General features: G+C 45.5%; 3 protein-coding genes, 1 long non-coding RNA gene and 2 pseudogenes across 7 annotated transcripts; 4 read left to right on the forward strand and 2 right to left on the reverse strand.

Annotated features, from left to right (window-relative positions):
- Positions 1-3980: 3980 nt before the first annotated feature.
- Positions 3981-10717, reverse strand: LOC122701320. The gene is made up of 3 exons (XR_006343047.1): positions 10585-10717; positions 8235-8322; positions 3981-5991 (listed from the first exon to the last, which is right to left on the reverse strand). It is a non-coding gene; the product is annotated as an uncharacterized LOC122701320 (long non-coding RNA).
- On the forward strand, positions 8849-17724 carry ZNF263 (zinc finger protein 263). 2 transcript variants are annotated; one of them, XM_043914130.1, is made up of 8 exons: positions 8849-8936; positions 9688-10592; positions 10949-11777; positions 12621-12801; positions 13246-13319; positions 13585-13711; positions 15154-15270; positions 15755-17724. In XM_043914130.1, exons 3-8 carry the CDS (start codon positions 11391-11393, stop codon positions 16924-16926), a joined length of 2058 nt encoding a protein of 685 aa, XP_043770065.1. In that variant the 5' UTR covers positions 8849-8936; positions 9688-10592; positions 10949-11390; the 3' UTR covers positions 16927-17724. The 2 variants fall into 2 exon arrangements, with proteins under 2 accessions (XP_043770065.1, XP_043770066.1); XM_043914131.1 differs by lacking the exons at positions 13246-13319; positions 13585-13711 and having other exon boundaries at positions 8850-8936.
- Positions 17725-23249: 5525 nt separating this feature from the next.
- TIGD7 (tigger transposable element derived 7) lies at positions 23250-30220 on the reverse strand. The gene is given in 2 exon segments (XM_043914136.1): positions 23250-27712; positions 29793-30220. A coding segment is annotated over 1 exon segment (1647 nt). The 5' UTR covers positions 26295-27712; positions 29793-30220; the 3' UTR covers positions 23250-24647.
- A 25-nt stretch (positions 30221-30245) lies between these two features.
- Positions 30246-44237, forward strand: ZNF75A (zinc finger protein 75a). Of its 3 annotated transcripts, none has more exons than XM_043914132.1 (9): positions 30246-30499; positions 31910-32437; positions 33615-33810; positions 34522-34613; positions 34890-35016; positions 36086-36177; positions 36460-36586; positions 38276-38386; positions 38565-44237. In XM_043914132.1, exons 2-9 carry the CDS (start codon positions 32027-32029, stop codon positions 39245-39247), a joined length of 1839 nt encoding a protein of 612 aa, XP_043770067.1. In that variant the 5' UTR covers positions 30246-30499; positions 31910-32026; the 3' UTR covers positions 39248-44237. The 3 variants fall into 3 exon arrangements, with proteins under 3 accessions (XP_043770067.1, XP_043770069.1, XP_043770070.1); XM_043914134.1 differs by having other exon boundaries at positions 38568-44237; XM_043914135.1 differs by lacking the exons at positions 36086-36177; positions 36460-36586 and having other exon boundaries at positions 38568-44237.
- A 2240-nt stretch (positions 44238-46477) lies between these two features.
- On the forward strand, positions 46478-48304 carry LOC122701321 (annotated as a pseudogene).
- A 4016-nt stretch (positions 48305-52320) lies between these two features.
- Positions 52321-60601, forward strand: LOC122701324 (annotated as a pseudogene).
- Positions 60602-70136: the final 9535 nt, after the last annotated feature.

Below are 70136 nucleotides of genomic sequence, written 5' to 3' on the forward strand. Positions count from 1 at the left end.
CTTGAATGATGGCATATCCTGCCGCGAAGGGTGGGGATTTTTGAGAGCTGCCATCAGTGAACCAGTGTGGGGTGTCAAGGTCTAAGATGGGCTGATCTGTTAAGCATTGGAAGGGGTTTGGGGTAAGATCCACTGTTAGACTGCAGCTGTGTAGGGGAGGGCCTGTTATAGAAGGTGTGGGTAATAAACTGGCCGGGTAAAAGGGAGCGCAGGGGGAGAGTGAGAGTTGGGGGTCAAGGAAAAAGACGTGTAGAATTTGTTCCCTGGAAGAGGGAGGGGAGAGAAAAGCCGGTGTGATAGTTGGTCTTGGAGGGTGTGTGGAGAGCAGACTGTTGAGGGGGCGTGCCTAGAGAGTTTGTTCGCTTCAGGCACCAGGGCTGCGATGGCAGCCATGGCTGGTACACAGGGAGGCCACCCCTTGGTCACCGTGTCAGGCTGTTTTGATAAATAGGCTATGGGAGCCCAGGTGTCTCCAGCCCTCTGGCATAGAAGCCCCAGGGCCTGTCCTTGGTTGGAATGTGCGCAGAGGAAAATGGTCTGGTGTAACCTGGCAGGTGGAGAGTTGGCACTCGGAGGAGGCTCTGGGTGAGCTGGAGAATAGGATAGGTCAGCGAGGAGGGGTTCATCTAAGGACCCTTTGGTTGCCTCATAAAGCGGCTTTGCAATGAGGGAGAAATTGGGGATCCAGATACGGAAAAAGTTTAGGAGGCCGAGGAGAGACAGGAGTTCCCGTTTTGTTTTTGGAGGCGGATAGACAGTTAAGGCCTGGCTTCTGCCTGGAGGAATGGCTCTTTGTTGGTGGGCTGAGAGCGCCAGGTAGGTGACTTCTGTCTGGGCTGTTTGGGCCTTGGATCGGGATACCCGATAACCCCAGGACCCCAGGGCCTCAAGGAGTTTGGCAGTGTGTTGGAGACAAAGTTTTTGGGTTGGGCTATAAAGGAGGAGGTCATCTACATATTGGAGGAGGTAACTAGGGGCCAGGTCGAGGGTCTGTAGGTCCTTTTGTAAAGCCAAAAAAGTGGGTGCTGTCTCTGAACTCTTGGGGAAGAACTGTCCATGTTAGTTGTTGGGAGACATGAGTCTCGGGGTCCTGCCAGTTGAAGGTGAAGAGGGCTTGGGAGAGGGGGTGGAGGGGGATGGTGAAGAAGGTGTCTTTAAGGTCTAATACTGTGAAGAAGGTTGTAGTCGGGGGAATGGCGGACAGAAAGATGTAAGAATTGGGGACTACTGGGAATGTTGGTGTGATGGCCTCATTGATTTTTTCGTAGATGCTGGACCAATCTCCAAGAGTTTGGTCCCTTCTTTACTGCCAGAATGGGGGTGTTGTGTGGTGAATGGGTAGGAATTAAGATGGAGGCTTGAAGAAGATGGTCAATGATAGGCGTAAGTCCCTTGTGGGCCAACAGGGTGAGAGTACTGTTGTTGGATCATTAGAGCTGAGGGGTCCTTTAGGGTAATGTGGACCGGGGGATGATGTTTGGCTATAGATGGGTGGTCAGTATCCCACACTCGGGGATCTATAGCGGGTAGATACAAGGGAAGGTCAGGAGTAGGGAATGGGGATGGTCCAGATGCCATCTGCATGTAGAACGTAGAGACTGCCTCTAGAGGGGATATAGTAACAGAGACCCCTAATTTGGTTAACAAATCTCTCCCTAGGAGTGCCACTGGGCACTGAGGCATTATGAGGAATGAGTATATGAGGGTCGATTTTCCAAATTGACAGAGTAATGGAGGGGTGACTTAGGTGCTTAAGGGGACTCCAGGGACCCCCTTGATTGTGAGCTCTGAGTTTTGGGTTGGGCCAGAGTAGGAGGTTAAGAGAGAGGAGGCAGCTTCAGTGTCTACTATGAAGGAGATCTTTTCCCCAGCCACTATCCCGTCTACCCTAAGTTCCGAGCCCGTGTTTGGGACATGGGCCGGGGGGCTGGAACCTCGGTCCCGTCATTGGAACAACTCTCGTAGAGTTGGGCTGGGGTTTGGGAGAGAAGTGGGGACCTCCACAGGGGCACCAGAGAATCCCTGGAGACAATCCATCTTCCAGTGTCCCCACTGGCCACAGGTCGGGCACACCTTTGTGGGGGGGCTGTGGGTTTGGGCATACCTTTGCCCAGTGTCCCGACTTGTTGCATCAGAAGCAGGGTCCAGGGGGGATCTTAAGCCCTGGTCTGGGATGACTTGGGCTGGGTTGATCTCTTCCCTTAATTGCTGCCACCAAAAAGGCAGATTTAGCTTTTCTCTCATGGTCTTTTTCTCTCCTCAGTTCAGTTCAGTTCAGTCGCTCAGTCGTGTCCAACTCTTTGCAACCCCATGAATTGCAGCACACCAGGCCTCCCTGTACAGTGCCTCCCAGCACACCAACTCCTGGAGTTTACTCAGACTCATGCCCATCGAGTCGGTGATGCCATCCAGCCATCTCATCCTCTGTCATCCCCTTCTCCTCCTCTGTCGTCCCCTTCTCCTCCTGCCCCCAATCCCTCCCAGCATCAGGGTCTTTTCCAATGAGTCAGCTCTTCACATGAGGTGGCCAAAGTATTGGAGTTTCAGCTTCAGCATCAGTCCTTCCAATGAACACCCAGGACTGATCTCCTTCAGGATGGACTGGTTGGATCTCCTTGCAGTCCAAGGGACTCTCAAGAGTCTTCTCCAACACCACAGTTCAAAAGCATCAATTTTTCGGCGCTCAGCTTTCCTTACAGTCCAACTCTCACATCCATACATGACCACTGAAAAAACCATAGCCTTGACCAGACGGTCCTTTGTTGGCAAAGTAATGTCTCTGCTTTTTACTATGCTGTCTTGGTTGGTCATAACTTTCTTTCCAAGGAGTAAGTGTCTTTTAATTTCATGGCTGCAGTCACCATCTGCAGTGATTTTGGAGCCCCCAAAAATAAAATCTGACACTGTTTCCACTGTCTCCCCATCTATTTCCCATGAAGTGATGGAACCAGATGCCGTGATCTTAGTTTTCTGAATGTTGAGCTTTAAGTCAACTTTTTCACTCTCCTCTTTCACTTTCATCAAGAGGCTCTTTAGTTCAGCTTCACTTTCTGCCATTAGGATGGTGTCATCTGCATATCTGAGGTTATTGATATTTCTCCCAGCAATCTTCATTCCAGCTTGTGCTTCTTCCAGCCCAGCGTTTTCTCTCCTACCCTCCTCCTATTATTGAACACCTTGAAGGCTACTTCTAGAAGGTCTCTTTGGGAGGTCTCGGGGCCCTTCTCTAGTTGTAGAAGCTTGCATCTAATGTCAGGGGCGGACTGGCTGATGAATTGAACATGAAGGTAGAGTAACCCAGCAGGGGTGGTGATATCTAGGTTGGTATATATGACCGCCTCGGTGAGGCGTGTCAAGAATAAGGCTGGATTTTCCTCCACCCCTTGGGTGACTTCCCTGACTATCATAATTGACATGGATATGAGCATTTTTCTGCATGCCCTCTAGGAGGCAGGTGATCATGTGATTGAGTCTCCTAATGCCTGGGTCACCGGGCTGGTATGTCCAGTGGGGTTCTAATTGAGGCACCACCTCATCAGCAACTGGGTTAGCCTGGTCTTGGTTATTTAAGTGATCAGTGTGGGCTTTTGCCACTTGCCAGATATGATCTTTTTCATCTGAAGTGAGAGTGACACTTAAGACATAATATACATCACTCTGTGTGAGGTTATAGGCCTGGGTGAGCCTCAGAAATTATTTTTCTGTATCTGTTAGGGTTTTCAGAAAATGATCCGAACTTTTCTTCTATCTGGCTCATGTCTGACAATGAAAATGGCACATGGACTTCAGTGGGGCCCTCTGGTCCCACCACCTCTCAGGGGAAACGTGTTTGGTATGTGATCACCTGGCAGCGGGGGAGGGAAGAGGGGAGGGGGAATTGGAGGAATGGGGTAGCGGGGTTGAGGAAGACTCAGGAGAGGTTTCGAAGTCAGTAGGTGAGTTTGGTGAGAGGGAAGCGGGGGTTTGATGGTGTGGCTGGTAGGGAGGGGGCTTGTCCGCAGGGTCGAACTCCTGGGGGTGCGGAAGGTCGCGATTGGCGTTTAGTTGAAGAGGAGGGGTCCTTTTGTTTGGGAAGCAAGGTGCATAGAAGGAACTCGTGGGTGGAGCAGGCCTTGCATAGGGAGGGCCTGCTCTGAAGGGCCCAAAAGGCTTGGGCATAGGGGACATCCGACCACTTGCCATTCCGTTTAAGGAAGTTGGTGACATCTTGAAGAATGTACAAGTCAAATGTGCCGAATTCAGGCCAGTGGTTTTGATTGTCCAGTTGGTACTGAGGCCAGATCTGTATGCAGAGCTGTTCTAAGCAGCTAGCTTTGAGTTCAGTGAGTAAGAGTGGTTTGAGATTTTTGAGGACCCAGGCCAGAGGGGACTCTTTTGGGATAGATTGGCCAGACCCCATGATTGGGAGGCAAGCAGAGGCTCCTATTTTGAGTTTGGGTCATCACCCGTAGTCACAATAGGAGTTATGAGAGGAGAGCTCTGTATCGAGGCGCAGGGTCCCCCACTGTCATTTACAGAGTGGCCTTAGGCTGGGGGTCCCCAAGACCCGGAGAGGATAGTATTCTAAGTACCTCTAGAACACTATCTGGATCTTACCTTAATCTAGGGGCCGGAGTGAGTGGAACATTGGATGCAGAGCGGTCGAATGGCAAGAGTTCCCTGTTCTGGAGGTCGTCAGAGAGAGGTGGGGGATAGAGCTGGAGGCCTGGGGGTACATAAGTTACCAATAAAAGGACAAGGCTTGCACCGCTCACAATTCCAGGCTCTGGGATGGGGGAAAACAACAGACAGAGAGAGAGAGGCGAGTGCCTCGCCCTCTCCTGGGTTTTGGCACCAAAAATGTGTAGTTTGAGACAAGGCAATGAAGAAAGGAAGACTACCTCTCCCGAGACAGGTTACCTTTATTCAGGCAAGGAGGGGCGACAGTTGGTCTAACTACCAGGCTGAGCAGGCGCGGGATCAGGGAGGCTTCAGGTGTGGGCTCAATCATGTCCGACTCTTTGCAACCCCAAGGACTATATAGCCCACCAGGCTCCTCTGTCCATGTAATTTTCCAGGCAAGAATACTGGAGTGGGTTACCATTTCCTTCTCCAGGGGATCTTCCTGCATTGGCAGGTGGATTCTTTACCACTGGCGACACCTGGGAAGCCAAATGAAACAGGGAGCCCCAAGAAATATGACTTGGGGAAGGGGCAGGGTCAGCGGCAGTGCTTGTTGCCACAATTCAGTGCCTGCACCTTGAAGGTCTTTACAGCTTTGTTGAGGAATCTGTGCTTTATTATCAGGGCAGTGGGGAACCACTGGAGGATCTGTGTATGGGGGTGAATGTTTGTGTAACGACTATATTTTTATTGTTGCAATTCTGTTTTTGTTTTCTCCCCTCAGAATTGTTTCTCAGATGTGGAACTTCTTGATAAAAGAGGTGAAATAGGGACTTCCCTGGTGGTCCAGTGGTTACAGGGCACATGGGTTTGATCCCTGGTTGGGGAACTAAGATCCCACATGCTGTGAGGGAGAAATATTTCCTAAAAAAAAAAGGAAATATTTTAAATATTCTTAAAACACACTGTCAAATCACTTTTCATAAACTATAGTGCATTCATGGGGTCTCTTTCCTATGTGGAGATGTCGGTATCTATCAATGTCTGAATGAAGGAAGCTTCTCTAACAGCCAGGGCACTTGTGAGGCTCCTTTCCTGAATGAATCCTCTGGTGCTCAGTAGGTCTTACGATGTTGAGAGGTTCTTCCAGGTTGGAGCTCTTAGGGTTTTCTCTCTCTGTAGAGTGGTTATGATGATCTATAAGCTTTGGGGATTTCCATGCAAACTTTCTAAATGTTTTTAGTCTTTTTCTTTGTGTGAAATAGAACCATGGGACACATCCCCTTTTAAAGTAACAATGAATGAATGCAGAGTTCGCAGGTTGTTTTTTCTTTTTCTACTTTGAAGAAGCTTCTTCATTTTCTCTCCTTTCTCTCCTGATGTCAAAATCTGAGAGAAAAAATAGAAATTGAACATATCACCCTGATCCAAGGAGAAAGAGTTGTGTTAAACCAGTCATGGGATGATAAAAACTCCTCTAAGTAGATCCCAAAACTTTTTCTTCCAATTAAGACTGAAATTTTGTTTCTTTCTTTTTTTTTTCTTTCTTTCCTTGAACACCCAACTGTCTTGAAGTCAAATCACTGTTGCATTTCTTTGGAATCCTGTAATTTCTTCACCTGTAACTCTTCTCTCTGCTCCCTGGGGAAGCTCAGGCCAGTTTTGGTACTGGATGTCCTGGCCATGATAAAGACAGGAAGCAGGTTAGTTTAGGTCCCCATTGGTATTTCTGAATTCAGACTGAATTCTGTGGATGACCTCTATATCGATTTCTGTTTTCAGTTTGGATTATTTCACCCGGAACCTCTGTCAGGCAGTTTTTCAAAATTAGGACAAAACTAAAACAAGTGGAAGGCTCCTTTTGGACTTTAGGCTGTTGTCTTCCAGTCTATGGAAGAGCAGTTAGTTCTGTGTTAAAATCAATAAACTAAATTAGCTTTATATTATCTTCTGAATATTTTGATAATAGAATTATCTAAGTTAGGACTAAAATGTAAATTTTCCTAAAATTCTGAGTCTTTTTTTTTTTTTAATTCTGAGTCTTTTAAGGCTGAGAAGCATTGTCTTATTGAATCCCAAGGAAAGAGAGAGAGGTGAAAGTGGGAGTTTTGGAACTGTGTCTTGGACTAATTTCAGTTAAATGATTTTCAAATAAAAATTGGTATCTGAACTGGATTGGTTGGTGACCAGCAAAAAATAAATTTTACATGTTTCTGCTCAATAAGTCTAGAAGTGGATTATCTTGAAATTAACCAAAACAACTATCTTAACAGTGTTTCTGGCAATCTAAGGACAACTAGTAAAATTTTCTCCAGCTCGGTTTCCTGCCATGTCTACCATTCCTTTTGTCACTGGAGCAATTACGGTTTGCTCCCTCTTCCTGTGTCCCTTCCTCTCCCTCCTCACATCTTACAGTCTTTACTGTTCTGGAATAAAATGTAGGTTGATAAATAGTGATTTAAGATCTAAATGGAGGGAAATATTAAATATTAACATTACCAAACAATATTAGCAAGTTAGTTTGGTTAATGTTAACTCGAAAGAAAATTTAAATTTCAGAACATTTTATCAAAATGCTTTATTTTATATTTTCATGGAAAAAGGAAATATGATTAAGATTAATAAAAACAGTGTGTTTCAAATGAAATGCCATTTAAAGTCACTATTTTTCTGTTTGGATTTCAAAGCTAAGCATGGGATCAAAGAGTAATGTGTTACAGGTCAAGACAAGCCTGAAGTCATAGATCAGAGGAAAGCTGTAGTTAAATGGGAAGAAATCAAAACTGGGGAGAGTGGCAAATAGCAAAGACTTAGGTGGTAGAAACCTGCAGGCCAGGATATCCTAAGGTGAGAGTCAGGAAAAGCATTTCAGAATGACAGGAGCTGCTTATGTGCTCCTGCGCCAAAGAGCACAGACATGAACATCTTAACATTTCTGTTGTTCAGTCGCTCAGTTGTGTCCAACTCTGTGACCCCATGGACTGCAGCACACTAGGCTTCCCTTTCCTTCACCATCTCCTGGAGTTTGCTCAAACTCATGTCCATTGAGTCCGTGATGCCATCCAACCATCTCGTCCTTTGTCATCCCCTCTCCTCCTGTATCAGTCTTTCCCAGTATCAGGGTCTCTTAATATTGTAGATTTCATCAGCTGTCAGTTTGAAAACCAGGCACAGACAACTACCACCCCCACCTTGAGTACAAAGGAATCTATGGGACCCAGGCAAGGACTGAAAGCAGCTCCAGAGACAGAATTCAGTACCCCTGAGAACTAAGACCAGGAGTGATAGGGCATTTTTTAATCTGAAATTCAAAGTTGTTTTTTCCTCTACAAAATAGGGAGCCACTGATAGCTAAGGACAATAAAATATAGTTAACTCATCCAACACGGGTTTGAACTGCATGAATCCACTTACACACGGGAATTTTTCCCTAAATACGTGTTACAATACTATACAGTCCATGTGTCACAGTTGGCTGAATCCATGGATGCAGATATAGAAGGCCAACTGTAAAGTTATACATGAATTTTCCACTGTGCAGAGAGTTAGAGCCCCAAACCCTCACTGCATTGTTCAAATATCAATTGTTTAAGAAAGTAAAATCAACAGTGGTTACTCAAGGGCATACTTACTTCTCTTAATTTTCACCAAGCCTTAAAGTAGTGTTTTCTAATCTTTTTCATCATTTAGAGAACTTGATGAAAGTCATGGATCCACTTCCTAGAAAATACACACACACATGTAGTTTTGTGTAAAATATCAAAAGATTTATAAAATCTCCAAATCCATCCACGTGACCCTCTAGAACTGTTGATGGGAGCCACTACCTAGTGGGTCTTAGCAACATGAGCTGCATTTTAAGTGCTCAGCAGCCACCATCACAGGAAGTTCTATTGTAGTTAGAACTGCTGCTCTAGAATTTCATGGACCCTATGTTGAGAACTCCTGCCCCAAATGAACCCTTGTAATTCTGTTGGCCTGTAACCCCACTCCCCATCAAATTGCTCTTTGACTATAAAATACCATCCATAAAAGCTATTTTTCTGTTGGACTATAGATAGACCTCAAAGAAATGGAGGAATACTATTAGTAATTGTGAATAACTGAAAATCTCTCTAGCTTTAAGTACCTGTTAATAACCTAAAATCAAAGGGAACTTAGATAGCAAATGGTTCATCATTTTTTTTGTTTTGATTTGGGTTTTTTTTTTTTTTTTTTTGGCTGCACCATGAGGATTGCAGGATCTTATTTCCCTGATCAGGGATTGAACCTGTAGGAGTCTTAACAGTGGGTCACCAGAGAAGCCCCTCATCCTTCATTCTTACCATCTCAAGGTATGTGTAGTTTGCAAACATTACTATGCCCCACATCCTGTAATAATACTCCTAGTGGCTTTTCTATAACATAGGGTAAGGCTTCAGGAATTTGCTGTGCATTGCATATGTGTGTTCAGTTGTGTGCAAGTCTTTGCAACTCCATGCACTGTAACCCTCTAGGTTCCTCTGTCCACGGAATTTTCCAGGCAAAAAATACTGTAGGGTTGCCATTTCCTACTCCAGGGGATCATCCTGGCCAAGGGATTGAACCTGCGTCTCTTTTCTCTTCTGCATTGGCAGGTGGATTCTTTACCACTGTGCCACCTGGGAAGCTATGCATTAGTCACAGCTAATATTGAGTTCATAGTAAATGCCAGGTATGATTCTAAGCATCCCACATATTTTAGCCCATTTAATCCTCACCCAGTGTTATAAAGTGGGTATAGTATAGTATTATTCCTTCAAAACAGATGAAGGAACTGAGATTTGAGGCTTAATGAGATTGAATAAGAAATGGCAGCCCACTCCAGTATTCTTGCTTTGGAGAATCCCATGGACAGAGGAGCCTGGAGGACTACAGTCCATGAGGCTGCAGTCAGACACCACTTAGGGAGTGAGCACACACCCCCACGAGATTGAATAACTTGTCTGAGATGACAGAGTAAATGCCAGAGAAGTAGTTTTTAGGTTAGAATCTATTGTCTCCTGACATGTGAATGTCTAAAATATGGGAGGAAGAAGTCTTAGAGTCTGACTCTGATTCTGAAAGGGACCTATACCAGCCAGGAGGCCTCTGGGTCTGCATCTGCCACAGTGGTTTGTGGATCTCTTCTCTGGAGTGGAACAACAACAAAACAAATTCTCTGGACTTTTTCCATCCTGTCGTTTAAAGCTGACCCTCTCCGTCCCCACATCCCCTTTCTGGTCACGGCAGCCTGAACTTTAACGACAGACTAAAGTGTGATTCTGGGCAACTGACACTGTACATGGGGATGATAATAATAGTGTCTAGTTCCTACAATTTTGTGTGCCATGAGAATACAGATGCATGTAGCACGGGCTCAATAAACGATTACTGTTTTTCACGATTCAACCCCACGACCCTTTAATTGGCTGAGACCACAAGCCTAACCCTCGGTGGAGGCAATGGACTAGCTGAGCCGGTTTGGGCCGTGGACACCTGCCTCATTGCTGGGCAGCCCTCCCCATCAGCAGCACAAAGCCTGGACTGCACCGGCCAAGAAATCAACCTTCCTTTCACCTCTCACTGTGAAAATTCACGGTGGACCTACAAGGGAGGTGAACAACGACCTGGCCCCGAAGGGCTGGACAATGAAAAAGGCACGCCCCCGACAAGTTTAAAATGAGAAGCCAGTGCGGGCTGGTCCCGACCGGCCCTGAGGAACGTCCAGCCGCCAGCGGTGGGACCCTGGGCTGAGAGGAGAGGGCCATGGGACACAAGAACACTCCCCACGACTGCGCCCGCGCCGGGCTCCATAGCGCCAGCACCTCCAGGGCGCAGGCGCGGGCCCCGCCGCCCGGTCGACCTCGTCTCCCTGCGAGCTCTGCGGCGGCGCTGACCCGGCCGGGGCCACTCTTCCTCGCCTCTCCCAAGCGCCGAGCGGGCGGTCGAGTGAACCGTGGCTCAAATGGCCCCCGAGGCTACCTGGGCAGGTGAGCCCTCTCCTGCAGCTCCCATAAGTTAGGGGGTGAGGGCCGCCTTGAAATCCGTTTTGACCAGGGCAGTGATTCTCAAAACTTGTCTGTGGGGGAAGAATTTCTCCACAGATTTTCGGGCCCACCCCGACACTCAAAAGCAAGGGGTCTAGCGTGACTCGAAAGTCTGCACTTAGGCTTTCCGAGGAATTCTGACCGCGGTAGCCCGGCGGTGTACCCGTTGCACCCGATATAGGCTTAATTTCCACTAACCGACCTAGCGATCTCGCCCCTAAGGTTTCTGGGATCTCGGGCTCGCGCGACGGTCCCGCCTCCCTACCCCAATTGGCCCCTCCTTCGTCCCGCCCCCACAGGCAAATATTTTCTTCTGACTGGTCAGCGGTAAGTGTGTGGCGAAACCTGATCCAATCAATGGGCGCTAGAGTTCTCAGAACGTAATCCGGAAGTTGGTCCTGAGCAGTTCCGATTGGTTGGTGATGCCTAACGCGCGTTGAGACTTCCGGCGTGGGTGCGGAGCGCGGAGTCCTGTGAGGTGAAAGGAGAGGAGCTCAGGTCCTGTTCTAGGGCGGTCTTGGCGGGGGCGGGCCAAGGGGCGGTGCGGCGGCGCCCGCGAGCAACTGAGGCTGAGGCGCAGGAGCCGTTTGCGCCCGGGCTGGAGCCAGCTTTCTCGGTCAGGGTTTGGAGCTCTGGGCCACCTGGCTGTTGCGGACTTCAGCCATCCTTGCGCTGGGCCCGGGGCGTCTTCTTTGGCGTGCGCAACTGGTTTCGCGGCCAAGGCGGTCTGGGGGCCTGAAGATGGCGTCGGGTCCGGGCTTCCAGGACCGGGAAGGGCTCCTCATAGTGAAACTGGAGGAGGACAGCGCCTGGAGCCAGGAGCTGCCCCAGCCAGACCCAGGTCCCAGCCCGGAGGCCTCTCACCTGCGCTTCAGACGGTTCCGCTTTCAAGAGGCCGCTGGGCCCCGGGAGGCCCTCAGCCGGCTCCAGGAGCTTTGCCACGGGTGGCTCCAGCCGGAGATGCGCACCAAGGAGCAGATCTTGGAGCTGTTGGTGCTGGAGCAGTTCCTGACTATCCTGCCCCAGGAGATCCAGAGCAGGGTGCAGGAGTTGCACCCGGAGAGCGGCGAGGAAGCGGTGACTCTCGTTGAAGATATGCAGAAAGAACTTGGGAGACTGAGACAGAAGGTAAGATAAAAGAGCTGTTTTATATGCGGTTTGTTTGACCCCAGTTGCCCATACGAGTTTACTTGGTTGCCCTGAGTAGATCTTAGATGGGCAAGAAGCCTTTTTGTAGATTAGTGAGGAACTTTCATTCTCCAGATTTGCCCCAAGTTGACAGACAGTGAAGAGTGCCCTGTTTCCACCTGCGTTAGAGTGAGCCCAGGAGTTAGCTTGCCAGGTTCAGATCCTCCCTCTGCTTCACACTAGCTTTGGGACTTTGGGCAAGTTACTTAATTTCTTCTGGCCTCAGATCTGCCGCTGGTAAAATGAAAATGTTAAAATACCTCTCTAAGGTGGTTTTTGAGGTTTAGAGAGAGAGCAGCATGTAGTTTGATCACTCTTTTGGCTTAGAGTTAGTGCTTAATAGCTGTTAGCTATTGTTACATTACAGTCTGCAGTCTAATCTTTACAAAGCTGGGTGGCAGTTAATAGTGGAATTTAAAAAGTTTGCAGCTGAAGCTCTGAGGCCATATGCCCCAGAGCCACCCAGATTTACCTTATCCAGTAGTGGAGTGGATGCATCTAGAAGAGGTGGGTGAAAGCCAGAGGGAGTGAGGTGGGTCAGGAGCTGAGTGGGGAAGGTGTGCCCTGGGAGTGAAATCCCCCCGAACCCCACCCCTCACACACATTTTCTCAGTTGTACACAGGATCAGAAGAGTTTGGTTTTAGTGTAACTCATTCTTCTCTCGCTGGGTCTAAAGGGTTTGCCAGTGGTTCTCTGTTGAAGGCTTGCCCTCAGAATTCTGTATTAATGTCCCTTCCTTTTGGGCCCTGTTGTGATGATGAGTGATGTGGGTTGGTTCCCAGGTCACAAACCGTGGGCAGGGAACAGAAGTGCTTTTGGAGGAGCCTTTGCCTCTGGAAACAGCACAAGAGTCACCGAGCTTCAAGCTGGAGCCCATGGAGACTGAGCGAAGCCCTGGCCGCAGGCTGCAGGAGCTGCTAGGCCCCGGCCCCAAAAGGGACCCTCAGACTGTAAAGGAGAGGGGTGAGGAACAGTTATCTGGGCAAGTGGGAGGGAGGAGGGGCTTTGGGGTTGCCCCTGACACTGGCAGGATGCAGCCTCACTGCCAAGGAGGGAGCATTTCTGACCTGAGGGTCCCCAGATGTGTAGTAAAAGATTTAGAAGTGGTTTGGATTCCTCTTGGGGTGGGTGAAGGGAGGGGGATCTCTTAGGAAGTCTTTTTGTATGCCGAAGAGAGACTTTTAGAGCTCAGTGAATGAGGGCTTGAATGCTTGGGCCAGCAGGAAAGACTATTGGTACTCTGTTGTTTTGGATGTCGCGTTATTATCCCTCCGTTGCTTTCTGTTCAGTGTTGGGTCCTGCTAGCAGAGTCTGGGTGTCAGGGAACAGTGGACACTGTGTTGTGATAATCCTTGGGTTGCCAAGATTTAAGGATGCCATTCTCATTATCATTTCTGTCACCTTCAGCATTATCTGCTCCCTGGCTTTCTCTCTTTCCTCCCGAAGGAAACATGGAAGACAAGGAGCTGACTGGGCCCCAGGTGATGTGGAAGTTCTCGTTGTCTCCCCCCAGTTGTTCTTGTGGGGTGGGGTCCTTTTGCCACTTAGAGAGGATCCTTACTACCTCACCACATGCACCTCCCCACCTTCTTTGTTTGTCTCCGCCACACTTCACTTGTAGGCCTAACACCCTTCTTCCCCATGAAATGAGTCCTTGGCACCCCTGGGTTTTGCCCTTTAACCTGTGACTCTGCTTGAATTGTTCTTGGTGCCTTAGGGCCTAAAGGTGATCTTGTGCTATTTCAGTTGCCTGAGAGCTTAGAGGACGTGGCTATGTACATCTCCCAGGAGGAGTGGGGGCGTCAGCATCCTAGTAAGAGGGCCCTCTCCCGGGACACGGTGCAGGAGAGTTATGAGAATGTGGACTCACTGGGTAAGGACTTCTTTTCCAAGGATGAAGACTGAGCCATTTCTGACCAGGGTCCTGTTCCTTAGCCACTCGCCTCCTGGGTGTTAAGTTCTGAGTTTGGCCAGGAGACCTGCCTTTGCCTAAAGTCCCTTGGACTAAGATCAGTTAAATATTTGCCAGGTGCCACAGTTGGCACACTTAAGGGCCCCAGCTGCCAGAGATGAGGGCAGGGAGTCTGAGCCATGATGAACTTACCAGGGCAGAACAAGTCAAATCCAGTGATGCTCACCACCACCCCCATCCCCACTTCCCACGCATCACCCACAGAATACTGTGGGGTTCCAAGTTCCTGATGCCTTGCAATTTTTTTTTTTTTTTGCCTTGCAATTTTAAAATGCTTATTCTTCTGACCTTATGTTTTCTGTGCTCCATTAGTATTTCTGGGCTCTTCCCCAAAGACACAGGTTTCAGGGCACTGGCATCAACATTCCAGCTTAGTGACTGTCCCAGTCCTTGAAAATTGAGGAAGGGGGGAAGCTTTGTAGAAATTTGGAAATGATACATATTCAAAACGGGTGTAAGTAATTTAAACATAAATTAAGATGCGTCTTCATATTGAACTATTATGCAGAGATTAAAAATGAGGTCTGTAAAACAGGGCCAAAAACTGATCGTTGGATTAAGTGGAGAGTGTGTGGGTATTGTATAATTCCTTCATCTTTTCTGCATGTATGGAAATTCTCATAATAAAAACTTGAAGGAATCTTAAAAAAAAAACCCAACAAAAAACAGGACTCTATGTTACCACTGTAGCTATCTTGATGCATACCTGGTAGAAAAGAAGTTTGGTTGCCTGCATGGGGGCCTTCTCCAGGGTCTCTGCCATTGTGCTGTGGCTTGGCACCCTAAGTTGAGCACAGTTCATTCAGTGAGTGCTAAATAAGAAGAGTTCAGATCATGATTTCTTGGGACTAACCTTTTTAAAGTCCATGTTTGATGGAGTTGGAGTGAGCATAACACAGGATGGCTCTTTTGGGTTTTAATCTCAGAGTCCCAGGTCCTTTTCTGATTGTCCATCATATTACATTTTTTACTTCTGGAATTGTCCCAACTTAGTTTCATAAGGGTCAAGACTCTTTCAGAGTATTACACTTTGATTCCTCAAGGAACTGACCACTCTGACCATGTGCATTAGAGTGTTTTAATTACAAAAGTTTTACATTGTCATTGCAAAAAGTTTCAAGTACCACACAAGTGTAGGAAGAAAAAAGCCAGTCTCCCTCATCTAATTTCTTTCTCTGGAGGTAACAGTGGGAATAGTTTAGTGTATGTTCCAAGTAATTGCTATCAGACTTACTGCACCTTCGTATCCATCCTCTGAAGACAGGGAGCAAGACTATCTTTGTTTCTCTTGTCTAGTTGAAGAAAGTAGTGACATAGAAATCCGTTTCTTTCATTGTGGTCAGAGTCTCAGGTTCCCAGTCAGGAGGCCCTGAGCATCCAGGTGGAACATGGAGGAAGGCCCTGGCATCCAAGTGTCCAGACTTGCAAGGAAGGTCTGAGCTCCAGGACCCCAGCTCCAGGTAAGGAAAGCAGCTGAGCAGCCTGCCCAGCTAGTCTCCCGCTGTTGGGAATAAGGCATTCGAGGGTCTTGGTGTAAAGCTAGCCTGTCCCCACTGCCCACTTCCATCCCAGTGATGGCAGGTGAGGTTCCCAGGGTGCAGAGTGTAAGAAGGCATTCATTCCTGGGTTCACTTGCCCACTTTTGTCCCAATCTTGCTCCATCATACACTTTTCCTGAAGGACAGAAGCCAGGGGCTCAGTTGGAGAGGGAGGTCAGGGCCCCCACAAGGGAATTCAAGACTGGTTTGAGCTCTCATTCCTGAGTGATGTCCCCACACCTCATATGGCTGCCTGTCTGGAGTGAGTTACCAATATGGGGAAGATGGGAAACTGAGGGAGAGCGAGGCCTTCTGGACTTCTGACATACCGGCAGTATCACGCATGGGATTTCCTTTTCTCCTGCATAGACATAACATGGGGGTTTGATTTCTTTTGCTCTTCCAGGGGAAGAGAAATTTGAGAACCAGGAAGAGTGTGCTCAGTCTGTTTCACCTGAGAGCATCCATCGCCAGGTGCTGCTGGCTGGTCAGGCCAGAGGGGAGGTGCCCTGGAGTCCTGAGCAGGGAAGGCCTCGGGATAGGGCAGAAAAGCTTTGGGAGCCTCCCACAGAGGATCGACTGGAGCAACCCTTAGTGGGGGCCACAAGTTGCAAAAAGCTGGGACGACCAAAGGAACTGCAGCCAAAGAAGCTCCACTTATGTCCCTTGTGTGGCAAAAATTTCTCTAACAACTCGAACCTGATTAGACACCAGAGAATACATGCAGCAGAAAGACTGTGCATGGGTGTGGAGTGCGCTGAAATCTTTGGTGGGAATCCACACTTTTTATCACTACACAGAGCACACCTGGGAGAGGAAGCCCATAAGTGCCTCGAGTGTGGAAAAAGCTTCAGTCAGAATACCCACCTGACTCGCCACCAGCGAACCCACACAGGTGAGAAGCCCTATCAGTGTAATGTGTGTGGAAAGAGCTTCTCTTGCAACTCCAACCTCCACAGGCACCAGAGAACACACACAGGTGAAAAGCCCTACAAGTGCCCTGAGTGTGGGGAGATCTTCGCTCACAGTTCCAACCTCCTCAGGCACCAGAGAATTCACACAGGAGAGAGACCTTATAAGTGTGCCGAGTGTGGGAAAAGTTTCTCTCGCAGTTCACACCTTGTTATTCACGAAAGAACTCATGAAAAAGAGAGGCTGTACCCCTTCTCTGAGTGTGGGGAAGCAGTGAGGGACAGCACGCTCTTTCTTAAAAATCCCGGGACCCACCCCAAAGCCGAGAAGAAACTCTTCCAGTGTTTGACTTGTGGGAAAAGCTTCCGGCAGGGCATGCACCTCACCAGACACCAGAGAACACACACAGGAGAGAAACCATATAAATGTAACCTCTGTGGGGAAAACTTTTCTCATAGATCCAACTTAATCAGGCACCAGAGAATTCACACGGGAGAGAAACCCTATACCTGTCACGAATGTGGGGACAGTTTCTCTCACAGCTCCAATCGGATTCGTCATCTGAGAACCCACACAGGAGAGAAACCTTATAAATGTTCTGAATGTGGAGAAAGCTTTTCTCGAAGTTCACGCCTTATGAGTCATCAGAGAACTCACACTGGATAGAAACGATGGGATTTCTTTTGGGCCCAGATAAGGTGGCCTGTTCAGAGGGGCCTGTTGTTGGGAGCTCATATTCCTTACACATCGAGTAATTACCCTGCCCCCCCAGGGCAGCGTCCTCCTGAGGGAAGTACAGAGGCAACAAATGATTAGCATAAAACTCAAAAGGAATTCTGTTGGAATTAGTGAGAATAGCAAGTCTTTGAGGTGACCCACTCAGGGTGGAATTCTCTATGAAGTACTTCCTGTCCCAGGGCACTCCTATCCCCCTCAGCATATTTAGCCAGCTTGTGATGTGGGTGCCTTATTCTGTCCTGTGTCCATACCAACAACTTTGGGAATCCACGAACTTGCTTCCTCACTTGGGATATTCATCAGGAATATTTGAGCTCCTGAGGCCCTTGAGAGCAAAGAAGAGTGATCAGGTCTCCTGGGAAAGCAGGAGGCACCAAAATACTGGTGGTGAGTTGCAGCTTTTCTGAAAGCCTGGCTGGGAAGCTCATAGGCAGTCGGGGGCACCCACCGTCCATGGCCTGACCGTATTGGTTATTAGCAGGTCCTAATGTAAGTGTCACCTCAAACAAAAAGGAACAAGAGACTTAAGGGAAACAGTAAGGCAGAATTTGCAGGTCTGCCCGGAAATAGGCAGAGGAGTTTACCCTTTTGCAGAGATCGTCTTCAGAAGGTTCACGAAAGATGGGTTCCTTGGGAGACTTTGAAAACATGGATCCTGGGGAAGTTGGGAATCATGCCCACCCCTGTTGAAAATATGTTTGGATGTTAATAAATATCTTCAGGAAATATGAATGTGTGTGACTCATCATTGAGGGCCTTTGTCTTATCTGCCATGTTGATCTGTCTGTCCACTTTGGGAGGAGGCCCTGCTTTCTCTTTCTGGTTTTGTTGCTAAGGAAGGTTCTGAAAAAGGTGACAACAGACAGGAGGAGGGAGGGAGGGTGTGGCCCTGGCTGGCTGCAGGCTGAGGTTGCTGTGTGGAAACAAGGGTCAAGCCCAGTGGCTGCTTCGGGTGATGTCATAAAGGTGTGCATTAAGTTGTGTGTGTGTGTGTTTATTTTCCTCCTCTAGCATATAGCAGTGACCATGCCTTTTGATTGTTTAGAATGTTTGCTTTCTTGCAAAGTAAAGATCTGGCTCTTCAAAAACAAGTTATTTTTGGTCTAGGAAATGGTTGCTGGGAAAAAATGCTGCTGGTATGACTGAGTTATTGCCCATGAGTGGAGAGAGACTTGGGGTAGAGGGCAAAATTACTAGGGGAAAGCATTACATTTTACAATGGGGAATCAGGAATAGGAATTCAGAAGTGTGTTTCTGTGGAAAAGAGGATTCCAGAAAAATTCTAGGAGTGGGAAATGCTGATGCCAGGAAAACATTGCAGGTTTTGACCCTAGAGGAAGATACCAAATTAGCTGTTCTTCAGGAGGAAAAGATGAAATATTCCATTGGCAACAGACTGTTAAATATAGCATATTAAGTGAGGGAGGTACCCCTGCATGCTCCTCACCCTTTCCTGTATCTGTCTCATTCCTTGCCCCTTCTCTTGAGAGCAGCGGTAGTGTGGGGCTTGGGCACCAGGCGAGGGAGGTGAGGATTTGAAAGAGATTCATATGGGATGGAAAGTGGTGGGAGCGGGTCAGGCTGCTGTGGCTCTTGATGCCATGAAATGGGTGGGTGGTATAAAGTTGATGTTACTAAGCACTCTGGTTAAGATGGTAACTTACGTGGGTTGAAACCTCTTAAAAACGGAAAGCACCCCTTTAGAACCCCACTTACCCCTGAAGCCCCATAATATCACCCATACAGATCTCATGATGTGCTCTAACTGGCATTGCTCCTACTTGGAGTACTACAGCCAGAGCAAGAGGCCCCTCATGTGTTCACTCCTGGCACAAGAAGCCTTTCCAAGAGGAGACTTCACCCAGTCCTCAGTCCAGCTCCCCTTCTAACAAACTTAATATGCAGAGCCCTTCTTGCCTTGTTTTCATAAGATGATGTCACAAAGTATTGCATGTAAAACACTTAGCACAGAGCCTGGAACATAAAATACTCATCTATTTGTGCCACTTGTGGACATATAAAACTGGGAAATTGCTTTTCTTCTAAGTACCTGATACTGAGATCAATGTAAGACCAAGCCGGAGAATTCCCTGGCAGTCCAGTGGTTAGGACTCGGTGCTTTTACTGCCGTGGCCCGGGTTCAGTCCTTGATTGGGGAACTAAGATCCCGCAAGCCACTTGGGTGCAGCAGGAGCGAGAAAAAAAAAAAAAAAAGACCATGCTGGCAGGAATATTTGGGTGGTAGTTTACTGTTACAGGCAGGATTGATGACTTTGTCCTTGAAGTCATATGTGTGTTTTGTTTTTTCTTCTAGTCATATTTGAAAAAGCAGGTCAGAGATCCTTACAGTAGGGTCCCATGAAGGCATTGCAAGGGAAGGTTAAGTATATATACTTTTACGTTACTGCTACTCTTACCCCACTAGTCTTCTTGGGAAAGAAACCAGAAGAGATTCCAGCTGGCTTTTTTGTCAAAAAGAAACTAACACTGGGGGCAATAAAGACCCCTGCCCCCGCAGTCCAGATGGGTACGGCGGAGACCTGGTAGATGTAGACTGACCCTGAGCAACAGTCCCATACCCTTGTAGCAAAGGTAGTGCCTGAAACCAGCAGAAAGTCTCCTGGTACCATGAATAAGCAATGTGAAAAAGCCTGGCAGAGGCCATCTAGAAGCATCAAGCCCAACAAAGGGGATAAAGGCCCATAACACCAGAGACCGGACAGAGTGATAAAACAGCACTAAGTTGTTTAGTTTTTATTTCCAGGAAGAGCCATCAGCAATCACTGAGTTTTTACCCCATTCATGAAAGAACTGAACATGTTTCAGTGCAGTTAGGAGACGGAATGGTCCAGGTAAATTCAACGACACCCTCCACGCCATCTCTGACAAACAAGTGAATGTCCTTAATTCATCACTGAAACACTTTGAGCATCCCAGAAACTTCTGCGTTAAGAAACCAAAACTGATGGCTCATCAGGATGCAAACCTGCTTCAGGGAGACAGATTTCCCCAGGTGGCAAGGATGAGAAGAGAAAATGCTAAGTTTCTGAAATGTAGGCAATGGTAACCCACTCCAGTATTTATGCCTGGAAAATTCCAGGGACAGAAGGGGCTGGGGCTGGCAGGTTACAGTCCATGGAGTCTCAGAGTCGACGCGACTATGCACGCTGCACACCCCGTACGCACGCATGCCAGGGTGTGTTAAGGACCTAAAGAGGAAGCTGTCTTTGTCTCTCCACCCCAACTGCCCCTCTAGGCAGGAAAACGTTCTAAATCCTGGGTGTGGTTCCCCATCAGAGGGTGAAGCTTCTCTTGCTGTTTCCCATTCTCTTGGGAGGGGATCCAGGTGAAGTCTGGGAACCCTGCCACAGCCACTGGAACAAGAGCGAGGAACCTGTGTTTCTCCGAGGAGCTCTCGTCTTCAGAAATGATTTCCAGCAGCCAAAACGTCAGTCCTTTCTCAGGTTTAGGCAAAAAAACAAACGAGGCTGTGGGCCCCACAGCTTAGCTTCTAGCGCCATCTGGGAGCGGGCGCAGCGCGCCTAGGACCACCTGTGAGCCCCACCAGCTGGTCCGTTCGAGGATGGCTCCCGAGGCGGCCCGGGAGGAGCAAGGGCTAGGGTGTGGGGCGGGGGGGCGTGCGGTGCTCCACTGCTGCGTCCCGGCAAACCTTTCCCCCTCCGCGAGAGCCTGGGGCCGCCTCGCGCAGGCAGCCCGTACCTGCCGCGCTCCGCTCGCGAGCCCTCCAGGGCCTTGCCGGGCCGCGCCCCTCCTCAGGACCGCCCTCCGCGCAGGCCCGGCCCCGGCTGCCCTGGACCTCGCCCAGTCTTCGGCTCCAACTCCAGGCGCGGGGCCGGGACGGCCGAGCAGCACAGTTTTCCTCTCCTTCCACCGCCAGCAGTTACTGGCGGCGCGACCAACCTCTCCGAAGCTTCCTAGTCCGCAGGTGCGCGCGCTAACCCGCGGTCCTACCCTCCCTCGTGGTCCAGCAGGAGGCGAGCTGGTACCGATGGGCAGGTGGCAAGGGGCGTCTCAGGCAGGGAAGGGTGGGCTTAGGGGCCACGGTCCACTGGGAGCACCTCTTCAATTTTTAGTTCGCTGTGTCTGGCCACAGGATGGGGAACTGATGGGAGAAGAGACTAAGGAGGCAGGTGCAGTGTGCTGCAACCTGGACTAGGAAAGGAGCAGTAAGGAGGGAGAAGTGTTCAGGATGCAGAACCTATGCGACCTCAAGTGGGTCCAGGCGGAAGTCTAAACTCTTCGGATGAGCTCCAGGGGCATTGAAAATCTGTCACTGGTTTGTCTTTGCTCCTGTCTCCACTAGTCGCCCCTACAGCAACCATCCAGGGACCTCGACGCTTCCCAGGGATATACATTCTGACACCAGAGAGCCTGTGCTCACTTCCCCTTTGCCCAGACTCCCTTTTCCCCTGCTTCCCCCACACTTTAAAGGTCAGCTCATAAGTCACACTTGCCTGCTCCCTATTATCCAAGCACTCACAAAGCCCTCTGTGGACTCATTTTGGCTCTCACACACCCAGCTGTCGCTTGTTCCTATTCCTAAATACCCAGCACAACAACATGAAATTTGCAAAATCAATGAAAACTGTTTTTTCGACGGGGGGGATGCTATTCACAGGATTTGTGGGGTCTCAAATGCTGACCAGGGATTGAACCTGAGCCATGGCAGTGAAAGTCTGGAATCCTAACCTCTAGGCCACCACGGAACTCCCTCAATGAATACTTTTGAAAAGAGTATGACTGCAGGTCATATATTCTGAGACTTTATGAACACTGGGGTAAAAATGGATGTTAATGCAATGAACTTGAGAGTTATCCAGTATGCTCATCTGACATTCCCCCTCAACTTCTTCCACCATCCATTCTACCCTAAGGATTGAAAGGTGTCTCAACAAATGCTAATTTTATAAATAACAAAAATGTTAATAAGATATAAAACTCTATTTACAATAATGTAACTTACCTATATATATATATATTTTTTTTACATTCACTCACGAACAATCATTTAATTGGCAGGAAAAGTGGGTCAGGCGTTGTGGTAGGCACAGCAAAAACAGCAGCAAAAAATAGTTTAAAAAAAAAAGAGTTTGATGTTACAAACATGATGATGTCAGTTTGACAAGCGCCATGAGAAACAGGGAAGGGCAGGGAAGGTCTGAGAGCAACATTTGTGCAGACTCTCCTGAAGTGAGGGAGTGAGGAAGGCCCGAAGACAGGCAGAGGGGATGGCCAGGGCCAAGGCCTGGCCCAGCCTGGAATCTGAGGCCTTTCTGGGACCACAGGAACCCAGAGCAGCTCAGCGGGGTGGGGCTGGGGCTGGAGTGGGTGGCTTGACAGGAGAGGATTGTCACCATGAGACTGTGGCTCAGGGAGGGGCCTGACAGGCAGAGTCCGCTGCCCTGGGCTGCCAACCTGTGCCAAGTCACTTGCAACACCAGGTGGTATTACCATATCACTTGCCAGTTTGGCACAGACCTTGGACCCAGGATTCCTCCTAATCTTGCAATATCATCACACACTTTAAACAGCAGATGGGTTGGTTGACACTTCCTAGGGTCAAGGCAGGGAGCCAGTTGGTGGAAAAGAGGCAGGGAGAGGCTGGGGAAACTCAGCCAAAAAAAAAAGAGGAAATTTCAGCAGAAAACACCCAGAAGTGCCCAGGCCAGCATCTGAGTGGGAGCCACTTCCTGGTGGAGCAACTGTACCTGCTGGACACACAAAAGAAGTTCCAGAAAAGCTGGCTCAGCACTCAGCAGATCAAATCCTACCTTGCTTCAGTTTAGATAAGCTCTTTCCTAGCAAGAAAGGCTTACCTCCCCAGCCACACATGTTGCCATCTATGGCAAGCAGCTACCCTCTGCCTGCCAGCCAGAGTGAGATTTGTGAGGTCTATGGCCAGCTGAGGAGCCACTTGGAGGCTCGGAGAGGGGGCCCAGTGTTGACTGCTCGGGTCTGGGTGGCGAGAGGAAACCTTCACTCCCAGGTTGCCCAGGGCCAAGGCAGTGACCTTCTGCAATGGGTGCTCTGGCTTGCGGCTATCTCTTGACCTCCAGTTTCACTGCCAGTTCATAAGGGTCAAGGGATGGGGTATGAGAAGGTTCCTTGTCCCTCCCATCTCAGGACCCAAGCAGGAAGAGGCACGCTGAGTCACCAAGCCATAACTGCAACCAACCAGGCCCCACACAGGCCAGCGGGAGGATGGAGCTGCAGTAGCTCCAGGTGTGGCAGCCTCCTGGGTTCTCCTCTCTGGTGCCACAGGAGAGGCAGGAGCATCATGGACCACCAGTAGCATCGCCAAGCCCCAGTCTAGTACTTCCACTCTTCAGTGCCTGAGTCAGGCCTAGTTGGTAGATATTTTGAATATCATCTGAGCCTGGGGAGTCCATGGACCCAGTCTTTGAGAAATTTACCTGGCTCCCTTTCTCAGCTGCCACTAAGGTGCTCAGTCCCTCGGAGGAAGCTCGGATCGCGCTGCAGTGAGGTCCCTCACTTCACCCCGTGTGCAGCAGCTTGCCCAGCAGTGCCTGCTTCATGTTTGCTTGTATCACGGCCTCCATCTGGAAGCTCGCCTGCATCTAACTCACCCTGCACAACGGGGTGACGGTCACGGAGGAGCCAGGCCCTCATTAAGTGGCTGGCGTAAACATTGACCCTTTCTGGCCAGCACGGTTTGCCAAGGCTCTGGCCAGTGTCGACACTGTGAACCTCATGTGCAGGGCAGGGGCTGGTGGGCTTGCCCAGTGCCTGGGGCTCAGCTGCAGGAGTTCCTGCTGCCCCCACCAGCTGAGAAGACAGCTGAGAAAGAGGGGCCTGAGGAGTCTGATCATGACATGGGCTTTGGGCTTTTGACTGAGCCTCTTTTGTAACACGTTCGCTAAAGAGCTGAACTCTTAAAAAATAAAAAAAGAATAAAGTACAAATTGACCAGTACCTCCTCCTCCTGTCTATTATGTCAGTGAAGTCGCTCAGTCATATCCGACTCTGTGACCCCCATGAACTGTAGCCTACCAGGCTCCTCCATCCATGGGATTTACCAGGCAAGAATACTGGAGTGGGTTGCCATTTCCTTCTCCAGTAACTTACCTATTTTAAAGATACATGCAATATACCAAAGTGTTGAAGAGTCCATCATTAGTCAATAAAATTTGAGTGCTTTTATCTTTTTTATGTTATCTTTTATAATTGGCATGTTACTTCCACAATAAGAGAAAAACAAATACTAAGTAGGTGGTAACCCATTTATAAGAGCAGAGTGTGTCATACCATTAAATTGAAGTCTGTCCTTATCTTCTTAAATAACTAGTCAGCATAAATATAGCTGCTTTTCTTTTTTTAGTTGCTTTGTTATATGCTGTGAATATATTTAGATTTTAATGCTTTCCATTCCACCCATAATCTGGGACAGTAATTCCTTATTAAAGCCTTTGCCTTAAATAGAAAAAAAAAATTGGAAGAACATATTAAAACATAAAAAAAAAAACCCCAAATTTATTCCATTAAAAATTTAAAAACAATATAAATGGGCATTGCTATGCAGTGAGGTCAGTTTATAAAAACAATGACAATCCACAACAGGTCTAGTTCATGTATCATCACAAAACTGCAGAAATCTTTAAACACAACATCTAATTATTACAACCAGAAGTTGAAGGCATACTGAAGGAATACTTAATATTATGAGACCTCGGTTTCAAAAAGCTACCAATTCTAGAATGGATTCTATTCTGGAACTGTTTCTTGATTATTTCTTGTTGCATCTCTTTCAGTGTAAAATGGAACCTTTGAAACTCAGGTGTGACATCGACAAAGTCCAGTAGGTAGTCCAAACTCTTTCCTACAGCAGATAACTTAAATTCACCAGCCTCCTCTTTAGCTCCTTTTTGAACAACTTTCTTTGTAATTCCACCTTTTATTTTTGGGGGGCTACCCTTTTCTTCTTCACCCCCATTGAACCATACCCTATTGTCATCCAGCTTGGTTTCCAACTCCCTACATTTCTCAAGAATTTCTCTATAATCCCCATCTTCTAAGCCTTGAAGATCATATTCATGTTCCTTTTTGTAAAGAAGATTTCCCCATGCATTTGCTATTGTTATTTGCTTTACTTCATCCCAACTCTTTGCCCAGTTAAAAACTGCTCTTTTTAGGTTGTAGATTTTAATCTTGGAAGCTACTTTTTCTCCTTTTTCTTGTTCATCATCACTTTCTTCAAAAATTACAAGACTTTCCTCAAGTTGCTTCCACCTGTAAAGTCATTTGCAGCTCAAGATCACACCTTGATTCATTGGTTGAATCAAGGTTGAAGTGTTATGGGGAAAGAACATGCATTTTATTCGACCATCCTCACTGGTTAGTAATTCAGTAGAAGGGTGAACTGGAGAACTGTTCAGAAGTAACAAGGCCCTGACATCCTCCTCATGGAATCTTAGAACATTAAGTTGGAAGTGTTTGACCTCAGGAACAAAGTTTTGAAAAAACCATTCTGAAAACAATTCTCTGGTGAACCAAACATCTTTACTAAGTTTGTATATCACAGGTAATGTACACGTGTCCTCTTTTACACTTTTGGGCAGCTTTGATTTTCCAATAATGATTGACTTCAACTTATGAGTACCATCTGCGTTTGCACATAAAAGAGCAGACAATCGTTCTTTGTTTATTTTCCTCCCTGGCAGACAAATAGCTTTTCTGCTTGCCTGAGTATTTTCTGTCATTGACTTCCAAAAGAGGTCAGTCTCATCTCCACTGTACAGCTGAGCAAGACACAACTTCTCTTCTTTGATAAGCATGGACAGTTTTTGTCGAAATGACTCAACATTTTCTGAAGCTGAACTTAGGACTTGTTCCGCACATACTTTTCGGTTCCCAATTGCATGCCTATTTCGAAATCTAAAAAGCCAACCAGTGCTAGCTTTGAAGTCTGTTCGCCCAAAACACTGTGCGAATTTCTCGGCAGCAGCCTGAAGCTCCACACCTCTCACAGGGACACCAGCGGAGCATTTCTGTTGGTACCACATGTAGACAGCGTCGTCCACGTCACCATATTTGGCTTCTGTTTTCCTCTTTCTCTTCTCAGCCCCTACTAATGGCATGTCCTGCTTCAGTACAAAGTCCAAAATCAATTTCTTATTCTTTTTAATGTCATAAAGTGTTGACTTACTGATTCCAAATTCAGCCGTTACACTTTTAAGAGATCTTCCAGCTTCAATACTACTTAGAACCTTCATTTTCTCCTCCAAATTCAGTGTTGTATATTTTCCTCTCTTATTCATACTGAATTTGGTTTCAAACAATCAACAGGGGTAAAAAGAAGCCCTACTTAATTAGAAGAAAAATTAAAAATGAAAAAAAAAAAAAAAAAAACCCATCCCCTCCAAAAACTAGCACAAACTCCCAGAAGGCACAGGCATTTATACTGAAGGGTACACATATCCCTAAAAGGGATAAAGGCTCATGTAGTGCTGGTCTAGAGGTAAAGGTCTGAACTCAGAGAGTTATCACCGCCAAAGTCCTGTCTAGCTGTTGCTACCGCAAGACATGGATGATCGATCACTCTTCAGAACCCTGCTTCTGAATGCTGCTTCTTCTCTTCCTCTCTCCTTACAGTAGCACCAGTCAGAGTACCTGCATACTCTCCCTAACTGAATATAGGAAAACACACAAAAGGAAGAGAAAAGGAGAGATGTGCTCACAAGAACAGACTCAGGTAAGATAAATCTCAATAAAAAGTAGTGCTTCAGAAGGGAGTATGAAAGCCTCAAAGGCAAAGACAGAATGATATTGTGTAACAGATGCAGTGTGGCTTCTCCTCTCCTGAAACAAGCTGATTTTCCTCACTGCCAGAAAGGAAAGCAGTAATCATATTGCTTTGCCTGTAGTGTTCACTGGGCAGCAGTTCGTCCACCTGGATAAAGACTTTAAGCCACCCTGACAGTGAGATGTCTGGAGAGTTGGAATTCAGGAACAGCAGTATAGTATCTTTAGGCGAATAAGAAAGTTAGTAGGTTGTTGTCCATATAAATGAAATCCAACTTCTACTGCATTCAATACAGCATTCCCAAAGACTAAGCTTTAACTTGAGTGTTTATGTTTACCGAGGTAATCTGTTAAGTTTATAAGTAATGTATGTTATTGGCACTTTTCCACTCTCAGATATTCTTCCTTGTGTACATTTTGTGTATTTTCAAGTGTTATTTATAACTAAAATTCTTCCATATTTGGGATATTATCAAGTTTCAGCATCATGGCAGTTCTTAGAGATGAGCCCAAAAGTTTTATAAAAATTTTACAATAGTAAAAAATGATTTAAAAGATTTGTCCTTGAGATTGTTTTCCTAAATTTACATTGAATGTTCAGTAACATATTTTCTCCATTTGAGATTTTATTTGATTTCTCTTCAGCATAGATTTTACTTAATTTGACCCAAGACTCAGTTTTTCCACTGCTTGAAGAAATTTAAACGGTTTCTCTATTGATGATTCTTATCTCTGTTTCCCATAAATCCTTCTGTTGGCAAACTCTCCTATAGCTCTGCACCCTCAAATATTCCTTTTAAATTCTGTTGTTGCCCAAAGCCATTCATTCCATGTCTTTAGAAACGTCCTACTCTAGGTTAATTTCATGGTTCTCCTTCCAGATACACAACCTCATGGGAAGTAACAAAACTGCCACTTTTATCCATTCCAGGTGCTATGAAGAAAGAAAAGTATGTCAGAGAAATGAGAAAAATGATTGGTATTTCAGTTATTTTTCTTCTCTTTTAGGGCAAAGCCAGACTGACTTTCATTCATTTCTTGACTACACAGGATTCTTAAAAGCCTCTCACCTAGAACCCAGACCATTAAGTTTTCCTCTAACATTTGTTGCAAGAAATGTCAACTGCTTTACAGAGTACTAAGAGGCTCATGAAATACAAAAATGAACAGGGTGTGAAGCCAATGACAGGCTAAGCTCAAGCAACCTTCTAAAAAAAAGGCAGCTCTAACTAAGGTGATTACCATGATAAACCAAAAAAGGAAAGAGTGTTTGTTAGCCAATAGCAGCACCATTAAACCCAGCCAGTCACCCAGCAAAAACATTCAGCCTGCTGAGTCAGTTGTATGGTGTCTTAGAATAAACGGCATGCTTTCGTTGCTTTACAGCTATACATTCATCATTTCTCAAACTGTGCCCAGGCAGAGAAAGGTGACATCAAAAGGAAAGATTTTCAGGGGACTTTAGTGGGTTCCTCAGCAAGAATAAGGAACTGTGGCCCTTATCCTTAACATTCAAACAACAACAGTCATCAGGGGCTCTCATTCACAATTCAGCGTTTTGTGCCTTGTTTCCTCTTCTTCCTTTCAGGGGTTCTCTTTTCCCACTTTCTTCTCCCTGTGTTCACTAACCAGCTCCCTACCTATGTTATGAATCAGGCCTGCCAGTGACACTCAGGGGCACTGCTGTGCCCATTTATTCAGTTTAACAAATTCCAATTTTATGCTCAGCTTGGTCCGGATGATGAGGATCTCAATGCTCTGAGCTACATGTGGCAGACTTATTGCCCACTGGTTCTGAGAGACTGGAAACAGCAACTACTTTGAAGAGACTAAGTCACAACCTGAAATTCTAAGGAAATGAACCTGCTTTGAAATATATTCAAGTGACTTAGGCAGATACTTTTTTTTTTTTTTGCCATGCTGCATGGTTTGTGGGATCTTAGTTCCCCAACCAAGGACTGAACCCGTGCCCCCAACAGTGGACGCAAGGAGCCCTAACCACTGGACCGCCAGGAAATTCCCAGCAGATACTTACTATTATCACCTCTGTTTAATCCTTTTCTCTCACTCAAAAAGGATCAAGATCTAAGCCTTGGCATGTAACACCAGTCTACCTAAAAGCAAAAATAGCATAATGACCTGGTAATGGTCTCTTATTTTTGTTCCCACCTTAAACTTAGCTCCAGATGAGCTGCCCTGTAAAGAATCTCCCTCAAAAACCCTCAAATGATACTCTTTATTACTTTATTTGATTAAATGCAATCTCTTCACTTTCATTCCAGGCGCCATAGTAGAAGTACAAGAACTCATTTTTTAACTTTTACTCTAAATATACCCCAATTACATTGAGTTAAAAAAAAGAAAGAAACTAAAGATTTTCTCACATGCTCATCTCTGAAGCTTTCAAGACTGCTCTTACCTTTCCCCCTGCCTGGAATATGGCCCCACTCTCTGCTGCAGGGCAAGTCCCTCAAGGACTTCTGTAAGTTTTCCCTACCCCCAAATTAACTTTCACTTCCTTGGAACTCTCACAGCGTTCAGCTTATGTGTTACTCTTTCCTACCTGTGTTACTGATATTTGTGAAACTGCCTCAGTCCTTTCCCCAGATTTCTTGAATCAAAGGCACCGTCCTACCTACTGTAACACTGGCTACACGTGGTAGACTTGGGAAGAATTCCCTTGACTAGACTAGGCTGATACTACGAAAACGCTGACAATTGAAAGCGGACAACCTCAAATACTCAGATTCCTATAAATATGACCCAGTAAATATTTATGGAATGCCTACATTACCCAGGAAACTCTATAAAGACATAAATAAAGTAAAGAAGGTCCTCATCCTCCGGGGAGTGCGCTGTGGTGGAAAAAACAGAAGATGGAAAAAGGGACCCTAAATTCCACTGGAACACCCGCCACTGGTGAATTACCTAATCTTGAACAAGTCATTCCTTAGCTCTCAATTCTCTGTCAAAGAGCTCTAAGAAAGGAAACTACTGCACAAGGGAAAACCTACCTCACAAGGAAAAACACAATTGTGTGAGCACGCACGCCCAGAAACGGGTACACACCCCCCAGGGGCCGTTGATCCTGACCGGGACAAAACGGGCTTGTACTGACGGAGATGCGACGAGCCCCGGGACCGCAGCTCGGACACCGCCCGCTAAGCCGCAGGAAGGTCGGGGGGCCCACGCGCGGAAGGGGACGGCGAACCTCAAGGACGGATTCGGGTCACTAAGCTCCGCCGGCAGCCCGAACGCGACAGAGGGACGACCTGGACGCTCGGGCCTCACAGAGCTGGGACGAGAGATAGCGAAACCCGGGCGTCGAGTCGCGCGCTGGGCACTCTAGGATGGACGGACTTGGAGACTCGGTGGTCGATAACCCTTCCTTGTTGCCAGGGCTGAATTCTGAGCCGAAAGAGGTAGCCCAGCGGGGCCTGGAACCGCAGCTCTAGCGCCCCAAGCGGGGCTGCGAGGGCCCCTCCCCGGAAGTGCGTCCCTTCTACTTCCGGTTGGAGTGCTGATCTTGGCGCCAGGCGGACAGTAGATGAGGTAGAGGGGCTGGGTGGGTCTAAGTTCTTCCAGACCTGCGGCACAGGACCAGCCTCTGAGTGGTGTGGAGCCGGGAGTTGTGCTCTTCAGAGCGGCGGTTAGACGCTTGGCGGCTTGCGGTTGAACCCCGGGAAGAGAGAACGGCTTCCACGAAGCCAGGCTGTCTGAGGTAACCTGGAAGCGGCTTCCCCTTCGGCGCCGGCTCCGGAGCCGCCGAGAGACGCCTGTCACTGCTCGCGGCCACTGCAAGGCAGCCGGGAGCGTTTCGGAGCCGGTCGGTCAGACTACCCCGGGCGAGGCCCGACGTGAGGCTCCTGAGACCCCTCTGCACCCTTTGCGCGGGTGGCGCCCGGGCCCGCGCGGCTGAAACCCGCTCGGACACTGCCTGCAGGCCCAGTGCTCGCGGACGCGCCCCGAGTCGTGTCCACTTTCCCGCCTCCGCCGGCGTTTCCTTTACTGGCTGATGTGCCCGCGGGAGAAACGAGAGTCCTAGCCTCAGAGATCAGCCTCTGTGATGCAAAAGTTCGTTAAGTGTCCCCCGTGCCCCCTGAGCCGAGTGGGCATAGCGAGCCGGCCTTTTATAGATACCGTGACTTCCTGGGCAGAATTTCTGTGCCATTTCTGCTGGGTCACCTCAGGGAAAGTGAGATTAACGAGGCCTCGCTCAGAGGTCTAAATGACCCTTGGAAAAGCTGAAAGTAATCATCACCAACTCACATGCTCTCCTTTTTTATCTGCTTGACATTTGGATAAACATTTGTGAACAAGGGTCACCTGTAATTTTTCCTAGATCAAATTCAAAATACACGTATAAATCTTCTGCATAGTTTTCTTTACACATCTTGCAAAGAAATGCCAAGATGAATGTTGGTCAGTTAGTTGATTTCTTGGGGGAGCCTTTTTTTTTTTTTTTTGCTGTACTTTGGGGAATATGAGATCTGAATTCTCTGATCAGGGATCAAACCCTTGCCCCCTGCACTGGAAGTGCGGATTCTTAATCACTGGACCCCCAGGAGAGTCCCTTGGGAGATGCTTTTTTCAAGAAAATAAGGCTCCAGTTTTCCTAATTACTTTCCTTCTACTCTGGTCTCATAGTTTCAGCTCTCCTGGCAGTAATCACAATGGAAAGTAGCACCTCAAATGGTCCAGGAAGTAAAGGTTTCCATCTCAAGAGGATGAAGGGTATTAGAAGTGTACCCACTTACCAAAGACAGAAGACTAGGATGATATGTTGACATTTTAAGAGGAACTCAGAATATTCTCCTAATCTTTCCTTGACATGGAGAGGATGGCGTAAGAAGTGCATGAGTTAAATATTTGGATAATCCCAAAACTCGTGGGAGCCAGTGGGTAATAGGTTTTTCACCTGCTAACCTTTCCTGATTTTTTTTTTTTGAGAAAAACTGACTTATTGGAATTTGTCTTTAATAAACTGTGCTGTATTCAGTTGGTTAATAGAAAAGGAGCAAAATACAGGCCTGGCAGTTGATTTTTAAAGTTAGTTTTTCTCATAATAAGTAGCAAGTAATAAAGTTCATGTGACAATATCTTACTGACGTGAGCTTGTTTCTGCTCTCAGTGCCTTAGGAAGAAGATCCTTTTATTGATTCTATTCCAAACCAGATCGGGCCTCAGTTGTCAGAGATAGCCGCTCGTGGGGTGTCTAATACAGGAGCAGAATTGTTCCTGGAGAAGAATGATGACAGTAGATCTGAAGGTGGCTGAGTTCTTGAACCCTCAGATCAGAGCTCTTTGGGAGACCAAGGGACTTGTGGTAGAGAACTCCAGTCAGCATAAGAAACATGCCCCACAGACGGACAGTCTCAGTCCTGAGAGGTCTCACCAGCACTTCCGGAACTTCCTCTATCATGAAGCAGCTGGACCCCGGGAGGTAGTTGACCAGCTTCAAGAATTATGCCGTCGGTGGCTGAGGCCAGAGATTCATTCAAAAGAGCAGATCTTGGAACTTGTGGTGCTAGAGCAGTTCCTGACCATTCTGCCGGGGGACACCCAGACTCTCATAAAGAAGCACCATCCACAGAGCATCGAGGAGGCTGTGGTCCTGGTAGAACACTTGCAGAGCGAAACTGGCCAAACAAGGAATGGGGTGAGGAGAAAGATTCTTGATGTGCAGTGAAATAGAGTGAAGGTGCATATATTGGGGCAGTTAATTGGGAGAAAAAATGGATTAGGTCACTATTGTATTGTTCCTTTAGCACTTGTGAAGCAGGACCTGAAAGCACAGACCTGCAGCCTTAGTCAGCCCATAGGATTCGGAGATCCTGGCAGAGACTTCCCTGGCCTTACGGACAGAGTTGAGTTTTGCTGTCTTTGGAGCCAGGCTGTGTTGAGGGTAATGAGCCTCGTCTGGCTTGGCCAAGGAGATGGACCTTAAATTCTTAGAAACAAACAAAAGGCACTAAGGAGCTGGAGAGTTCAGGGCAGATCAGAAAAGAAAGGACTCTGAGAGACCAAAGGAGAGCGAAGACGTGACAGAGAAGGAAGAAACCGAACAACTAGGGGACGACTGGCCAGAAGGGGAAAAAGTAGAAAGAACACAGGGAAAGAAAGATTTGAAATCCCAACAGAGTAGCTGAGAGAAGAAAGACCCTGAGGGATAGTGTCCTCTGTACCATAGGCGAGAGCCTCCACTGCCCTCTGTCAGTGGTTGTTCCTGGCTCTGCTCTGAGTGGGGATCCGGGACATGCCCCTGGGCAGGTGACAGCTCACCAGCTGGCCTCAGGCCCACTGTGAATACCAGGAGGGCACATGTTTTGTATCAGAATTATTTGGGGATAGGACAGAGCCATCACTCTTACCCGCTTTTTTCTCCATTTCATCCCCATTGTCTGTGAGAATCTTCCCTGACCATGTGGAAAATCTGGTTGACAGGACAACTTTTAAATTCAATTCCTTAATCTTTTGAGAGAATTAGAAGACAGGAAACCACTAAGGCGAGGATCTAAGTTGGGAGAGAAAGCCTGTCAAGGCAGCACGAGAACAGGTGCAACCCTGTTAGTGGGCCGAACTGGGCTGAATTCAGAGGGTGGGACTGCTGTCTTGGAGAGCTGGCAGTAACCACCCTTTTCTGGTTTCTCCCAATTTTCCATATTTTATGGATAGTTCTTGTGGAAAATTGGTAGCTGGTATCTCTAGGTCTTTGTGTCATTTCCTTCAGTGTCTCCCTTTTGCCCCACAGTCTGCACTCTGCTTTTCCCTCCCTCTCCCATCAAGCCCAAACCAAAAGTCAGTTCTGTGGTAACAAGTATGGGGGTTATTTCTAGGTTGCAGTCCAGGAGCTGGGAAAAGAGGCAGTGCTCTTGGGAGAAGCAGCAGAGGCCCCAGGCTTCCAGCTGAAGCCAGCAGAGTCCCAGCCAGTGGGCATGTCCCGGGAGGAAGAAGTTTGGAATATACACCAGGGTCTACAAGAGCCACTGAGCAGGAATACCCACAAAGAACCTGAGCCCGTATGTGAGAGGGGTAAGGATCTTCATGTTACTTTTCTTCTCTTGGGAGGTGGGATATAATTTAAGCCAGAATGTGTGAGCACTTTCTGGTTACCCTGCCCTGTGGATCTACTAATGGAGCTACATTAGCAATTAGGATGCCCCCTAGGTGGCGGTAGAATAGGTCATGTGGGGTTGAGGGTGGGGGTTGGCCTAAGATACAGAAATCTCCCAACTGCAGAACCCTGGTAATAACACCAGCAATTGTTTTTAGAAAAATAAAGATGGTTTGGCTCACCTCATCTTGAAAATACAGAAGAAATCTGTGTCAGAATGGGTGATTAGTGACAGAATGTTAGTGATAGAATGTGTATACTACTGTGTACCAAGGAAAAAGTAATAAATGATTTAAAAACTCTCTCCTACTGTACACTGGAGTCCCTGAGTACTTCATTTGCAAATATGTTTAAACTTTGCCAAGGTGAACAATTTATGTCATCAGAGGAAAATAATAAAAAGAGTTTTCTTTTGTTAATTTTGCTTATGGAAACTGGGGTACCTGTTTTAGAGGCTGGTAGATACTTGGTTCTCATTAACAAGGAGAAAGCCATTTCTGGGCACCACATGCTTATAAAGGCATCTCATCAATCCTGAAAAAATCGGAGTCTTCTGTCTTTTAGAATTGACCATAGGGTATTAGAAACATAAGCAAGAAATATTTACTATGGCTCCATTTCACCCACAGTGGTGCCTGCTCACCAGATCCTAGCCTTTCCTGAGCAGACAGACACCAAAGACTGGACAGTGGCACCTGAGGTTGTCTTGCCTGAGTCCCAGGTGAGCCGTGCTTTCCAGATTCTTCGGCTATCTCTCCCTGCTGCCCATGACCCACCCTGCCCAGCAGATGCTCAGAGGACTTAACCCAGATTTTCCCAGGACTTTGGGCACCTGTTTGCTGATCCCTTGCCTACTTCCTTTCTACCGTCTCACTTAAAAATAATTCATGTGCTGTTAGTTCCTTTAGTGACTGGCTTACCATGCAGTTCATGACTCAGAAGGTTGGGCCGCTTTTGAAGTGGCAAGTACCTGGCTGAAGTCCGTTCTCTTCTTTAGAGCTTGTTGACATTTGAAGAAGTGGCCATGTATTTTTCCCAGGAAGAATGGGAGTTACTGGATCCCACTCAGAAGGCCCTCTACAATGACGTAATGCAAGAAAACTATGAGACTGTCATCTCTCTAGGTAAAGTTTCTTTTTCCCCTTCTCTTTGCACAGCAGTGGACTAATCTGTCCTGATTTGGGGGGCACTGAGAATGCACCCTTGTGAGAGAGTCTCTGTTCTAGTAGCTAACTGGTTCTCAACTAAATGGTGTGGGCAGGGAAAAGGTACACCAGATCACCAGCAAGCTTTTAACACGTGTACATGCTCATTCCTTATCCTAAGTCTTGATCCTTCTCTTTTTCCCTCAGAATTGCTCTTCTCTTATCTTTCCTTCACCCAGTATTTTAGGCTAGAAAACTTGTGGTTGTCCTTTGCACCAATCTAGTCCAACCCCTGTAGTACTAATGCATCACTAGTTCGCCTGGCTCCACCTTACCGTATGGCCTGAGTCCAACCAAGTCTCAGCCTCCTGTGCTTTAGCATTGTGGTGTAAGCAGCAGCAATCTCTGATAAGGTCCACCTCCATACTTGGCACCGCCTGCCAGCATTCCTCCCTGCCTGTAGTCTTCTCCACACAGCAGCCAGAATCCTTTAAAAACCAGTTCACATCAGAACATGGCTCAATATCAAAACCTTACCGTGATTTTTCACACATTCAGAATAAATCCAGACTCCTTATAGAGGCACCCAGGAACCCCCAAGTTCTGGCCCCTCTTCACTTTCCTCCCCTCACCTGCCACTCCTGCCCTGCTCAGTCCTCTTTAGCCACACTGGTCTTCTTGCTGTTTCTTGAGCTCACCAAACTCGTTCCCACCTTTGGATTTTCTGTACCTGGCACACTGGACTCAGTACTGCATTGTACAACACCTCTAATTTTTGTCCAACTCTGAAGAATTCATGTCATGTGAAGAACAAAACAAGATTTCCTTTTCTTAACTTCACTCCTGAAAACTGAAGAGAGTCAACTGGGAAACCTGTCTTAGGGGCTAGTAGATGCTTGTTTAAAATGAGATAGCTACTTCTTGGTACCATGTAACACTTGTAAAGTTGTTCTATCTCAACTGAAAGAATCAGGATCTTCTATACTTTTGAATTGAGCCTAGGATGTTCAAAGACGGGAGGGAGAGAAATTTTCTTGTTCTTCTACAGCTGTGCCAGCTCACCAGCTCCTAGCCTTTCCTGAGCAGACAAATACCAGTGAGTGGACAGTGGCACCTGAGCTCATTCTGCCTGAGTCCCAGGTGAGCTGTGCTTTCCAGCTTCTTAGGGCTGCCTCTCCCTGCTGCTCATGACCTGCCCTGCTCAGCAGGTGCTCAGAGGTGTGTTAACCCAGATGTTCCCCCTGGGGAACTGAGTACTTCCTGGGCTGTTTGCTGATCCCTTGCCAACTTTCTACCATCTCACTTTAAAGTAATTCGTGTGCTATTCTTTTAGTGACTGGCTTACCTTGTAGTTCATGGCTTAGAAGATTGGGCTGCTTCTGTAGTGGCAAGTTCTGAGCTTAAGCCCGTTCTCTTCTTTAGAGTTTGTTGACATTTGAAGAAGTGGCCATGTATTTTTCCCAGGAAGAATGGGAGTTACTGGATCCCACTCAGAAGGCCCTCTACAATGATGTAATGCAAGAAAACTATGAGACTGTCATCTCTCTAGGTAAAGTTTCTCCCCTTCACTTTGCATAGGAGTGGACTAAACTGTCCTGTTGTTGGCATACTGAGAATGCACCCTTGTTAGAGAATCTCTGTTCTAGTAGCTGACTGGTTCTCAATAAGATGGTGTGGGCAGGGATCACCAGAACACCAGGGAGCTTTTCCCTGCTACACATTCCTTATACTGTTGGAATTCTTGATCTTTTCTTCTGTCTAAACTTGCCCTTACATCTTTCTCATCTCTGTAAAAGGCAGCCCCATTCATCCACTTGCTCAGAGCAAGCAGTGTCCAGTCATCCTTTACTTTGATCTTGCCATAATACCCCACTAAGTCTAGCACTCTTGGTTCCACCTCACAGTGTAGCCTGAGTGTCACATCTCTGCCTCTGTGCTCGTAGCATCCTGGTCTCAGGTAGCAGCATCTCTGTCGAGGTTCACCTCAGTACTTTCTTCTTGGCACCCACTGCCTGCCCTCTGACAGTCTGTTTCCTACATGGCAGCCTTTTAAAAACCTGACCAGATCATGACATTTTCTGCTTGAAACCTTACAATAACTTCTCATAACATTCAGAATAAATCCGGGTTCCTTACCAAGACCCAGGACCCTCCAAGGTCTGGCCCTTCCACACCAACCAGCTGTCGTCTCCTGCCACTTGTGTCCTTGTTCCTTGACTCTCTAGTCAGACTACTCATCCTCTTTAATGGACTTAATGTGCTTATTTCTTCCCCTTCCCTCTGCCTGGCCCACATTTCTGCCTCATGACAAAATCCTCATTTTAGGGTTCTGCTCAGATGTTACTTTCTTAAGGAGACTTTTTATACAACTTTATATCTCAAGTAGCTTCACAGAAGCAGAATCTTAAAATGTTCTCTTACCCTCCCTTAGTTTTCTTCAAAACATGTATCACTTCCTGACATTTTATTTGCTTGTCTGTTGATGTTAGATTGTTTCACTCTGCCCGAGAATACAAGCTTCATGAGATCAGGGGACTTGGTTTATTTAGCACTATGTCCCTGGCACGTAGAGGGTGCCTGGTGCACCATAGCCACTCACTACATATTTATGGAATGACTGAGTGATGAATACTTTCCATACTTGGCAGTAAGATTTTGAGAAAGTCCACTAAGTAATTCTTGTCTGTTTCCTCCACCTGGATGTGAACCAGTGAGCTATGGGAGTGGTGGAAATCTTTTCTAGTCCTGTGTCTGGTGCTTGAGCACTAAATAAAAATTTAGTTTTATTTAGTATTTTATTTAATTTTTACTAAATAAAAGTAATGATGGCATGTATCATTTATGCCTGATACCCCACCCACTGACCTTTGCATTGACTCCCCTGAACCTGGACTTATCCAGTTTAAGTCTTCCTGAATAGTTAATAGGACTAGTGTGTGTATTTGCGGCCTTTGCAGTTTGGCTCTACCTTAGTAGAATGTGGGATATTCTTGGTAGCAGAAGATGGGGATCATGCCACTGCATTCCCATGCCCTATATCTGTTTCACTGGCCCAGCTCAGGTTTATTTCTCAGTCTCTGCTTTGCATATCCATCCACAAATGAAGTATCTTATAAACCTGGTATGAGATTTGGTGTTGTAAACTATTCAAGCATCCTTAGCTGCTCCTGAAATAGTTTGAAATTAGTGAACTGTTGTTAAGTTACCAGTCTTTAACCTCAGTTTTTCTGTTTCACAGCATTATTTGTGCTTCCCAAACCTAAAGTGATCTCCTGTCTAGAGCAAGGAGAAGAGCCATGGGTTCAAAGACCCCTGGAGTTCAAGGACAGTTCTGAAGAGCTGCCTACAGGTAAGTAGACCATGTGAAGAGGGAAATGTGCCATGATAGGAATTTTTGCAAGGATTTCACATTTTACAGTTCTGCTTATTTATGTTTTTAAAAATTAGTGTTTGTCCAGTTTTTCTCTTCATTTACTGTGGCTTTCTTGCTCTGACATATAGTAAGCTGTTTCTTACGTTTATTCCAGCAGGGCTGGAGCTTAAAAATGACACTGAAAATATTCAGTCTCTATGTCTTTCTGACTTAGAAATACAAGCACCAGTAGCTATAGCATCAAGAAAGGCCAAATTGAAAGTTCCCCAGAAAACAATTGGCAAAGAAAATCATGGTGATGTGCATAGGGTGGGGAAATTGCACCGAGATTTTCCGGTGAAGAAAAAAAAGAAACTTTCAACTTGGAAACAAGAGCTTCTGAAACTTATGGATCTTCAGAAGAAAGAACGTGCAGCAGAGAGGCCTTTTAAATGCCAGGAATGTGGGAAAAGCTTCAGAGTTAGCTCTGACCTCATTAAGCACCAGAGAGTTCACACGGAAGAGAAACCATATAAATGTCAACAATGTGATAAGAGGTTTAGGTGGAGCTCAGATCTTAATAAGCACTTAACAACACACCAAGGAATAAAACCATATAAATGCTCATGGTGTGGGAAAGGCTTCAGTCAAAAGACAAATCTTCACACACACCAAAGAACTCACACTGGAGAGAAGCCCTTTACTTGTCATGAATGTGGGAAAAAATTCAATCAAAATTGCCACCTTATTAAACATCGGAGAACTCACACGGGTGAGCAGCCTTACACCTGTAGCACATGCAGGAGAAACTTCAGCAGACGCTCAAGCCTTCTTAGACACCAGAAACTCCACCAGTAAAGGGAAGTTTGTTCAGTGTCCTCAGTCTGAAGAAATTTATCAAGTGGAGCTTGACTTTAAGAAAATATAAAATTATGAAGCATGAAGAATTTTTCATCAGGAAACTTTGGGATATAAACATGTTTCATAGAAGGAATCAAGATTGACTCTTCAAAGGATTTGTTAGTAGTTGCACTACTTGCTGTTTTTACTAAAAGCTTCCAGGGAATTCCTTAGCAGGAGAGGTGTTCTAAGAACATTCTGAGTAAAGCCAAAAGCTGTTTGGAGATTGTATATAGCAAAACAGCAAATTCAGCTTTGTGTAGCAGATGCAGCTCTGAAATAGTCTTCTTTGGCCACAGAGGTAAATATTGTTGGTTTGCATTGATTTCCCAAGGCACTCAAACTTAATATGATGGAAACATTTGTATTATAGAATGGTCTTCAAAAACAAAAAGCAATAATATGCATGTTTAGTTGCAATAATATGCATGTTTAGTTGCATACCATTGTCTTCCAGGTTTGCCAGTTTCAATAATCTCATGGGCAGAAATGAATTCTAATGTAAAATTTTTGAAGAACCAAATTGGATTTTCTTTTTTTTTTCAAATTGGATTTTCTTAACTGTGCCATCATTGGGCGCTGTCCACAAATTTGGACATTGAGTTCCTTGTTTAACTTTTTAGCAAATTCAGCTCTTGAATCCTATTAGTATAATTATTACTCTGATGAAATATTTTCTTCAGCAATATCGATTCTGTCCAAATGAACTAACCACTATTTTATGCCTCTCTGCTGGTGAATTAATCACTATTTTATGCCTCTTGAAAAGGGAGAGCACCTCTAAGAAGGAGATAAAATGGAAACAGGTTGGAATCTTTAGCCATGTAAAGAAGAACTTTCTGCAATAAAAGAAACTAGACTCTTTATATCACAATATCAATAGGATAAAACAGCCATGAGAATGAGCACTTTTTTTCAAGGTCTAAATGGAAATTAATGGGAATTCAGGATCATCTTCTCAGGTTTTTATCTGTTTGCATTTTAATTTGGTTTTTGTTTGTTGTTAAGAATTAGGAGAGAGTTACGTTTGTCTGGGAACTGCAGTATTTTCTGCACCAGGATCTTGTGGCTCCCTGGGCATGTTATTCTGGGAATCCAGTGAACTGGAGACCAAGTTCCCAAAAGGGGAGCTAATGCTGGGTGGCAGGCAAGGATGGACAAATGCACCTCTACATTGGTTAACTTACACTGTAACTGTTAAGCAGGCAAGGGCATCCTACTTCTGGTTTCTCCATCCTTTCAGGTAACAGCCTTAGGTTACAAATTTGATAGACTGCTAGAAATCTCCTTAGGTTGTGAGTTTTCTTGTAACTCCCCCTTTTATCTGCTCAGTGATGCAGATATGTTCCTGGTAGAGCCTCTAGGCGTAATCAGGAAAGGAGTTAAATTATCTCTTCCAAATATCTGACTTTATAAAGTAAGGAAGTTAGGCTTAAAGAGATCCAACGGCTTGCTACAACCACATAGTTAGTGGGTCTGTTGGCTGTCACTTAGCTGCATCAGTCAGGCCTGAAGACAGGATCAGCAGGACTGATCTATATGTTGTTCCTGTCCAGCAGCCTGGATGATACTGTTTCTAGCTAGTAAAACATGTCTGTTTCTTGGTTGGTTACTGAGATATTGTTAAATCTCCATTTTCTCTGTGAAATAGAGATAACGCTTAACTCAGGGTTCTCTGGAGATTAGAGGGATTGGTGAAGGAAAAGCACCTGATGATCTGACTGATAGTGGGGTCTCAGACACTGTACACATCCTTCTCTTTCCTCTGATCCTCAGTGGTGTCTTGGGTAGACTGACCACACTGAAGGAGCAGATCCATTTGTGGCTGTTGCAGCTTCTTCCAGGGGCTGAGCACTCACTGTGGTAGTTTGCTCAGTTGATTTGTTCCTTGGCTTCAGTGCTTTATGGCGTAAGTCACCTGACCTGTTGGTGTGTCTCTCTCAGCAGGATTTCATTATCTTCCCTAAGATGAACTCTAGCAAGTATTATTTCCTAAGCGCAGCTAGCTCTGCAGCTCTGGTCTGTATGGATCTTACTGAACATCCTTGGTCTTAAACCTTAGGGACTCTTGTCTCTTCTCCCAATATATACAGGTTTGGATTTCTTGCTGGTGCTTCATTCATTCATTCATTCAAGTTATGATTATAACTTGATTATGATTATGATTATAAGAGATTCTGTTATGCGCCCAGGTACTCTTCTAAAGTAAGGATACACAGTAGTGGACAAGGATACAAAATGCATATCCTCACGGACCTTGTATTCTTGTGAACAGTAAGAAGGGAATGGTTAGATGTTTTTGCTTCTTGCAGTTAGGGTCCAGAGATAGTTTTGAGCAGTAGGTTGTGTACAGCGGTCTCACTTCTTGGCTGAAACATTTATTTGTTGGTGCAGGACTCTAATGCTGTCTTTTCCTGCCTTAGCCATGTAAGCACATAGAGAGAGGAGACAAAATTCAGAACAGTCTGGAATGCCGAGCACCCAACACTGGGGAGCAGTGCCTGTTCTGGAGAGTTCCCTAGACCTGTAATGGACTTTGTAGGAAGGATTCATAAACTTCTGTTGTGTTAAATCACTGGGATGTTGGTGCTGTGTATTTCTGCAGCATAACCTGGCCTGTCTTGTTGGAAACATTAGAACAGATCCAGCACTTGCTGGATGGCACATGTAACCCAGTAGATGTTGACAGTCTTCTTGAAACAGGAGAGATGTGAACCTTAGAATGAAGCCAACACCACAGCAGACAGAGCAGGGTGATAAATACTCAGGTTTTAGAGACACCATTGAGCTGTAGGATCAAGCATCACCTGACACCTAGAATTGCACTGGACTTTTCAGCTACATAAATCTATACATTTCTTATTATTTAAGCCAGTGTGATTGGCATTTCTGTTCATTGTAACTGAAATAATTCTAATATATAGAGCAATAACTGATTTAAGATAATATATATAAGAGAGGAACAGTGTTCTTATATATATATATATATATATATATACCTATTTAACTCTTTCATTGTGGAAATTATCAAAATATCTAAAGTAGAGAAAATAATATGACCCTTATATAGGCTTTAAAAATTTTGCCAGTTTTTACATTTACCCACTCCAGTGTTTTGTTTTTATTTTGTTTGGGGTGGGTGGGTTTTGGAATATTTGGAATATTTTGTTTTGTACTATCTGAAGCCAAGCTCAGACATTATGACATTTCATGCATAAATAGTTTCTTTGTTAGAGATAAAGAATCCTTGACAGTCTCTGCTCTAATCTGTCTATGAGAAAGAATTCCCATTCAACAGAGGCTGTCTCCACATGGCACAAGCTTAATTGAGAACATGGGAGCGGCCTTTTCCTCCCTCAGAGGGCTACCAGAACTTGACCAACAGCTTCTCAATATGACTCTGTAAGAGGACCCTCTTGGTCTCCTCCGAACCCCATGGTATTCATTTATGAGAAGCAACAGGCAGCCCTAATGCCTTGTAATAAGGGTGGTCCACAAGGAATACTAGATGCCTGTAGTGATCACTTGAGCAACTTATTAAAAGTTGAAACTTCATGAAACTGCTAACTTTTTTTTTGAAACTGCTAACTTTTAACAAGCCCCAGGGTGATTTACTCATTAAGAGTTCAGTAGTAATAGTTAATTGTTGGTTTCCTAGAAGCCTTCAAAGGACAAAATAATAATAGTAATTACTCTCTAACATTTTCATATGGGACATTTACCCTGAAGCTCAAAAACCGCCCTCATTTGCCTACTTTTCATTGGTTTTCTTTCTTTTTTTCTTGAAATAATGTGTAAATGAATGCTAAAAATACTATAGTAAAAATACTTTTTACTATAATTTGTAATCCACTTCCTTCTAAGCATTCCTGTTTGATTGTATTTTTTACAATTAGCATTTAACCATCACATTTCAGTAATTGCTAAGATGAAAAATGAAGTGAATATTTAATATTCCTATTCTAGTTTCTTCCTTATTTAGTACCATACATTCTCTTAATGAAGTTTCTCTCCTTTTCCGTGGTTGGTGTCCACTTGTTCCCTTGATCCTCTTTCTGGTGTTGTTCTAAGGTTATTCTGTGCTTCAGCAGTCAGTGTTCTAATAGCCAAGAAGTGTGGTGCAAACTACTTTGACAGGTCCCTTCATGGCCAGTTCAACTTATCTTACTTTATGACTATTGACTTAATCAACAAAGTGTTTTTTGCAACCAGTCCTGGAGCCATAAGCTAGGGTTTATCACCTTTAATTCCCAAATTGATATATTAACCCTGCTGCCAAAAATGGGTTCTGTCTTTATCTCTGCCTGTGGATGTTTGCTCCCTAAAACTGCTGGAGAGATATGTACTGTGAACGTTCATTTATTCATTCAACATTGGATATTGATATAGAGCACTTATGTGCCAGAAGCATTGTTTTAGGTGCTGAGATTTTATGCTTATGAACATTTTTGGTTTTGCATTTTTGCTTCTAAACAATGCTGGGTTGGGGATAAAGTGGGCATTCTTTAGGCTCCTTCTCCATGGTTTAAACAATTTGTATATTTGTTGTATTCATTTGTTTTACACTTTGGCTTTCCACGGTCAGTTTCCCACTCTGTCTTACCTTCAAAACTAACCACAGCTTCCCAAAAACAGAATAGGAAAAACACAACTCTACTGTCTTATATACCTTAATGTTTTTTGTTTTCTTTTTTTAATGTGGTTGGGTTGATTTAAGCTCTTTACATTTTGAGAGTGGATTTGCACAATTTGCAGAGCATCTCTAATAATTTTTAAGAAAATATTATAAGTACAGACATAATTAGAGCACTAGAGCAGAGACAAGGAGAAGGCGATGGCACCCCACTCCAGTACTCTCGCCTGGAAAATCCCATGGACGGAGGAGCCTGGTAGGCTGCAGTCCATGGGGTCGCTGAGTGTTGGACACAACTGAGCGACTTCACTTTCACTTTTCACTTTCATGCATTGGAGAAGGAAATGGCACCCACTCCAGTGTTCTTGCCTGGAGAATCCCAGGGACGGGGGAGCCTGGTGGGCTGCCATCTGTGGGGTTGCACAGAGTTGGACAAGACTGAAGCGACTTAGCAGCAGCAGCAGCAGAGCAGAGCAAAGAAATCTAGATACATTCTCAGTAAGTCATGAGGACAGAAAGCCAACTCCTATGAAAAGTTGGGCACTTTAGTATATCACCAATTATATCCTACTTGCCAAAAGAGTATTTTTAAAGCTTGTGTCAAGTTTTTATAACTACAACCCCCCAAATGATGAGAAACATCATCTCAGGAAGCATTACTTGACACTAAAGAAACTCAGTAGTAGAGAGATTATTATTGAAGAATTCGAATAGACATTTCTCACAATAAGATATACAACTGGCCAGTCAGCATATAAACAGGCATTCAACATCATTAGCCTTCAGGGAAATTCAAATCAAAATCACACTGAGTGAGTTCCCTGGCAGTTCGGTGATTAAGGCTCTGTGCCGTCACTACCAAGGGCCCAGGTTTGATCCCTAATTGGAAAAATAAAATCTCACAATTCACCAAAGAAACAAAAAAACATGGAGATACCACTTAACCTCCCCTAATGTGGCTATAATCAAGATTAATACATGTTATCAAGGATGTGAAGAAATTATAACCCTCATACACTGCTTGTGGAAATTTATTTTTATTTTTATTCGTGGAAATTTAAATTGTACAGCCATTGAAGAAAACATTTGATCAGTAGCTTCAAAAGTTAAACATAGAATTTCCATTTGTCCCAGCAATTCGACTGCTAAGCATTGTATATACCCAAGAGAAATGAAATCTTATGTCCACAAAAAACCTTATATATGAATGTACATAGCAGCATTATTCACAGTAGCCCTGAAGTAGAAAGGACCCCAAAATCTACCAACTGATAAATGAATTAAAAATGTTATAGTTGTACAATGGGATATTATTAGCTATATAAAAATAAAGGAAATTATGATACATGCTACAACATGAATGAACATTGAAAACATGCTAAGTGAAAGTAGTTAGACATAAAAGGTCACATGTATTACTTATCAAGAATAGACAAATAAAAAAAAAAGAATAGACAAATCTTTAGAGAGTGAAAGTGAATTAGTATTTTCCAGGAACTGGAAGCTGCAGGGGGTCGAGTTTGCTAAAGATACAGGGCTTTAGGGGATGATGAAAATGTTCTGAAATTAATGATAATGAAATGTAAATATACTAATAAACTGCTGAATTAAATACTTTAAATTGTGAATTTTATTATGTGTCATATCACAATTTAAAAAGTGACAAGGTATGTAAGTATGTATCATAATGCTGTTTTGATCTGCATTTCCCTAATGACAAGTATACTTCCAGTATTAATACTAGCAGGTGGGACAGGGAAGAAGATTGTGGACAACAAAAAAAGGAAGATAAAGTACAGGCTTTGAAAAGAAGTAAACTAATTTATTAAGATTTGCAGAGGCAGGGATTAGATGTCAGAGTGGAGAACCAGTAATACAGGAAAGAAAAAATATTGTATAAAGTTTGGAAAAGCACTAGAAAAACTAATGGTACCAGGGTTCCAGCTCTGGGTAAGTTGAAATAAGCATGCTTCACCTTTTTTTCTCACATAGACAACAACCCTAAAACCTGGGTAGAATGCATGGAGCAGCTATTTGAGAACTTTACAGTATTAATCGAAGGTGAATTGGAGAACAACAGTAGAATCAAAGCATCACAGAACTGATAGTTCACAATTTATGTTCTCTGATATTCCTTTACCTCAGATTAGCACAACTAGCAGCCTGGAAATGAACACTGTAGTAAGATGGAGACAAAAATAAAACATTTATTTATGACAGAAACTCAGGGAACTGGGGAAAGAATGGAACTTCTTCAACCTATAAAAGAGCATCTATTTTTATAATTAATTTTCCCACAGCTTGTGGGATTCCAGTTTCCTGACCAGGGATTGGACCCAGGCCATGGCACTGAAAGCACCAAATCCTAATCACTAGGTCACCAGGGAACTCCCAAAGAGCATTTAAAAAACCTATTGTAAGCACACCCCACCCCCGCCCCGCCCCCGGCAAATGGCGAGCGAGACCGCGGAGACGCGCTGAGGAGCGGAAGCGAGGGTGCAAAGCCGCTGCGCCCTTCCTAGTCCGGATCCCGGCCGGGCCCTGCTGCAGGGAATATGTACTTTTCCATTCCTGAAACCGAGTCACGCAGCGTGGGGCGCGGCGGCTCAGCCAACGTGGTTTATAAACATTTACAGGAATGGAGTCCTGCACTGTTGGGTGCGCTACAGCCAGCTCCTGGGACTGCAGGAGCAGCTTCGGAAGGAATATGGGACCAATGTGCTTCCTGCATTTCCCCCAAAGAAGCTTCTCTCTTAACACCTGCTGAGGTGAAACAGGAGAGAGCAGTTAGAGAAGTACACGCAAGCTGTTCTGCAAGACCCATTGCTTGGGAGCAGCGAGACCTTCAATAGTTTCCTGCGTCGGGCACAGCAGGTCCCCACAAAAGAGCTCTCATCGGAAGTGCTGCTCAGCAACGGGCAGAAAGTTCTGGCCAACGTGCTAACTTCAGATCAGATTGAGTATGTCCTGGAGAGTGTGGCTGCAAAGCTGGATATTCCAGATGACTTGATCAGCTACTTCAGTCTCTTTCTAGTTCAAAATAGGATGAAGCCTTTTCCTTTGTACGGAAGTTGCAAGAGTTTGAGTTGCCTTGTGTGTCTGTTACCAGTCTTCAGAGTCAAGAGTATAAGATTGTGCTAAGGAAGAGTTATTTGGACTCTGCCTATGACAACGATGTCATGGAGAACCGGGTTGTCCTGAACCTGCTTTATGCTCAGATGGTAGCAGACATTGAGGGTGGGTGATCCTGGTTGCCAAGGAGCAGTAGCAGCTCAAATCACTGCAGGAGAAGGTCTCCAAGAAGGAGTTCCTGCGGCTGGCCTAGACACTGCGGCAGTATGGCTACTTGTGCTTCAAAGCCTGTGCGGCTGACTTCCCAGAGAAGGACTGTCCATCTGGTGGTGGTGAGCGCAGGCAACAACAGTGAGCTCAGCCTCCAGCTCCGCCTGCCTGGCCAGCAACTCCGTGAAGTCTCCTTCCGGGTCACCCGGATGCAATGCTGGTGGGTCATCTCCTCTGTGCCACTGCCCAACCGAGGCACAAGCAGCCTCGGCCGGGGTGAGGTGTGCCTGGAATTGGCTTTTGAATACCTCATGAGCAAGGACCAGCTACAGTGGGTCACCATCACCAGCCCCCAGGCTATCATGATGAGTATCTGCTTGCAGTCCATGGTAGATGAACTGATGGTGAAGCAATCCAGCGGCAGTATCAGGAAGATGCTGCACCAGCGGGTGGGGAGCACCCTGAGATGCTCAGACAGCCAGTAATCTGTGAAGTCACCACCGCTGCTTGAGTCACCAGATGCCAGCTGGGAGTCCATGGTCAAACTCTTAAACAAGCTGAGTGCTGTGAGCCTGCGGGTAATTGGCACTCCCGGTACAGATGCCAGTGCCAGTGACGTCCATGGCAGTTTCGCCTTCGAGGACATTGGAGACGAGTACCTGTGATCTCCAGCGCTCGGATGTCTGCCCTTTGCCCTGGTGGAATGTTCAGAAACTAGCCCTGTGCCTGTATCCCACCCTGTCTCCCAAATTCGGGCATTTTCCTTTCTCTTGTCCCCATTTTCTCCTCTTGGCCAGGAGCCTCCTAACCCACCTCTTTTCCCCCCATCCTCCCCCATCCTGGGGCTGGCTACACAAAGGGTCGCCCAGAGCTGGCTCTCAATGCCAAATTAGCATTTAGTATTTTGCACAAAGTTCACGGGACCATGGCTACCTGCCTGGGGAGGAACCACGTTCCCTCCAGGCTGCTTCTGGCTTCTAGGGGCCATGAGCCAAGCGGATGGGCAGAGGTCTATGTATGGTCTTGGGCTTCCCTGGAGGCTCAGATGGTAAAGCATCTGCCTGCAATGCGGGAGACCCGGGTTTGATCCCTGGGTTGGGAAGATCCCCTGGAGAAGGAAATGCCAATCCACTCCGGTACTCTTGCCTGGAAAATTCCATGGACTGAGGAGTCTGGTAGGCTACGGTCCATGGGGTCGCAAAGAGTCAGACACGACAGAGCGACTTCACTCACTATGTATGGTCTGGCCCAGCTCCCCATCATTAAATTCAGCCTGACTGCTGCCTGAAAAAAAAACAAACTAAATCTATTGTACCTATCACACTTAATTGTCAGAGACTGAATGCTTTCCCTCTGAGATAAGGAACAAAACAAGAATACCCACTCCTGTCACTCCTGTTTAGCATTGTACTGGAAGGCTTGGCCAGTCCAATCAAAAAAGAAAAGGAAATACAAAACATCCAGATTGGAAAGGAAAAACAAAACGCTTTTATTCACAGGTGACATGATTGTCAATGTAGAAAATCCTAAGAGCCTACCAGAGTTTCTGGAGCAAGTACATTTAGTAAGATCACATGATGCAAAGTCCACAAACAAATTCTCTTTCTATACACTGGAATTAATATAGTTTACAATAGCTTAAAAAAATTAAATAGTCAAATAAGTCCTAAATAAGTGGGAGGACTTCACCATGTTCATCTATTTTGATCTTTACAGTGTTCCTGCCTGCTACTGTATTCATTTTATAGATGATGAAACAAAGTGCGAGAGCGACCCACTGGCTACTACAGCTAATTATTTGCAGACTACCACAAAGTTCTCAAGTCTCTAGGTTCCTAACGTTCTAGGATATCTTCCTGCATTTATTTATTTGTTTAGCTGAGCAGGGTCTTAGTTGCTGCACGTGAACTCTAAGTTTCAGCATGTGGGATCTTTTAGTTGCGGCATGTGGGATCTAGCTCCCCTGCCAAGGGTCGAACCCCAGACTCTCTGTATTGGGAGCGCAGTCTTTAGCCACTGGACCACCAGGGAATTCCCTGCCTCCCTATTTAGACAGCAGGGTAATTGGATGGCTATATTGACAGAAAAGAGAGGTGGGTGGGGGAGAGAGGGACAGAATTGTGTTTGATTGTGGGGAGACGTGAAGGAAGAGCAGTGATTCTCGGTAGCACTACTGTGGCCGTCTCGTGTGTAAACGGAGGAACGGATGAGATTGCTACAAGGACCCTTAAAAATAAGAGAAGCGGAAGCGCCCAAACTGAAAGGCAGTACGCAATAGGAGGGATTAACAAGTAAGCGGTTTAAATAGGTTATGACGCAACGAGGATTTCGTCTTCTCATTGGGTAACATTGTGTCGATTAGCGAAGGGGCGGGACCAGATGGGGGAGGGCTATGCGTGTTCCGCGGCGCTGTTTTCCGGCTTAGCCTTTGCGCATGCGCCAGACCTTCTGTAAGTCCCGGCTTGCATAGCGGCCGCTTCCGGCTGCGCGCTGGGAAAGACCGCCTGGTGGTTGACTGACTGGCTTGAGGGCGGTTTTCCCGGTGGGCGGACCCGAGCTCCGCGGCTCCGGCTTCTCTGAGGCTCTAGTCATGTCTCGGATCCTTGAACGGGAAGACACTCAGTGGCCGTGAGCTGCAACCTTCTCTGTTTGGAGAGGCCTGGGACCGCGGAAGCCTGGTGTGTGGGCCCTGTCGCCCTTCGCCCTGTCCCTCACTTTTCCCGTGAAGTCGCCTTTGAAAGGCCCTGAGCCTCTTGTTGTGATTTACGCGAATAAAGCACTGGTTCACCAAGGCCTTATGGCACTCATGTGCTGTGCAGTGGGAATGCGAAGACAGCTCAGAACTCCTTGTCCTCAGAGAGCGTCCAGACTAGAGTAGATAACCCCGCAGAAACAAATTCTGGTGTTTAGGTGGGTAATGTAGCTGAGCAAGGGCTGTGTACCTGTGGCGCAGAAAGCCAAACTCTGACCGCAGGTGTTTGCAGTGTAATAGAGGCGGGGCGCGTAAGACGACAAACACCTGTCCGGCCCCCAATATTAATAGTGCTGAAGTTCAGAAATCCCACCTTAGAGTCATAGGAGTGGAAACGAAGGGGAGACAGATCTCAGGAACATCTCAGCCGAGACCAATTTTCATTTTCGTTTGTACTCTTTATAATACTTAAGGATTGGACACCCGGTCAGTAAACCAGGTCTGAAGACCCTAGTCGTCTTTGTCTTTTTTCACCCATTTATTCATTTGCCAAATGTTTATTTTAGGACTAGATAACTTCTTGAGGTGCTGTGATTCACCAATGAAACAGATTACCCACTCTCCAAGAACCTTACATTCTGTGGGGATGACAGACGCTATTAATATATGTCAAATAGTGAGATATGCTCAAAATTCCTATAAGATGGTACTTCTCTCACACCAACCCAGGCCATTTACTCTGCACCTTCCAAGTGCCAAGCACTGGGCCAGATGCTATGCAAATAGCATGTCTAATCTTTTTCTCTGTGCTGCATGGTATTGTTATGCTCAGATGAGAAATAGAGGCACAGAGAAGTTCAGTATTTCCCCCCAACATCGTTAGTATGGGTTGAGCTGGGACTGGAAACCGTATCTAGTGATGGTCAAGGCCTGTTTGATTTCTATTAGGTAACTCATATGTTAGCCTGATTATACCCACGTTGTGGGGATTGAATTTGGCAATTGGAGAGCTCCCACCAGCTCTTCAGACTCTCCCATTATCAGCAACTGCTGGGCCTCACAAACTTCCAGCCAGTTCTGGGAGCCTTGGTCATGATGGTTGCACCCCAAGCTGCATTCAGGTATAGGATCCGGGAGCTGAAAGTAAATCCTGATGGTTCTGCACAGGGAGATCCAAACCTAGGTGAGAAGTGAAGCATTGAGAAGGCAGTGAGCTTGGTGCAGCATCTGGAGTGAGAACCCAGCAGAGGAAGGCATGGTGAGAAAGGGAGCATGGAAAGAGAATGGAAGTCAAATTGGAGATGGCCTCGGTGAGGGGACAGACAGTTGAAAAAAAGGTGGAGAAGCTTAATTTAGCTTCTGCTTAAGCACTTGTTTTCCTCAGTTTTTTTATTTTTGTTTCATCACCCTGTGCAGCACGTGGGATCTTGGTTCCCCAACCGGGGAGCAAACCTGTGCCCCCTGCAGTGGAAGCGCAGAGTCCTAACCACTGGATTGCCAGGGAATTCTTGATTCCCGATTTTAGGGGAACAGATTTCCTTTTCCCCTTTGAAGGAAGGACGGAGAGTTCTCAATAGATCTTGGCTGCAGAGAACTAAGGAAGGGAGGTATCTGTCCCTGTAGAACTCAGGCTTTCTCCCCACACATTATAAAGATCCAAGCCATCTCTGTAAGTGAGAATCTTCTGGTTCTTGACCTATCTTGTAAAACTGAGGGACTGCAGTGCTCAGTCAACTGTGGGAACTTTGGTTGCATCTCAGCGTCTAGCTTGCACCTCTCACAAAGCAGATTAATAAGACAAAACTGCCTTTGTGAAAATTATTTAAAATGGAATCAGAGCTCAAAAGAGCAGGTATCATGCCCCACCTCTAGACACCAACTGCATCAGCAACAGGAAGAAGGTTTACTTTTCTACCCACCAGAAGAATTTCTCCTGGCCCAGCAAAAGACCTGCCAATGGGAGACTGTCAAAATTCAGCCAATGAAAACCCACTACACTAACTTCCATTTTCCTCCTTTGGATTCTTGAGTCACGTTCGCCAGACTTGCTAACGGTTGCGACTTGACATATTCCAACCCTAAATTGTCCCCAAATTAATTTTTCTGACAAAGTAACAGGCTATTTTATTGTTTTAGGTAAACACCAGGTACTGGAGGAGGCTATGAGAAGCGGCGGGGGCCCAGCTCGGGTACCGGCAGGGACGGGGGCCGCACCCGGCGGGACGATGTGTTACCGCCCGCCACCCGCAGCAACGGAGGAAGAAGTGGCCGCGAGAGGACGGCACCCACGCAGGGACACCAGGCTCCACGGGCCTGAGACTTCGCGGCGTTAACTCTTTCCTGCCGACCGGCTGCCCTCTGAGTTGCGGCCGTGATAAAGCAATGAGCGGTGCGGAGCCCTCTCCGGAAGTACGTCACGTCCCCTTCCGGTTGGGCGGGTTTTCCGGCGCCGGGGAACCAAAGTGGAACCCGGCTTTCCCCTCTTCCGCCCGCTCCTAGCCTGCGAGTGGCGCGCTAGGCGGCGAAGTGGGGGCTGTCCACCTCACAGCCGTTGTTAGACGGAAGGCGACTTGCGGTTGAGCCCTGGAAAGTGGGAGCGGCTTCTGAGAAGCCAGGCCGTCTGAGGTAACTTAGAGGCGGCTTCCAGTTCGGCACCGGCTCCGAAGCCGCTGAGAGACGCCCGCCGCTGCTCTGCAGCCGGGGGCGTTTGCGAGCCGGGCAGAGGACTGACCCGGGCTAGGCCCGCCTTCAGCCTCCTGAGGCTGCTTTCTGCACTCCTTGCGCGGGTGGCGCCCTGTGCCGCGCAGCTGGAGGCCTCTCGGATACTGCCCGTAGGCCCAGTGCTCGCGGGCGCGCCCCGAGTCGTGTCCACTTTGCTGCCTCCACCGGTGTTTCCTTTACTGGCTGATGTGACCGCGGGAGAAACGAGAGGCCCAGGCTCAGAGATCAGCTTCCGTGTTGTGAAAGCCTGTTTAGTGTCCCGTGCGTACCCTGAGCCGGCCGGCCATCGGGAGCCGGCCGTTTTGGATACCGTGGCTTCCTGGGCAGAATTTCTGTGCCCTTTCTGCTGGTCATCTCAGGGAAAGTGAGACAGACAGCTCTTTCCCCACCCCCACCAGCATCGCTTAGAGGTCTAAAGGACCCTGGGAGAATCTGAAAGGAATCAGTAGCAATTGAATGTAATTACCACTCACGTGGGCTTCTTTTTTAAAATCTCTTGACTGTGTTGGGTCTTTGCAGCGTGCGGGCTCTTTGTAGCCGGTGGGGTTTCCCTAGTTACCTGCTAGACTCACTTGCCCTGGGGCGTGTGCTATCTTAGTTCCCTGAGCAGGGATCAAATCCACGTCCCCCGCAGTGGAAGGCGGATTCTTAACCCCTGGACCACAGGGAAGTCTCACCACTTGACATTTGAATAAACAGTTTGTGAACAAGGGTCAGCTGCAGTTTTTTCCTAGGTCAAAAGAAATTTAAAATACGGATATAAGTCTTCTACATAGTGTTTTTTATATGTCTTGCAAAGAAGTGCCAAAATAAATGTTGAATAACTAGTTATTGAGGGATGCTTTTTCAGAAGAATAAGGCTCCGTTTTCCTAATTACTTACTTTCCACTCTGGTCTCATTGTTGCAGCTCTCCTACCAGTTTTGATACAATGGAAAGGAGCACCTCAAAAGGTCCAGGAAGTGAAGGCTTTCATCTTCCCAGAAGGATAAAGGTTATAGAAGTTGTATCCTCTTACAAAGACAGACTAGGACAATATGTTAAAATTTAAGGCAAACTCAGAATATTCTCCTGATCTTTCCTTAACAATAGAGGATGACATAGGAAGTTTTTCAGTTAAATCTTTGGATAATCCCCAAACTCCTTGCAGCCAGTGGGTATTAGTTTTCTCACCCATATACCTCTCCTGATTATTTTTTTTAAAGGCAAAGTGATTTATTGGAATTTGTCTTCAGTAAGCTATGCTGTATTAAGTTGAATAATAGAAAAACATAGCCCTGGCAGTTGGTTTTTTAAAGTTCATCTTTCTCATTATAACTAGCAGGTAGTAAAGTTCATGTGACAGCATCTTACTGACATGCACTTTTTTCTGCCCTGAATGCCTTAGGAAGAAGATTGTTTTATTGATTTTGTTCCAGACCAGACTGGGCCTCAGTTGTCAGACCTGGAGCTGGTGCTGTATCCAGCACAGGAGCAGAATTATTCCTAGATCAGAATGATGACAGTAGATCTGAAGGTGTGTAAGTACTTGAACGCTCATTCAGAGCTCTTTGGGAGACCAAGGGACCTGTGGTAGAGAACTCCAGTCAGCATAAGAAACTTGGCCCACAGATGGACAGTATCAGTCCTGAGAGGTCTCACCAGCACTTCCAGAACTTCCTCTATCATGAAGCAGCTGGACCCCGGGAGGCTGGTGACCAGCTCCAGGAATTATGCCGTCGGTGGCTGAGGCCAGAGATTCATTCAAAAGAGCAGATCTTGGAACTTGTGGTGCTAGAGCAGTTCCTGACCATTCTGCCGGGGGACACCCATACCCTCATAAAGAAGCACCATCCACAGAGCATCGAGGAGGCTGTGGTCCTGGTAGAACACTTGCAGAGCGAAACTGGCCAAACAAGGAATGGGGTGAGGAGAAAGATTCTTGATGTGCAGTGAAATAGAGTGAAGGTGCATATATTGGGGCAGTTAATTGGGAGAAAAAATGGATTAGGTCACTATTGTATTGTTCCTTTAGCACTTGTGAAGCAGGACCTGAAAGCACAGACCTGCAGCCTTAGTCAGCCCATAGGATTCAGAGATCCTGGCAGAGACTTCCCTGGCCTTACGGACAGAGTTGAGTTTTGCTGTCTTTGGAGCCAGGCTGTGTTGAGGGTAATGAGCCTCGTCTGGCTTGGCCAAGGAGATGGACCTTAAATTCTTAGAAACAAACAAAAGGCACTAAGGAGCTGGAGAGTTCAGGGCAGATCAGAAAAGAAAGGGACTCTGAGAGACCAAAAGAGAGCGAAGAAGTGAGAGAGAAGGAAGAAACCGAACAACTAGGTGACGACTGCCCAGGAAGGGGAAAAAGTAGAAAGAACACAGGGAAAGAAAGATTTGAAATCCCAACAGAGTAGCTGAGAGAAGAAAGACCCTGAAGGATAGTGTCCTCTGTACCATAGGCGAGAGCCTCCACTGCCCTCTGTCAGTGGTTGTTCCTGGCTCTGCTCTGAGTGGGGATCCGGGACATGCCCCTGGGCAGGTGACAGCTCACCAGCTGGCCTCAGGCCCACTGTGAATACCAGGAGGGCACATGTTTTGTATCAGAATTATTTGGGGATAGGACAGAGCCATTACTCTTACCCGCTTTTTTCTCCATTTCATCCCCATTGTCTGTGAGAATCTTCCCTGACCATGTGGAAAATCTGGTTGACAGGACAACTTTTAAATTCAATTCCTTAATCTTTTGAGAGAATTAGAAGACAGGAAACCACTAAGGCAAGGATCTAAGTTGGGAGAGAAAGCCTGTCAAGGCAGCACGAGAACAGGTGGCCTGTGCAACCCTGTTAGTGGGCCGAACTGGGCTGAATTCAGAGGGTGGGACTGCTGTCTTGGAGAGCTGGCAGTAACCACCCTTTTCTGGTTTCTCCCAATTTTCCATGTTTTATGGATAGTTCTTGTGGAAAATTGGTAGCTGGTATCTCTAGGTCTTTGTGTCATTTCCTTCAGTGTCTCCCTTTTGCCCCACAGTCTGCACTCTGCTTTTCCCTCCCTCTCCCATCAAGCCCAAACCAAAAGTCAGTTCTGTGGTAACAAGTATGGGGGTTATTTCTAGGTTGCAGTCCAGGAGCTGGGAAAAGAGGCAGTGCTCTTGGGAGAAGCAGCAGAGGCCCCAGGCTTCCAGCTGAAGCCAGCAGAGTCCCAGCCAGTGGGCATGTCCCGGGAGGAAGAAATTTGGAATATACACCAGGGTCTACAAGAGCCACTGAGCAGGAATACCCACAAAGAACCTGAGCCCGTATGTGAGAGGGGTAAGGATCTTCATGTTACTTTTCTTCTCTTGGGAGGTGGGATATAATTTAAGCCAGAATGTGTGAGCACTTTCTGGTTACCCTGCCCTGTGGATCTACTAATGGAGCTATGTTAGCAATTAGGATGCCCCCCAGGTGGCGGTAGAATAGGTCATGTGGGGTCGAGGGTGGGGGTTGGCCTAAGATACAGAAATCTCCAAACCACAGAACTCTGGTAATGATACTGGGAACTCAGTTCTTTAGAAAAGTAGAGGTTGGGCTCACCTGTCCTTGTAAAAACGAAGGAATTAAGGGGTTATCAGTGACAAAATGTGAATAAAATTGTGTACAGGCAAAAAGTCATAATTTAAAAAATGCTAAAGCAACATTTCTTACTGTACACTAGATTCCCTGAGTATTTTGTTCTCAGTTCATGTCATGACAGGATAACAGGTTTTTTCCTTTCATAAATTTGCTCAAGATTAGGGAACCTGTTTTAGGGGCTGGTAGTCAATGGTTTTTATTTACAAGGAGAGAGCCATTTCTAGACACCACACAAACTTGTAAAGGTATCTCATCAATCCTGAAAACATGGGAATCTTTTACATTTTGGAAATGAGCCTAGTATATTTAGAAACAGAAGTAAGAGAAATTTCCGTGGTACTTTTTCACCCACAGTGGTACCTACTTACCAGATCCTAGCCCTTCCTGAGCAAGCAAACACCAAAGACTGGACAGTGGCACCTGAGTTCATCTTGCCTGAGTCCCAGGTGGGCTGTGCTTTTCAGCTTCTTGGGGCTGCTTTTCCCTGCTGTCCATGACCCACCCTGCCCAGCAGGTGTTCAAGAGCATGTTAACTCAGATGATCTCCCACACTCTCTGGGTACCTTCTGGGCTGTTTACTGATCCCTTCCCTCTTTCTTTTCTGCCTCCTCACTTTAAAAAGTATCATGTGTTGTTCCTTTAATATCTGGCTAACAAATGGCCAGATGGTTGGACTGTCTTTGAAGTGGCAAGTTCTGAGTTAAAGCCATTCTCTTCTTTAGAGTTTGTTGACATTTGAGGAAGTGGCCATATACTTTTCCCAGGAAGAATGGGAACTACTGGATCCCACTCAGAAGGCCCTCTACAATGACGTAATGCATGAAAACTATGAGACTGTCGTCTCTCTAGGTAAAGATTCTCCTCTTCCCTTTGCATAGGAATGGACTAATCTGTCACATTCTTGGTTTACTTTTACCCCCATGAGAGAGTCTCTGTTTCAGTAGCTCGTTGATTCTCAGATAGTGGTTCATCACGGGATAGGTGTATCCAGATCCCGTGAGCTTCTGCCAAGTTCACATGTTCATTTCTTATCCAAAATTTTTGTTCCCTTCAAATTTGCTTTGCTCTAATCTCTCCTGTCTCCCTGAAAGATATAACCATTAACCTAAAGTTCAGGCCAGAAAACCCCTGGATCATGTTGCCATCACACGCCACTACTAACACATCGCTGATCATTTTGGCTCCACAATCACAGTGTAGTTTGAATTGGATCATGTCTCACCCTCTTGCACTGTTCGCATCCTCATCTCAGCCACAAGGTTCACCTCAGTACTTTCTTACTGGCACCCCTTGCCACCACTCCTGCTCTCCCACACTGTTTTCCACACAGCAGCCAGTCTTTTAAAAACCTAATCATGGGGAATTTTCCTGGCTGTCCATTGGTTAGGGCTTCTCATTTTCAATGCCAAGAGTGTGGATTCAATCCCTGGTTATGGAATTAATATCCCCAAAGCTGCATGACCCGGCCAAAAAAAAAAAAAGCCTAATCAGATCATGATATTTTCTGCTTAAAAATCTGTCATAGGAGAAGGAAATGGCAACCCACTCCAGTATTCTTGCCTGGAAAAGTCCATGGACAGAGGAGCCTGGCAGGCTGCAGTCCATGGGGTTATATGACTGAGTATGCGTGCATGAGGGTAGAGGGAGAGGGGTTGGTAGCAATAAACTGGTAGAACTTTTAACAACAACAAAAGAACAACCTATGATAACTTCTCAATATATTCAGTATTAGAACCAAATTCCTTACCACGGCCCCCAGGATCCTCCAAGGTGTGACTTCTCATCTTCCTGCTGTCATCTCTTGCCACTCGTGCTCTTGCTCTGGCCTCTTTTTGTGTTTTTGTGTGTATGTAATAAAGTTTTATTAAAATATAAAGGAGATAGAGAAAGCTTCTGACATAGACATCAGAAGGAGACAGAAGGAGTACCCCCTTGCTAGTGTTAGCAATGGAGTTATATACTCCCCATCGAATCCAAAGAATGTCTCCAGGTTGTAAAGACCTCACCAGACCTACTCCCATAATTTACATTTTAAGTTAACAGGATTAGCCAGAAGGTTTAATCCAGAGACTGTCCTCAGGCAGGATACATTACTGTTATATAATCCTAAGGAATGTAGAGGGAAAAAAGTTTGTCCTTTCTTCCTACTTGAGAATTCCAGACCCCTGTCTCCTTGGGGACCCCTAGACTTCTTATCAACCTGCCTAGGAAATGACTCTCATTCCCCCCTTTTCTTTTATGAGAATTATGTTGCCAAGGGAAAGGGGTGTTGTTTTCATTCCATAACTACTTCTTGCTGTTTAGGAGCATGGCCCCTAAATTGTTGAGGCAACATATTCTCCTAACCCTCATATTGAGGGTCTCTGATCCAGGGGCCCCAAGTAATAGTTGAAGGAGGCTGTGGCACTCATAGGAGCTTAGACAACCATTTGTAAATTTAAAGCTTTTAGACGGTAAGAAAACCCCATTATACAGTTACAGAAGTAAGGCAAAATAGTCATTAAACCAAGTTAAAATCAAAATGAAAAGTCACATTATGTCCATAGTTACATCAGTCCATCTTAAGGTTGTTAGATGTCATTGGTTTAAGAAGAAGCATCACATGCGATTGTTGTTGAAGGTATTTGCAGACTTAGAGAAAGTTTTTTCCTTGAAGTAGAGATGTCCACCACGGGAAGCCTTCCACTGATGAAGAGGGGAGCGCTCCGCAGACCCAGCAGTTAGACCGATTATGAAATGCAGTGTAGGAGTGAGCCTTGTCCTGAAGAATCCCGGACGAGCTCCCAAGATGGAAGGTTGTTGCTGAATCACACAAAGACGCTGGGATTCTTGGCCTCCGGAGAAGAATTCAATCCGGGGCCAGAGACGAGGCTTGATCGCTCAGAGCTTTTGTGTAATAAATTTTTATTGAAGTATAAAGGAGATAGAGAAAGCTTCTGACATAGACATCAGACGGGGGCAGAAAGAGTACACCTGGCCTCTTTCTTCACTCTTGTCACCTTGCTGTTTCATGGACTTCAAGTGCTCATTTCTTTCTCTTACCCTCTGCCTGGTACACTTTTGTCACATGACAAAATTCACTTTAGGGTTCTGCTCAGATGTCATTTTCTAAAAGAAGCATTTCTCACAGCCTTGTCTAAAATAGCTTCACAGAAACAGAGTCTTAAATGTTCTCTTACCCTCCCTTAGTTTTCTTCAAAACATTTATCACTTCCTGACTTTTGTTTGTCTGTTGATGTTAGATTCTCTGACTCTGCATGAGAGGACAAGCTCCTTGGTATCAGGGGATTTGTCTTATTCTCCACTATGTCCCTGGCACATAGAGGGTGCCTGGTGCACCATAACCACTCAGTACATATTTATGGAATGACTGAGTGATGAATACTTTCCATACTTGGCAGTACAATTTGGAGTAATTTCGCTAAGTAATTCTTGTCTGTTTCCTCCACCTAGATGTGAACCAGTGAGCTATGGGAGTGGTGGAAATCTTTTCTAGCCCAGGGTTTGGTGCTTGAGAACTAAATAAAAAGTTAGTATAATGATGGCATGTATCATTTGTGCCTGATACATGCCCACTGATCTTCACATCAACTCCCCTAAACTGGTCTTACCCAGTATAAGTCTTCCCGAAGATGTCATATGTCATAGCACAGTCTGTGTTTCCTGCAGGCTCTGGAGTTAGGTTACACCTTAGCTGAATATGGAGAGTTGGTGTCAGAAGATGTGGAACTTGCACTGGATTCCCATCGATCTAGCTTAGGTTCATTTTTCAGTCTTGGCTTTTCATGCCCACTCACAAATGTAGTATAGTATAAACTTAATATTGGATATGAGAGTATCCATTTAACCATTCAGGGTGACAAACTGTTAGAGTATCTTTTGCTTTTCCTGAAGTAGTCTGGAATTAGTGAACCATTATTAGTTCTAGTCGTTGACCTCAGTTTTTTATTTCACAGCATTATTTGTGCTCCCCAAACCTAAAGTGATCTCCTGTTTAGACCAAGGGGAAGAGCCATATATTCAAGGATCTCCAGTGTTCAAAGACAATCCTGGAGAGCTGCTTTCAGGTAAATAATACCATGGAAAGAGGAGAAATGTGCCTAGATTAGGAACCTTTCCAAGGGCTTAACATTTTAAGATTCTACTTCTCTATATATATATTTTTTAAATCAGTGAATGTTGTGCTTTTCTTCTGTCCCCATCGTTATCTTGCTCTGACATACAGTAGACTGATTCTTATGTTTATTCCAACAGAGATAAAGCTGAAAAATGACATGGAAAATCATCAACCTATGTGTCTTTCTGACTTAGAAATACAAACACCAGGAGACATAGTATCAAAAAAAGCCAGTGTGAATGTTCATCAGAAAACAACAGGCAAAGAAAATCATGGTGATGAGCATAAGCTGGGGAAATGGCACCAAGATTTTCCAGTGAAGGAAAGAAAGAAATTTTGCAACTGGTGGGAGGAAGAGCTGCTGAAACTTATGGAGCTTCATAAGAAAGAACGTGCAACAGAGAAGCCTTTTAAATGTCAGGAATGTGGAAAAAGCTTCAGAGTTAGCTCTGACCTTATTAAGCACCAAAGAATTCACACTGAAGAGAAACCGTATAAATGTCAACAGTGTGATAAGAGGTTTAGATGGAGGTCAGATCTTAATAAGCACTTAACAACACACCAAGGAGTAAAACCATATAAATGCTCCTGGTGTGGGAAAAGCTTCAGTCAAAATTCACATCTCCACACACATCAAAGAACTCACACAGGAGAGAAGCCCTTTACATGTCATGAATGTGGAAAAAAATTCAGTCAAAATTCCCACCTTATTAAACACCGGAGAACCCATCTATAACACATGCAAGCTTCAGTAGATGCTCAAGACTTTGACACCAGAATTGACACCAATGAAGAAAAGCTTATCCAGTGTTCTTAGTCTAAAAAATTTACCAACCAGAGTTTAACCCTAAAGTTTATGAAAAATTTCAAAATTAAGAAGCATGAAGAATTTTTTACCAGGGGAAAATTTGGTGATATAAACATCATGTTTCATAGAAAGAAATTAGGGTTGACTGTGAGAGGAAACAGTAGTAGTTAGTTGTACTACTTACTGTTTTTACTTAGAACCATCACTGAATTCCTTAGGAAAACAGGTGTTCTAGAACCTGAGTAAGGAAAAAAGCTTTGGGGATTTTAGCTGACAAAATAGCAACACCAGCTTCAAATAGCAGATGCAGTCATGAGTCACCAGTCTTCTGTGGTCACAGAGGTAAATATTGTTATTCATTGATCTTCCAGCCACTGTTAAGTACATAAGATAGAAACATTTATAGCATAGTTTTCCAAAATAAAAAGCAGTAATATACATGTTTCATTACATACATTGTCTTTCAGGTAGCCGACTTGGCAGTTTCAATAGTCTTTTGGGGCAGAAATGAATTTTAAGTTTTCCAGAAACCAAGTTGAATTTTCTTACTCTTGTCTTTGGACAGTGTTTGCCAAATTGACATGGTTTTGACTTCCTTTATGAACCTTTTAACTTCTATACCTCTGGAATCCTGTTAGCACAATTTTTACTGTGATGAAATAATTTACGTGGAGAATCTGCTGGGTGAACTGATGCACCATCATACCTCTCATTGGTAATGTTTGAAAAAAGGAGACTATCTAATGAGGTCATGTGGACATGAGTTTGAATTTTTACCATTCAGTCTGTATTAGATGGCAGGCTACAGTCCATGGGGTCGCAAAGAGTTGGACACAACTTAGCAACTGAACAAAAACAACATATTAGATGAAAATAATTTTCTGTAATAAACTAGACTCCTTACCTCACAATGCCAATAGGATAAAACAGCCATCAACATGAGTACTTTTCTGAGGCCTAAATGGATATTAATGGGAATTCAGGAACAATTTCTCAGTTTTTTGTCTGTTTGCATTTTAACTTGGCTTTTGTTTGTTATTAAGAACAAGGGGAGGGTTATGCTTGTCTGGGAACTGGAGTATGTGCAGTAGGGAGGATCCTGTGTGTCACTGGGCATGGTGCTCTGTGAATCCAGGGAGCAGGAGACCAAGTTCAAAGGTTTGGGAGCTGATGCTAAGTTGTAGATGAAGGTGGGTGAACCCGCACCTCCCTTGGCTGACAATAAACTGTTAAGCAAATGGAGTTTCTGTTTTCTCCAGCACAGCATAGACTGCTGAGAATCTCTCTGGACTCTGGGTTTTCTTATAACACCTTTTTATCTACAGCCCTAATTCAGATGTGTTCCCGATAGAGCTTTCAGGTAGTGTTAGGAAAGGAGTTAAATAATGTCTTTAACATATCTCTTAGAAACAAGGAAGTTAAGGCTCAGAGAGATTTAGGGACTTGTTAAGACCCCACAACTAATGGATCCGCTGGCTGTCACTTAGCTGTAACTAGTCAGGCCTGAAGACAGGATCAGTTGGACTGATCTGTATGTTGTCCCTGCCCAGTCAGCCTGGATGACATTGGATCTGTTTCAAGCTTGTAGAACTGTAATTTCTTGATTACTGAAACATGCTTAAGTCTTCATTTTCTCTATGAAATAGAGATAAAGCTCAACTCAGGGTTTTCTGAGGATTAGAGGGATTGATGAAGGAAAAGTACCTAATGGCCACGCTGGTAGTGGGATCTCAGACAGTGTTCACGTCCTTTCCTCTCCTCTGATCCGCAGTGGTGTGTTGGGTGGACTGACCACACTGAAGGAGCCAATGCATCTGTGGCTGTTGGAGCTCCTTCCAGGAGCTGAGCACTAGTGGTGGTTTGCTCTGTTGATTTGTCCCTTGGCTTCAGTGCTTTATGGTGTAAGTCACCTGGTCTAAGTGTAAGTCACTGTCAGCAAGATTTCACTTCCTTCCCCAAGATGAACTCTGTCAAGGATTATTTCCTAAGCACAGTCAGCTCTGCATAGATCTTACCCAACACCCTCGGTCTTAACACCCCTGGAACTCTTGTCTCTTCTCCCAGGGTACACCTATGGATTAGTTTCTGGCACTGCATTCATGCATTTGATTTAATGAGGTCCTATTATGTGTCCAGGTACTTGTTTTTTGAAGAGCTGACTTTCAACAAGGCTTTTTTTTTTTCCTGTGGTGGGTCTTTGTTGCAGTGTGCAGGCTTCTCTTGTGGCAAGCAGGCTTAGTTGCCCCAAAGCATATGGGATCTTGGTTCCCCAACCAGGGATTGGTTGCATTTGAAGGCACATTCTTGTCCCTTGCATTTGAAGGCACATTCTTAACCACTGGACCACCAGGGAAGTTCCCACGTACTCTTCTAAGCTAAGGATATGATAGTGGACAAGGAGACAAAATGCTCATTGTTGTGGAGCTTTTATCCCAGTGAACAGTAAGAGTGGGGTGCTTGGGACTTCCTGGCGGTCCAGTGGTTAGGACGCATCACTTTCACTGCTGAGGGCCTGGGTCCAGTCCTTGGTTGGGGAACTGGAATCCTGTAAGCTAATGTGGGACAGCCAAAAAGAAAGAAAAAAAGGGGGAGTGGTTATCCCTTTTTGCTCCTTTTGGTTAGACAGGGTCCTGAGATAGTTTTGAGCAGTGGGTTATATAGAAGTCTCACTTTTTGGCTGAAGCACTTATTTGTTGGTACAGGACTCTTATGCTGTCTTCTGCCTCAGTCATGTAAGCACATAGGAGCCACGAGATCAAGAGCAGTCTGGAATGCTGACCTCCCACACTGGGGAGAGGTATTTGTTCTAGACAGTCTACCAGACCTGTAGTGAATTTTGTAGGAACAAGAAATAAACTTCTGTTGTGTTAAATCACTGGGATGTTGATGCTGTGTGTTTCTACTGCATAACCTGACCTGTCTTAATTGAGCTGGCTGTTTTGGTAGAGCTCAGAAATCTTTGTCATTCTGCCTGGGCTTTGGTCCTCAGAAGAGATCTAGTTTCCTCTCAGTGCTCCACTGAGATGATGTAACTGTAACACCAGTGGGAACACTTAGGAGCTTACAAGATTGTAGGTGATAGGAAAGAAAGACTGGATTGCTTACCCAAAACAAATAAGAGGTCAGTTGTTGAAGTGGATGAGGCACTTCAATCCTCTGACCTCATTCCACTTTGTCTTTGTCTTCCACTGCACCATTAGCCCCTCATGCACTGGGAGGGTTTCTGTCCATCAGTGGGCTTGAGAGGGGGTAGGGATTTCCTTCCATTCTTCACAAGAATGGATTTCCTTCCATTCACATTTCCTTCCATTCTTCACCATTACCTTCAAGTAATGGTTTGTTAAATACCTCTTGTGCCTTTTGTGAGTTGTGCCTCAGAATACACAGGACACAAGCCACCAAATTTCCCCACAGTATAAAGAGGAATGTGGCTTCTCTCCCTGGACTGAAAGGTAACAGTTGAGAAGAAACTTGGACAGGAACACGGGAGCAGTACAATCCAGTTGGGGAATGAGAAACCACTGGGAAAGTCTTAGCCACTAGTTAGCAGCACAGTGTCTTATTCCTTGTGTTTGGAATTTGGGTTGGATGTGTGCAAGTTGGAAGAAGGCATTTCTATACTTCATCACAGGAATGAGAGCTGATTACTAAAACAACAATATAAAACGAAAACTATTGAACCTTGGTTCAAAAATGAATTCAGACTTGACCCTGGGTTCAGTCTTGCTAATGTGACCTTTGTAACCAGATGATTTCTAGGACAGCAAGGTGCTTTATTTTTTGTGTGTTCAGTTAACAGCCTTACAAGTGGCTCCAGGGTTGCTTCTGAGAAGTAGATCACTGATCTAGTCTAGACCCCAGATCTTTGACACCTTCTCTGCACTGGTCCGTCCCAGTGGCCACAGTCTTGGGACCATTGCATACCCAGAGTTCTGGCCATTAAGCTGACTGTAACCTCAAGCTGATCTTGAGAACTTCCACTCTCTTTTGACTGGAGGGGAAGTACAGGAGGAGAACTTGGAAACTAAAACTCTGGTGTTTCCATCCGCTTTTGAAACTATGAGAACAGTGTTTCATTCTGCTGGAGAACTTGAGACAAAGAATCCTAAGCAGCCTTTTCGATTCTTCAGGACAATGCTTGGAGCTCTAGTTCTTTGTTCTCCTAGCGAACATGTTTTCTGCTGTACTTTAAACTCTACGGTGTGCTTCTGTGAATGAATGACACGCCCTGTGAGGCGCCCTGCTCTGTGGGTCCGCAGTGACCGCTTATGACTTACGGCAGAAACCCTGTCAGGGGTTTATACCGACCTGCCGGTGGACTTCCCTGGTGTCTGCCTACGATGCGGGAGACTCGGGTTCAATCCCTGGGTCGGGAAGATCTGGAGAAGGAAGTGGCAACCCACTCAAGTATTCTTGCCTGGAAGATCCCATGGATGGAGGAGCCTGGTAGGCTGCAGTCCATGGGGTCGCAAAGAGTTGGACACGACTGAGGGACTTCACTTTTCTTTCTTTTCTATCCATCGGGACAGTTGGGAGTAATACAGAAGATTTGAACACTGTAAAGGGTTTTCCAGACATTCACTGAACCATTTCACACCACAGACCAGTGATAACTGAGCACCTTGTGCATTCTCTGACTCATTCCCACTCACATGTAACGGATCAAGGCTGCCGATTGCTTTTTTCTCAGGAGCGTTCCCTCCAGGGTTCACAGTGATGATTTGCTGAAGGCCTCCTCAACATGATTTCCAGGGTTCTCCTGTGTAGTCTCTAAAGTGCCCTCAGTAGAAAGTGTTGAAGCTTTAGCCACACTATTTCTAGGTTTCGTTTCAAACAAGTTAGAAAAGCATATTGTTGCTGAATCTCTTCCACACTTGACACTTATAGTTTCTGCCCTGTGTGGGTTCAGTGGGGAGCAAGGCTGGAGCATTGTTCAAAGCATCAACCAAACCCAGTGTACACATAGGGTTTCTTTGTGTATGAATTCTCCAGCGGACAAGGGTACTGGACTGCACTGAATTTCTTTCCACACTCAAGCATCTTGTCAGGGGTTCCTCCTGTATAATTTAGTTCATCCATAATGATAGTGCCTGCACTTCACTTAAAGCTGTTTTCCCATCTGGCTCTTGTGAGAGGAATTATGCAAGCCAGCTCTTGTCTTTCACTCAGTTTCAGGTGCAGGAAAGCTATCAGAATCACTTCTCATTTCCACCACTGTAGGATGATGAATCTCGAACTGCTCAGGTCTAAGCACTAGTACAAAATGTAAAGGTTTATTGTATTCGAATACCCTGCACCTTCAAGGAAGAACTTAGTAAGAAGTCTTTCTGTTGAGTTTTTAAGCCAATAAATGTAACATTTCCAACATCATGGTTTTCACACCAAGTATTTGTCTATGACTTGGACAGGGAAGCCTGGTGTGCTGCAGTTCATGGGGTTGCAAAGAGTTGGACACTACTTAACGACTGAACAACAACAATGACTTGTATACCGAACAGTTTCAGAGCATCTGAAAAAAATGTAAAAGTGATGGATATTTAATGTTCATGAAGAGAAGAGTTAGATATTTTAAGCTTTAAAACAATCTTTAAAACGTTAGTAGATTGGGACTTCCCTAGTAATTCGGTGGTGAGGACTCTGCGCTCGCAAGGCAGGGGGCCTGAGTTCAATCTCTGATCAGGGAACTGGATCGCACATGCCAAAACTGAGTTCACATGCTGCAACTGAAAGATCCCACATGCTGCAACTAAGACTCAGCTCAGCCGAATAAGTAAATATTCATATTTTCAATGTTAGTAGAGTAAGGAACAATAGTTTGTTTTTTGACTGCATTGTGCAGCTTGCAGGATCTTAGTTCCCCAACCCAGGATCAAACTTGTCTCCCCACCCCCTGCAGTAGAAGCAAGGACTCTTAACCATGGACTCTCAGGAAGTCCCCCTTTTTTTTTTTTTCTGGTTTTTTAAAATTTAGTTTCTTATGTGGAGTTAGGGAAATGTTTTTTAAATGTTTCCTTCATCCTGTAACTATGATAAGTAAGCATTACCCAACATCAAAGCTATTTATCCTCTTTAAAGGAGAAGCTCATATTTCCTGTCTTTTATCTATTTGACTGCACCATGCGGCTTGTGGGATATTAGTTCCCCAACCAGGGATCGAGCCTGCGCCCTTGGCAGTGAAAGCCTGAAGTTCTAACCACTGGACTGCCAGGGAGTTCCTGAGTCTTACTCTTTGAGTTAAGAGGCACTTGTACAATATTCTCCTCTTGGCTCTCTCCACAGCTCCCACATTTTGAAACCCGAGCTTGCACAAGAGCTTTATCTTCTCTTGACCTTCACTCTTGTTCAGTCAGTCATGTCTGCCCTCACCACTCTATCACAAGGTAGAGTTATTTGGTTTGTTGTTTTTGTCTGTCTGCACCCGTTAGAATATAAGCATCAAGAGGGCAATGGCTTTGTCCTGTGTAGCCTTGAATCTTCAGTGTTGGGCACAAAACTGACCTATAGTAAATATAAGAATGAAAATACAGTTGATTCTTGAGCAACACGTGGAGTAGGTTGGGGGTGCCAGCTGCTGGACAGTTCAAAATTTGTGTATGACTTTACCATTGGCCCTCTGGATCTATGTTCCTGCAACTTCAACCAGGCATGGATCATGTACTTGAGGACCGAGTTATTCAGTAGGCTCCACATGTGAGTGGGGCCTCACAGTTCAAACCCATGTCCTTCAAGGATCAACTTACATCAAACAGAAAAAAGCTGCCATAGGCACCAAACATTAGCTTCGGTCACTCAGAGCACCCCTGTCCCAGTGTTCTCTCTTCTTTAGATATTGACTGCTTGACAGATGTGTGATGGCTGTGAGTTCTCATCTTGTTCTTTATCAGCAGAGAAGGAAGCAAAGAGCTTGTAGGTCCCGTCAAGGAATGCATGGAGGAGTCCTACGCTGGGTACCTTGGAATGTCTAAGGCTATCATTCCAGCTGCCTGAAGGCTCTAGCTTGGAGCTCAGGGAGATTCACCCTGGAGTAGGACGACTTGGTTCCATGTGCACCCCAGGGAAAGCACCTCCACTCGGCTCGCCTCTCCTCCCAGCACGCTCCCCCACCACGTCTGCTCTTCAGTGCTTGCACTGGACCTGAATGCCTGCAATTCAGCAAGGGCCTGAGTGCACACACAGTCCTGGGGGTCCTTCAGGCCCTTGGCACATCTCTTCCCAAGGACTCTCAACACAGGTGTGTAAAAGGACCTGGAAGGGCCTTGGAAATCTGTTCTGTCAGGGGGTCCTGAGCTGGTAGGCAGAGAACACTGAGATGTGCACAGCTATTCCATGAAGGATGTGTTATGCATCCAAGTACATCTGGGGACAGTGGGTTAAAGTCCAGTGTAAGATCTTTCAACTCATCTACTCCCCAGGAGGTTCTCCATCCTTGGTTAGAAAGATGACTCAGGATTAGGCCTATGACCTTAAACTGATCCCATCACGACTTGTTGGAAACACTAGAACAGATCAACACTTGCAGGATGATGCATGTAACCCAGCAGATGTTCAGTCTCCTTAAAATGAGAGACGTGAGCCTTAGGATGAAAACAATACCACAGAAGGCAGAGCAGTGATGTATATGATGCAGGGTTTGGTGACACCATTGAGCTGTAGGATCAAGCATCACCTGACACCTAGAATTGCCCTGGACTTTTCAGCTACTAATACATAAATCTATAACTTCATTTTATTGTTTAAGCCAGTGTGAATTGTAACTGAAAAGAATTCTAATACATAGAGCAGTAGCTGATTTAAGATAATAAATGTTGGAGATTAATAATCCTTTTATAGGTATATATTTTTAAATTTTCATTATGGAAATTATCAAACACATAGTAATTATATGATGGGCCCTTATGTAGGCTTCACCAGTTAGCAACATGTTGCCTATTTTGTTTCACTTATCCGGTTTTTGTTTTTGTTTTGGAATATTTTAAAGCGAATCTCAGACGTTATGACATTCCATGAATAAATAGTTCCTTTTAAAAGAGATCAATAAATCTTGACAACCATACCCTAATCCATCTATGAGAAAGTATTCCCATTCAACAGAGGCCCTGTCTCCACAAGAGGCAAGCTTAATTAAGAACAAGGGAGCTGCGTTTCCCTCCCTCAGAAGGCAACCAGAGCTTGACCAACAAAGATGACTTTGTAAGGGGCCACTCCTGATACACTCCCCCTCCTGGGGATATTCATTTATGAGAACAACAGGCAACCCATATGCCTCATAATGAGGGTGGTCCACAAGGAATACTAGATGCCTGTAGTGATCACCAGAGCAACTTATTAATAAGGTGAAACTTCATGATCAACTGCTAACTTTTAACAAGTCCCAGAGTGATTCATTATGAGTTAAGTGGCAGAAAATAATAATAGCAACAACTCTCTAACATATTCATATGGGACATTTCCCCTGGAGCTCAAAGTACCCTCATTTACCTACTTTAATTGGTTTTCTCTTTTTTAATTGAAATAATGTGCAAATGAATACTAAAAACATTACAATTTATTATAATTCCCTCTAACCATTCCTGTTTGATTGTATTTTATTACCATTTAACCATAACATGTTGGTAACAGCTAGGATGAAAAGTGAAATGGAAATTAAATATTCCTATTCTATTTTTATCCCCATTTGGCGCCACACTTCCTCTAAATGAGGAATTTTCTCTTCTTTTTCTTGGTTAGTGTCCATTCCTTCCCTTGATTCTCTTTCTGGAGTTAAAGTAGTTACAGTGTGCTTCAATACCCAGTGCTCTGATAGTCAAGAATTATGTGTGGAAAATGCTTTGAAAGATCATTCCATGACCAAATAATACTTGCTGTAATTTAACATTTATAAAAATCAACAAACCAAGTGTTATTTGTAACCAGCATTCCTGCTGCCCTTGTTGTTGTTCAGTTGTTAAGTTGTATCTGACTCTTTGCGACCCCATGAACGGCAGCACGCCAGGCTTCCTTGTCCT

The sequence above is a fragment of the Cervus elaphus genome, chromosome 10 (assembly GCF_910594005.1).
Source record: "Cervus elaphus chromosome 10, mCerEla1.1, whole genome shotgun sequence".
Lineage (NCBI taxonomy): Eukaryota > Metazoa > Chordata > Mammalia > Artiodactyla > Cervidae > Cervus > Cervus elaphus.

Bases quoted from the DNA above. Each gene is read 5' to 3' on its own strand.
- ZNF263 (XM_043914130.1), top strand. From the start codon at position 11,391: ATGGCGTCGGGTCCGGGCTTCCAGGACCGGGAAGGGCTCCTCATAGTG. The intron at 12,802-13,245 runs GTGAGGAACAGT...TGTCACCTTCAG, and splicing joins TCAGACTGTAAAGGAGAGGG to CATTATCTGCTCCCTGGCTT. The intron at 15,271-15,754 runs GTAAGGAAAGCA...TTGCTCTTCCAG, and splicing joins CTCCAGGACCCCAGCTCCAG to GGGAAGAGAAATTTGAGAAC.
- ZNF75A (XM_043914132.1), top strand. From the start codon at position 32,027: ATGATGACAGTAGATCTGAAGGTGGCTGAGTTCTTGAACCCTCAGATC. The intron at 36,178-36,459 runs GTGAGCTGTGCT...TCTCTTCTTTAG, and splicing joins TCATTCTGCCTGAGTCCCAG to AGTTTGTTGACATTTGAAGA. The intron at 36,587-38,275 runs GTAAAGTTTCTC...TCTGTTTCACAG, and splicing joins TGAGACTGTCATCTCTCTAG to CATTATTTGTGCTTCCCAAA.